Consider the following 72,089-nt stretch of genomic DNA (forward strand, 5'->3'; position numbering starts at 1 on the left):
ATATCGGTCAATGGCGGTGGGATCGTGACTAGGCTCAGGGAGGAGCTGAGGTCCGGACGATCGAGAATGCCAGGTGACGATATTGAATACGAGTTGGCACATGGTGGAGCAACACCGTGTGGGATGGAATCGTAACGGGCTTCACATGTTGTATGTGTAAGCGCCGGAAAAATCGGAAAGTAAATCGGATCAAAACTGGATGAGAAAAGAAAAGGAATTTGCTACAGGGTCGGACACTGTAGCAGCGTCGTTACTGTAGCGCGCGGCGCTGTAGCAACCGGATCGGATTACTGTAGCGAACCCGGATTACTGTAGCGCGGCGGGTACTGTAGCAGTCGGACTACTGTAGCACGCCTGATTTTGGCATGTTGGATTTAATTAGGAAAACAAAGAGATGAGCCATATTAGTATAAGGAGTACTACTCCTATTTGGTGATAGACTTTTCGATATAAATAGAGACCGAGGGGTATGCCCCCGGTGTGCTTTTGTGAGACTTAGTTGTTGATTCTAGATCGACGATTTTGATAGGAGTGCTGTTGGTGCACTTTGTAAATACCAGTTGATGCAATAAAGTCAAGATCATTCAATCTACGTTTTCGACTTTCATCTACTGGTGATTTTTTGGATTCCGACGATCCGATCGACGTCATAGGAGTGGCGCGATTCGATAATCTGCTCGACGGCACATGAGCGGCACGATCAAGGTAGCAGCGACACAGGAGCGACGTGATTAAGGTAGCAAGTCTTCGTCAATTTCTTCGACAGAGGTAATCCTTTATTCCGCGAAAGATTTTTGGGTTTTGTTTTTCCCTACCATTCACCCCCCTCTGGTAGGTTTGTTTGATCTTGTTCGATCCTACATTATAAACTATGACATAATTATTATTCAAAGATGAACAAATAGAAGTGTAGTTCAAAGGTGACATTATTTTGTGACATAGGGATTTCTTTATAATCAAATGTAAATTGTACTCCTGTAGAAATGCCAAGTCGAAGATTAATTTAATGAAACGTCAAACCAATCCGTCCTATAAAAACATGCTTATATTTAGTAAACTCATCCCGAAAAGTGTGGAGTTCATCACCAATCTTTTCATTTATATATATACTTATAAGCCAAAATTTAATTTCTAACTTTAACTTTGAAATTAATTTTGGGTTTTTTCACCTAAGTTTATTTTTCAGCATTCACTTTTAGATCGGTAGGAATATGTATATAAACGCTTTATTCATAAGTTATATTTTGTTTATAAACTTAACGTTTAGCTTTTTCTATGAAACACCAAAATAATCCCCCAGCATGTTAAGAAACCTAATTTTCTCTAGGTTTTGCGCATGTTTCTTGCAACTAAACAATGCATATTTTTAACTTTGAAGTAGTTATTTCGTCGTTTATCTATTAAATAGTTATAAAACGTTTAATATTTTCTCTTCGTAGTATGATACTTTCTAGTACTGTCTAGATTTTTAAACAAGTGGAATGGATGGAGTAACATTTTATTTTTGATTTACGAAAAACGCAGCCTATCTGCTCCCACTTAACTACAGACTAGGGAATGAATAGTAGCAGCACAAATTCTGACGGACAAACATAACAGTGTGAACCTTGAGATACGTTAAAAATCGGAATGTTCAGGGGCCGAGCGAAATCGCAACTGATGCGTGGCAGCGCGGGCCCTTACTCCCCGGGACCCACATGCCCTAAAGTTTTGCTAGGGTGGTCAAGTGTCAATACCCCATCAACTGTAGCATCGCCTACTCGGCCCCACAAATTTCACATTCCACCTGGGCCCCACGGCCGGCTGCCGAATGCAAAAATCCTATGCGCACCCGTGTTCTGGCCGCCGATTATTTCGATTCGGTACATTTGCTTGCTCGTGTTGGGGTCTCCATAGGCATTCCATAGGACCAACCAATTGAGTCGTCTCGATCGTTCAAGAAATTTTGATCATTTAGAACCGAATGTACTAATTATCCCGCGTAGTTCTGCGTGAAACTAGACAAGTACCCCTCCTATTTTTTTATATGACCTCAATTAGTTCAATTTAAACTAACCAACGTCATATATTTAAATATAGAGAAGTAGTTAATATATATAGATTTGATATCCAACTAAAGTTTAATTTATAGCGATACTATCTTACGTAGAAATATATTTATATTTCATATATCATTATAAACTTGTCTATAGATATAGCTGTACTTTGTATATGATCAACATTGCTATAATCTAAACTCAACTGATCTAACGGTTAAGATCTTTCTATTTTTCCGATTAACTTGGATATTTATAGTCTCCAGATCGAACATTATGGCTCCTTTTTAAGTTATCCGTGTATTTTTGCACAGACTTAGATAATTCATGTAGAATTAGGTTTAATATACAACTTTGAAATTTTATTTCTCAAGATACCAATATATAGAAATATAGTTGGATTTTGTACGTATCTCTTAGCGTTTGTTTCTACGAGGTTTGGATTTCATATTCAATTCTTAGATTAATTTATATATGTTTGGATTTTATATACAACTCTTAACTTATTCTTAACTTATGTTTCAATAAGCAGTGGATTTCATATACAACTTTCATATACTATTTCTGTAGGTTTGAATTGCATCGTATACATAACTCTTATATTCTATTCTATAAATATATTATGTTTTATATATGTATACCGATCAATATATATCGTTATTATGATATAACAATTAAGATTTTTTTAGATTAACATGATAATTTTTAGCTTTCAGAGCAAAGATGACGTAGATACCGAAATGCATAAATGCATAATAATCTCTCCGCTGAGCTGCTTTCGCTGGCATGCGACCTGTGTGGGCGATGGGCCATGGCCAGCGCGTGGGACACAACACTCCCAGGTGTGCGATGTCACGTGGTCTGTGCTCGTTGACTCGCTGAAGTCTCATGCAACGCAACAGTGCACACTCGCCCTCACCGGCTCGCTGCGTTTGGGACCATTCTTCTCTCACGCAGTTTGAATTAGGCGCTGACAGTAATCTCAGTGCTCGCGTTTATGCCGGCTAAAGGTTCGGCCGAACGAACGTAGTAGTAGTTGCAGTGACCCACGTAACATTTGAAGGTTCTAAGTTTAATCTTTGTAAAGTAAATTTCAGATTGAATTATCTGATGTGGTAAGATCTTAATATAAAAGGTCCTCATGTATCGATTGGACATAGAGACATTAATTTCTCAATTTAAAAAGATTAAAAATTGTTACATTTTATGTAGTTAGATGTAAAGACCGGGTCAGAAAAAGAAATACCCCGCCCGTCCTACCAACAAATCACGAAAACTAATCGTGCCGTGCCTTGCGTACGGAGGACGGCCGGCGACGGTAGCAATGGCGCATAAACTTGGCGCCGTGGCGCGACGTGAGCCTGTCACTCGATCCAGTCAGTAGTCATGCCAGCGCCTCCGGAACGGACGTTGATTGGCATCTCTCCACCAGCAACCAGATTTGGTAGCTACGTGTCACCTTCCCCTTCTCGCAGTCCCGATCCCAGCATCACAAACATTTTTCACATGCTGAGGAATAAAAGGAAGGGGATAGGGAAAAATAGCTTATATATTTTTAAAAATAAGATAAGTGGCAATCATGCAAAAAAGAAGAAAAACAGGAGAAATGACTCGCGGTAATGTGGAGTGATTGAATTCAAATGGATGCATGATGATTATGCCGTATCAACCAGAAACTAATCACGTGTAGGGCTGATGAATTAACATATGCTTCATCATTTTTTGAATTTACACGGTAAATTGACAAGATATAAGTGGCATTATAGAGCTAAGCATAGGGCTAGCCGGCAGCCGTCCTACCTACACTTGATTCCGCCCCTGACCGTATCACATATATATTCTTTTATGGATTTTGATTTGACAAGAATCATGCACCGGGAAAGATTGTTTTAGATGTTACGGATGACATTGGAATGAAAAAGAATTGTTTTAGATGTTACGGATGACATTGGAATGAAAAAGAATGGAATAATGGATGGAAACAGAGCAGAGGTGTTTAATAGCACGAAAAACAATATGTGAAACGGTCAGAAAAAAATGTCTCCACCAATTTATAACCACAGTTCTTTAGGGAAAAAAAATGTAAATTAACCGATGATCTATCACGGTCGATCAAATTACCTTTAAACCCAAATACCACATATATCATACCCTAAACTTCTCAAACCGGGTAAATTATCCATTCATTTAATAAAGAGAGATCTTGATCATAGCGCATACATGACAATCTAGTCAGTATAAAAAATACTCACATGTCATACTGCCCTCCTTCCTCGATCCTTATGCTCTCTCTTTCTTCTCACTCACTTTGTGAATGCACATGACAGCGGACGGCCCGTTGAGCTCACGCCCAGGCTTTCTCCTCCTCGTCAACACAACAAGCATGCCGCTGCTCTCACTCCGCATGGGCACACTCAGCCGCTTGAATGGAGCCCAATGGCATCTTACTGGCATCATTGCGTTACGGGCTGGGAAGGAGACACGTGATGGCGACAACCTTCTCGAGCAAAAGCTCTACAACCTTCTTGCATCGGAGGCTACCGAGGTTGTGGGGAGGAGACACGATGCTGCCAAGTAGGTTAGCAAGGAGCGAGATGTGCTATGCCCTTCCTGAGCAAGCTTGAGCTCCATCTCATCCAACATCTCCCGGCCATCGGTCATCACCTCTAGTCTTCGCGGCAAACCTCTAGTGCTTCTTCGTCGTCTTTGAGCTTGAGCTCCTACGTTGTGCCCTCCCAAGCAAGCTTGAACTCTAACCCCCTCCACCACTAGCCACCACCCCCGTCTATGCCTGTAGTTGCCTCCGCCCAATAGACTCCTCTGCCTCTAGCCACTGCCGCTCCACCTCTTCCTTCTCCTCCTTGCTTGGTTTAGTTGTAGTGAGAAAGAAATGGGGATGATTATTTGATTTTTCTTTTATAAAACAAACAAACATCATACTTACAAATGAAAATAATTTAAGAATAAAAATTATATATATATAATCTTAGTGATATAAAAGCAAAGACTAAAAATAAACTACACCAAAAACATACAAAATCAACTCTAAATTTGTCTTTTAACGCACAAGTTAAAAGGCTACGCTATTGAGCTTGCCTTTTAACGAATTTAATGCACAAGTCACAAAGCCAGGAAGCGCATAGCAAGGGGAACTAGCTGCAAGCAGCAGCAGATCAGCTGCTCACGAAGATGTGGTAGCCCAGCAAAGCGACCGCAGCCGGAGCCGGATGGGCCAATGGTGGGCCTTTGCCTCACAAAGGAATCAGTTTACCAGAGGTTCCTCAACTTACCATCGAGTTTTTAAATCATCCACAATACCAGAAATGATAGACCTTAAACTTATAAATCTCATTTAAAATAGGTCCTAAGGCAGTATGGAAGGATGATTTCTCTGACGTGATATTTTAACCCAGGTCTACTCGTGCTGACTAAACGCTTACATGGCAAAAATAAATATGGGCCCATGTGTCACCCTCCCTCTCAATCTCTCATATCCTCCATCTCTTTACTAGAGAAAAGAGGACGGCGCCACCGACAGCTCGGCTTAGGGAAGGCGGGACGACGGCGGCGAGGCGTCGCGTGAGGTCATCGTCGGCCGGTGACCGGGAAAGGCGAGATAGCGGTAGCGACTGAGAGTAGTGTGCTTGCCGCGGCTACGAGGGTGCGCCTGGCTCCGGCGTCGGTGAGAGGGATGGCGGCGCGACTAGGCAATCGCGGCGGCGACTCGGGGAGACAGCGACGAAGGCTGAGGGCGACGTGCTTGCCACGGCCGGTGTGCTTCATGGCGAACGAGGGCCTGCCTAGCTCCTGCTCCGGCGTCAGTGAGAGGGACCGGGAGCTGGCGTCAACACCTTGCGCCGGTGAGCAACCGGGAGCTGGTGACCATGGCTAGGAAGATGCTTAGCGAGCAGGAGTTCGAGCTGCACCTGTGCCTCTACTGCAGCGACGCCAACTCCGAGGCGCCATTCCTATGGCCGAGACGCTGAGCCAGTCATTTCGGTGCTCTGATTTGTGTTCGACAGAGGTAGATTGACCAAAAAAGTGACTAAAAAAGAATTTAACAGTAAGCTTTTACTCTTATTATTCAATGTCACAAAAAGCTCACATTGCAAATATGTATGCCATCAAGGGATCAAGCTGAAGGACATATGTTTATTGATTCTTGTGTTGATCAATATATCGTCAATTCAGCATTTGTCAGTAGTTATTCTGCTCGATCGATCAATGGCTTACGGCAAGAGGTCATGGCAGCATGCTGATGAGGCGGCGTTCAGCCTGTTCGACAGCAGCGACATGGCGCGCATCCTCGTGCTCTTCTCCGGCGGTCGTGGCTCGGCGTTGACAATGGACATGTCGTCAGCACCGGAGCGGATGTTTGAGTGCAAGAGACCTGCAACAGGAAGTTCCCATCCTTCCAGGCGCTCGACAATCCTCCTCCGCCGATGCTTAGCCGCCCCACCACCGTCGCCGTCGTCAGTGAGAGAGCGGATTTTTATTTCTTATTAGGCTGACAGAGGCCCCATATTTTATTACGTATTTATTTGCTGACTTGGCAATTGACAGGTAAGTCCCACAAATTTTTTAATATATTTTTTTTTGCTGACTGGGATGTCATGTCAATAAAACCACCATCCAATACTGCTCAGAGACCTGATTTGAACGGTTTTCGTAACTTTGAGGGCCAACATTTCTGGTATTGCGGCTGAGGGATGATTTTAATACTTCGTAACAACTTGAGAGACCCAAAGTGAACTTATTCCCCTCAGAAATACTGTCGGGTAATGACACTGTCGGGTCAACTTATCTCACCGAAAGGCCGGAACAGTTGGGCCAGGAGAGGGAAGGCCTGTCTTGTAATTCTGACTTCCAAGTCCAGCCAAAGCTTAGCTCAGATTGATCCGAGGATGCGAAAAAAGAGAAAAGGTTATTTTGCCTCCCTCAATTATAGGGTGAGTTTGATTTTCGTCACTCAACTATAAAACCGGTTACAATGCATCCCTCATCTCCTAAAACCGGTGCAAATCAAATTCCAAGGTAGTATTGAGTCTGGTTTTGGCGCTGACGTGGCAGTGTAGATGAAACTATAAAAATTAAAATTAAAACAAAATGTGTGGGGCTTATATCTTTATTTCCCTAAACTGTGGTTTTGTCAGTCCGTTCGTCTGTCCTACCACACAAAAAAATTTCCCACCTCATCGCACATCTAAAAAAAGAGAAAAAAAAATTCCGCATGACGGAAAGGAAAAACCAAAAGCCACGCACGCATGCAGCAATCGAACACACGCACGCATGCACAGAGCCGAGTCTTCTGCCTCCGCCCGCCACCGCCACTTCTCCGCCGCCTCCGCTTGCTACTGCCGCTTCACCGTTGCCTCCGCCTCAACTGATGACGCCGCCCAAAGCCCTTCGCCGCTTCCTCCGCCAACGCCGCTGTCGTGGCCGCTCCATTGCTTTGTGAAAGATCTCAAGTTTTTGGTTCAATGGTTGCATCTCTAGGTCACTCGCTTCTTCCTACTTTGAGTTTGGAGTGATCATGCTCTATTTCCAGGAATACCAATCGAGATTATGGATTACTTTCCAGATCTGAGCATATGCACCATTGGCATTTTACTGTACAGAGTTGGTGTACGTAGATGTGTTATTTTAAGTTTTAACTAAGTTGTATATTTGTCTCAATCTTTGAGTTGAACTGAATAATTTGTCTTTATCAAAGATATTTAATTTAGCCCATGTTTCAACTAAGAAATTCGTCGTGCAAGCTAGCACACATTGCCTTTCCCTCACAGGGCTGTCCCTGCCAACGGCTCAATACTGATCTGCTCTGAAAATTTTTCTTTGTAGCAGGCCATCACGTAACTCTAAGGAGACCATCAATGGCTGTGTGCCCAAGACCAAGCAGCTCAATGAGCCAACCGCCAGGTGGGCATCCCACGAGGTGACGACTATGACTTAATGACGACCCTTCGTCGACGGTGAACCCCGTCCGGCAGTGCCATGTGATTAGGAACCATGCCGCCAAGTACATCGCCATCCTCCTCCATGCCCGGATTCACCCGACGTCATCGGCCCTGTCCCGCCGCCATCCAAATTGGCAGCCTAGCCCCCTCGACCCTATAGCTCGCTTATCGCCTCATCCATGCCTCCGTCTCCCCCCACCCTCGACAAACGTCTCCGATGGCTACCGCTCCCTCGACTAGGCCGACCACTGCGAGATCTTCTACTCCATCGTGGCCGACTATGATGTGTCTTGCACGCGTGTCTACGCCTCATGCGCCAGTACCTGAGCGTCGCCACGACGACTGGTGGGGAGGAGGAAGAGCACCAGGAGGTGGCACGGGACGATGGACCGTGGTTAGCGTCCAAGTCATCCGGTCCAAGTGTCACGTCACATGAAATCTCTATCAAAACCGCTTAGGGAGCTCAGTTGAACTGGCTTGTAGAGTTAAGGGAGTCAAAGTGTCTGATTTTGCTGTGGAGGGATGTGGATTAGATTTAGAAATGAGTTGAGGGAGGTAAATTGACCTTTTCTCGCGAAAAAACCCTGGCCGAAATAGGGACCATGCCAATTCCGGCAAAGCACAGCTTTTAGTCGAAATAGTTCTCTCGACGCGATTCAACGCATTTTCCCTTCCGCGCACAGTGCATCCTGCAAAAGCAAATCGGTTGTGTGATGTGTGACCCAACAAGCAATCAGGGAGCTACGCCTTAATCTTTTCGCTTCCGATTATATTTATAAGCCAAAATTTAAATTATCAATTTTAGATTTATTGTTTATTTTATTTTATTATTAAAATTTATTTTACAGCATTAACTTTTAAATCGCTAAAAGTATATTATATAAAATTTTTATTTATTAATTATTTTTTATTTGTAAATATTCTGTTTTGCTCCGTCACCCTCCTAGCCTATCGCACACATGGAACCCGTCGTGAACGCCAGCAGAAATGGTACGGTTCTTCAGGGATCGCATTCATCTGTGAACAGTGTCATTATTAGGAGATCTGAAGTTGGGGGTGTGGATGGCTTTGCATGGCGTTGATGACCACCCTATATATCTTTTGTACTACTTTGGTAGGTGGCAACCTAATTTAGACAAGCCAACTCAAGCCTTTTTGATGGCGCGATGCTTTTGAAAATAATAGGTGATATTTACATAGATAAGATTTTATGAGATTTCGATTGACACCCTTGCAATTTGCGAAGGGATAAAATATGCATGGCCTGGATGGGATGGTAGATTAATCTGACGGTTCGGTGGGATAGCCTCAAGATAAGACCTAGGACTGACTATAAAGTAACGAATTTTCATTTACACATGGTCGCAGTATCTCTAGTTCCGAACTTGAGACCACTACGTTGATTGGCAACACTACGTTAAAAATGGTATGGAAAATCCTGACCGTACCGGCTATTGTTTCTGCTTTCTTCGGACCATTTTAGCCGCTAACAGAATTTCTCGAGAATGGAAATGGTAATGGTAACGTTGTCCAGAAACGTTAATGTAAATGGTAATGATTTTTTCGACCGTTTTGTCGGAATTCTGTATTGGACTAAAAATTCCCAAAAAATATCGAATTTTTTTTGAAAGCCCATAAAAACTCTAGCTTGACCAAGTCTCACAGCAACAGTCACATAACCCATCAACTCATCTAACTTACTAACCCTAAACAACCCTTACTCCCCGTTCTCTATAACTAGTATGACATTAATTGATATGATGTGAGTATGAAGTGGTATTGTTATGCACATATCTTTGTACTGAATATGTAATACTATATATATTGTTATTTTTTACATGCATTTCCAACCACTGACCGATATCGATATATTTTTATACTAGTGGTTTCGTTTTTGGAATTCCGACAATACCGATATCGTTTTCTTTCCGCTTCTACCGTTTCATTTTTGAAAAAAAAATATTAAAATGGAAATGGTAGAGAGTTTTCCAACCAATTTTTTCCCTAGGCAACACCATCTTTTCGTGTTTGCTCGTGTTTATGACCAAATTTTAAATTTCAACTTTAAATTTGGAGTAGATTTAAGGTTTTCTTATTGTAGTTTATTTTCAGCTTTATCTTTTAGATCGTTAAGAACATGCGTATAAAATTTTTATTATAAATTATTTTTATTTGCAAATATGCTGGTGTGTTATCAGCTAAAATTGTTGCTAGATCGTTCGGCACCAGGCTACACAGTACAGGCACATCATCATTCATGGGGGCAAGCCTAGCGACAAGCCTACAACACTACTACGTAGTACTTCACAATGAAAATTATAAGTATCTGTAGAATCCTGTTTGTGAAAGTAGGGCAAGAAGCGAAAGAACTGCTGCTGATATGGGGTGATTGTTTGGCTATATTTTCAACAAAAAATAATTTATAACTAAAATTTTAATATTCTCTTAGTGATCTAAAAGACAAGATTGAAAAATAAACTTCGATGAAAAAAACCTCAAAATCGACTATGAATTTAAAGTTGATTAATCTAAATTTTAACTTATAAGCATAAGTTTAAGCAAGAAAAGGGGTTTTAAAGGGTGCTCTCGTAGACATGGTGAGACCATGCACCAAAAGGTAGAACAAAGCTACACAGAACTACTCCCATCATAGTTAAATAAATAATGTTAAATTTCTTCGGCAGAACTTATAAAACTATTTTTATCTATAGCTCTCAAAATAATTAGTTTGGAAACACAAATATTATATACGTAAATTTTAGTTATAAGTACAATTTTGTTAGACATTATTGTTATAATTTAACAAAAAAATATTTGTCGGAAGTAAACACCAAAGACCAAGTAAAATTAACAATATCATATAGTTGATCAAGAAGACATTAATTACCTTTTTTTTTCTATAAAAATAGAGATTTGCTCCGGTCCAACAGAAAGTACCTTGAGATAACGATACCTCAGGGTACTAAATCTTTTTCTACCATTGGATCTAGCTAAGCAGCAGGATAAGCATTGTTAGATCCAACGATCGGAAATAGTTTAGTACCGTAAGGTACCGACATCTCGAGATACTTTTTATTGGACGGTAGTAAATCTCCTAAAATATAGCTAGCAATTGCTCCCATGTTTTGAAATATAACTACCCATACTATTGAAAATTCCTCCCAATATAGCTACCTTTTTATTTACTTCATCATCCCAACTAGTCATAATATCTGTCATTTAAAGTCTCCATATGCTTTTTCATTTCAACCAATCACAAGATCACAACTATCTTCCTTTTTGTGTGTGTGTGTGTGAAACACGTACAACCAGCCTGCTATGAGCACCTCAAAAAGACTTCGTCGATATATCTTTGATTGAATTAAGTTACTATAAATGTTTTGCTATCAATAGATATATCGCTTGCTATTCTACTGCTGAAAGAATTATTAACGTAAATGCAAATACACATTCCATGTCCAAGATTTGAACCCAAGTGAACAAGTTTTAACATAAGAAACATAAACAGATAAATAGTTGAGCTTCACTCATTTTGCCAACCATCTCTTTCATTTTACCTTTTTTATAACTTCGTTTAACTATGAAAGCTCTTGCATTTTAGGACACAAAAGCAGTAATGTGTATCCATCGAGGCATGTATACGGCGACCTTCGTACCACCCCTCTCCTCCCCACCACCTAGGGAGCCGATGATTCCTCTCTTCCATCTTCACTAACACTCGACGTCAACAATCTCCTATTCTCCATATCTCTTCACCTTCCTTGTGGCGGAGAAACGAGGGGGAGACGAGCTCCTGATGGTGCTAGCACTGGTTGCATCACGAATCGAAGCAACATGTCCCAAAGAGGTTTTAGGTGGTGTTTGGAACAAGGGACTAATTCCCATCGAATGTTTGGATGTTTATTATATAGTAAATATAGACTATTAATAAAATTCATTCATAATCTTGGACTAATTCGCGAGACGAATCTATTGAGCCTAATTAATCCATGATTAGCATATGTGATGCTACAGTAAACATGCTTTAATTATGGATTAATTAGGCTTAAAAAATTCATCTCGCGGATTACCACTCATTTATGAAATTATTTTTTTATTAGTCTATGTTTAATACTTCAAATTAATATTTAAACATCTAATGTGACATGGGGCAAAAAACCTAAACAACCCCTTATGCGCCGCTGAGTTTAAGCTTCACGGCGGTGATAACCCCGACATGAGCTTCAGGGTAGTAACCAATGATGACGATCATGGATGGAGCTTCGTAGAGATGACCACGTGGGCGGGAGCTTTGGAGCGACGACTAAGGACACAACATTCTTGATGGGAGCTTCAGGATATATGGTGACATTGTTATATTCCTTTGCTCCCATTGCGGGCCACGGTGGGAAAAGAGCTCTCCCAATACGACTCTCTATGAGTGGCTCAGCACACCATGTATTTTTGTAAGACGAGACCATCAGCCCCTGTAAAAAGATCACGGGCATTTCTACTCATGCTACACTTCCACACATCTCCCACCTCCCAGAAAGCAATTTATCTATATGGAGAATTAAGACTACTCGTCACATGTGTATTATACATACTGTAGAGCTTAAACCTTTCGGAGCATATCTTTCTGCATTCTCCAATGCATGACTTTACCTCAATCAAATCAAGCCTTACTTTTTGGTATATATACAGCTGGCCGGCAGAGGCGTCGCAATAGCCAGGAGTAAAGGTTAACACGAAGGGACCTGTAGCTAGATGATGGTGTCGATGCGTATCTGCCTAGCTATAGTCTATAGGAAGTCACAGCCTGAGGGGCACATATATCAGTTTACACCTGCCATGTTGCGCAAAACCTGCCCTGAAAATGTGGGATTTGGCCCTTCACGTCGCATACGTACCTCAGCTTGCAAACCGGCCATCAGGTACGTATACATGTATGATATACGTACGTAGCTGCTAGCATAGCTAGATACATCATACATGTCTATCTTCCATTACAGAAAGCAAGGATGCATATGTCCATGGTGTCCCTCCAGCTGCAAGTACGTCACCTGTACGTGTAGCTCCTGTCCTGAATTTCGGTAATTTCCTACAGGATTTGCAGGAGGAGCGTGTCTTTCGCCCTCGCATTTTTGCTTGTGTATGGTTATAAGTTAAAATTTAAAATTTTAAACCTTAAATTTAGAGTTTATTTTGAGATTTATTATAGTTTATTTTTTAGCATTTGCTTTTGGATCGATAAAAATATGGAAAGTTCTATTCACAAGTTATTTTTGGTTTACAAATATACTATTTGACTTTTTTGCTAAAAAATGAAACAATGTGCCATTTTTTATTTCAAAGGTTTTTCTACCATTTTACATTTTTGGGTTAAGCATACAGCTACCAGTACCACGGAGCCCCGGATAGCATCCGAGTTCATAACAAAATTGACATGATAGGCCAATCCAACAAAATTGCCTGGCTTTGCAAAATCGATCAGTTTTGTCACTTGCTACCATCGAACACTTTATCTTTTCGCTTTTGTTTATACTTATAAGTCAAAATTTATTTTTTTTATCTTTTACAGTTGATTTTGGGATTTTTTACCGTAGTTTATTTTTTTTATTTTGACTATAGGTTGCTCACAACATTTATATAAAAGTTTTATTTATAAATATGGCTCAGAAAAAAATGAAAAGATCACTCAGGAAGTATCAGACAAGGCAGGTGGCTAACCATCCTTTGGCAACAATAAATCTCTCTCTGCGATCTGGCTTTCCCAGTTTGTCCGCCGATCTAGCTATCTTCGCCCTTTCCTCCGCGGGCTAGGAGGCGTACGTGCAGCCACCACACAAGCTTTTGCTAGCATGGCCACCCATGGAAAGAATTGATGTATTGATGCCTGCTTGCGCTCTCTGCGGTTCGAAGGAATATTGACACTTCGGGGGCAGCAATCGAACGAACCTGTGCCGTGGGTCGGTTTGCATATGGTGCCGTGGCTAGCTAGCCAAGCAATCGAGAGTGGCTGTATATACATGACTACATATATATATATATATATATATGCGAGATATCGAGATGTGCAGCAGGGGGAGATCCAAGCGAAAGATATGCGCCGCATTGATGCCACATGCGCGCGAGCGATGCGAGGGGCTAAACCCGGAGGGAACTTGTGTCCCCGTCGCGTTTCCCGTTCTGGCGCTGGGGCAGTCGTCGTCGACGACGACGCAGCCAGATCGATCAAATGCTTTTGATTCCATTGCTTTGGCACTGGCCGGCCCGGCACAGTGCCACACAGCGTATGCACGTACACAGATAGTAGCAACTATACGCGCGGTGCGGTGACAGGAGTCAGGCGCCGGCGCGGGGAGGAGCTAGCAAGCTAGGTTTAGGGGCATCGATGGCTCGGCGAGGGAAACCCGGGTACGGCGCGGCGCCGCGGGTTCGATCGCCGGCCGATGCCCTGCGGAGAGAGCGCGGGCCGCGGGGACCCCGATCGAGGTGAATGCATGCGCGCGTAGACGGAAGAACGTGCGTCGTTGCATTGCATTGCATTCTCGCCAGCTCTCTCTCCCCGTCCCTCGATCCGGAGATGCCGGAGCTGGCCATTGATTGATGAGGCTCTGAATGGGCGGGAAAGGGGATCGGTCTCTCTGGTCTACTCCTAGCTGCTTTCAAGGCGGAGAGAGATCGGCGAGCAGGACAAGGAGGAAACCGACGGACAGCTTTTAGTTTGATGGTTGCAGTGACATGAAGCTGGGCCACACGACGGGCGACACGTTGCTCTCTGGCTGCCTGTCAGTGGCGCCTTACCTAGGATGTTCAGTATCTTCCCTCGGATAGGTCATCTCAGGCCAGCTCTCTCTCTCTCTCTCACACACACTCTCTCTCTGCCTGTTCCACCACATGCATGTTCAGATATTTTACGAGGGCCTTTTTATTATCTTTGATAAATATTTTGATAGTTTAAAATTTTAATTATACTTTAAGCTATAGTGTATCTCAATGCACTAAATTTTTACACTGAAAATATATGATATTTTGAGATACTTTTTAAATATGATAAAAAAAACTCATTCTATAAAAAGCCCTGCACAAGCTTGTAAGTAACTGAAACCTTAATTGACTATCAACCCATTAGCTCCAAAAAAGGTAGACCAGTGAATATTTGTAAATTGTCATCCAAAAAATTATCAGAATGGTTCACCTACATTCGAGGAAAAAAACGAATCAGAGAGATTAGGAGGCAGAGGGCACACTAGGAAAAATCCGATTTTTTTATGCCTAGGTTTCATTTTTATGGGCGCTCACTATAAGAAAACTAGCTTTTAATAATGACAAGGAGTCTTATAGTCTAAAACTATATGTATAAATTAGTTTTCAAATACAACTATCTAAGAGATCCGCCCTTGAAAATCCTACTTATCCATGAGTGTGAAATTTCATATTTTTGCACCAAAAATGGTTGGCACATGCAGGTTAGGGACAACCTGTGAAAATCAATTTCAACAGATGAATGTGGAATCACTTGCAAAAATTAATGATTTCGTCAAGGCTTTAGTTACAAGCGGTCCATCGACCTGCGTACAAAAACCTGTTTGATGGCCCACGTAAACAATTTTCTTAGTAGTGACATTGCCGACATATCCAACAATGGGAGCCACAAAGACAGGAGATGTGCAGGGCAACCAAGAAGATATCCATCGACCAACTGGTTAGGTTATGGATTTGACAACAAGAGGTGTTGAAGATGGAGGAGGATCGGGACAAGATTACCTCAATATAGCAGGCTTGAGGTCGTGTTGGGCGATGGTCACCGGAAGTCTCACTCGTGTAAAAGGCGGCACAAGCTGAAGCAGAGGAGTGGACGGTGGCTACAGTTGTGAGGAGGAAAGGAGTGGGTTAGTGTAGCATCAAACAAACCTATCAGTCCGGGACAAATGGTATGGAAAACCAAAATCCAAAAATCTTTCGCGAAATAAAAGATTAACTCTACCGATGAACTTGACAAAACCTTGCTATCTCTGGTCACGCTGATCCTGTGCTGCCAATCAGACTGTCAAAACCCAGAAAAACACACTAGTAGATAAAAATAGAAGATGTAGATTGAACAATCTCGACTTTATTACATCAAGTGTTTACAAAGTACACCAACAACGCTACTCTCAAAAATTTCGATCTAAAATCAAAAACTATTCTAAACTTCTAATTTTCTAAATCTAAATTTCACAAAAAACACACAGGAAGAATATCCCTTGATCGGTACCTATTTATCTCGAAAAGTCCATCTTTAACCAGAAATATGACTCTTTGTCCTAGTAGGACTCATCTCTCTAAAATTATCTCTAAAAATAATTTCTATCCATAACAAACACACGTTGCACGTACGGACTCAAAAATCATCAAATTGTCGAGAACATAGGCTAGCCCACCATACATACACATGTGCAGCAGTCCATATGTGCTACAGTACCTAAACGTGTCATCATTCTTTCTTTTTTATTTCTTCATCAATTTATTTGTAGTTTTTATCTAATTTTTCTCAAATTTTTTTAGGTGTTTGCACACACAATATGTGAAGCCCATTACACATCCATCCTTATATATACAATGTTTCTTCATCATGTGTCACATTGTATTCAATATCGTCACCCAACATCCTTGATCGTTTGGACCTCGGCTTCTTTCTAAACCTAGTGATGATCCCGCCGCCATTGACCAATATTGACATGCAAGTCACATGCATACATAGAAATAAATCAATCGTTTCCGGGCACATATATCACAGCGTGACATATTAGTCACGCACACTCACACCGACACCTTAAATATTTCCAAACCAAATTCCATTAATAAATCAATTCGCAAGCCAATTATGACTATGATTTTACAGTTTGAGTTTGTCATATATATTGAATGTGTTGGTTGATCTGGATAGCTGGACCTTGACATGGTTGAAAAAGTCGATCGAGTTGAGTTTTATTTTTGCACGGGGACCATAAACTCTAGAGTTTAACAAAACCGTAAACTAGCCTTTTTATATTTAATCATCAATTTATTAAAGATGACTGGGATACTTTAGAGAGAAGATAAACATAGTAAATAAGTTGAATATTATTTTAGCTATAGCCTCACAGACTTACAATTTTGACAAAAGTATCAAGAAAAACATCTTATTCAACTTCCAGTAGAATAAAAAAAAGAAAATAAAAAATGGATTTGCAAACTTGGGGGTGATTGTTTGGGTATTTCATGGAAAAATTCAAATAACATATTTACAAATGAAAGATAATTTGTGAATAAAAATTTTATATACATATTCTATGCGATCTAAAAGCTAATGATCTAAAATAAACTTTGGTAAAAAAAACTCTAAAGTCAGGTCAATTCTAAATTTAAGGTTGAAAATTCTAATTTTGGCTTATAAGCATAAGCATGAGCAAAAAGATGGGGTGAGATTTGTTAACTAGCTAGGGCAAACATCATATGGTCCTTTGCTGACGCACATCGACATTGAGATGTCATTTCAATTCTCTGCATCATGTGGTCCCTTTGCTGAATATTACTCATGAAAACTACCAGTTCCAATCAGCTCGAGAGCACAGTCTCAATGGATTTTTTTAATGACTTAATGGTACTAATTTAATTTGCAATCGATCCCTATTGTCGTGCAAGATTAATTACTATCCTTTGTTGATTATTACCACAGCGGAGCAAACCTAAACCATGGTTATAAAAATGGCTGTACTTACAACAATGCTAAAACCAATCGATCATGCATGAGCAGTATGGCACACGTTTACTGCTGTCATTTGAACGCTGGCAAAGGCACCCAAAGGATATGAAGAGGAATGACACAAGTACACTACTAGCTAGCATGCATGCACCCAAAGGCAAACTGGATTATCGGATAAAGCAGATGTTGCCAACAATCCTTAAGCCACCCCTCCCTGCTTCTTTATTTTTGGGCAGCCTCTACCGGACGGTGCCGTGGTCCATTTGGACCAGTAGGTGGCGACATACATGGTTTGGGTTAAGTCTAGGAGGGCAGTGTTCTCTGTGTGTGTGTGAGAGAGAGAGTCGACTGTGAGTCTGTGATCAGTAGCTCACTCCCTCCCTCCCTCCTTTGCCCATCTTCTTCCTAGTGTATATGCATATATGCATCATTGCAAGGGTGTATTTGTGGTGTGGCTGGGGTAGCATTGGATTGCCCCCATTTTGGCTCCTGCTTCCCAGTTAGGGTAAACCCTGTGGTAAACTTGCCAAAGTTACCCTCCTTTATTGTTGAAAGGGAGAGGAGGTGTGTGGATTGTGATGTGCCAAAGCACGCAAGAAACCAGCGGCACACCGAGCTAGTAGTACCACTGTGGTACAGTGCTCCCCGTCCTTTCTCCGGACTCGACTCCACTAATATTCTCCCCGTCTCGCGCGGCTCGCCCATTATATTCTCGTCAGCCTCGTCATCGTTGGAGGGCATTAGCCAGAGCAAGAGGCAGCGGTGGCGGAGGAGCTAGCTTTGCTTTGCTGATCGATCGGGTGCTAGCTAGCGGCCGGAGTGTTCGATCGAAGAGGGCCATGGGGAGGGGAAGAGTTGAGCTGAAGCGCATCGAGAACAAGATCAACCGGCAGGTCACCTTCTCCAAGCGCCGCAACGGCCTCCTCAAGAAGGCCTACGAGCTGTCCGTGCTCTGCGACGCCGAGGTGGCGCTCATCATCTTCTCCAGCCGCGGCAAGCTCTACGAGTTCGGCAGCGCGGGGTATATATATAACTAGTACAGATCATACAACAAACTCAGCATCAATTTTGACCTGCAGATCTGTTTGTTTTTCTTCTGTTATCGGTTGCTTCTTTCTGCTCCTTTTTTTGTTTCTTTTATCTCTTCTGCAAACGGCGTCCTGCTCTTCTGGGGTTTCTTGTTTTTCTTGTTTTATATTTTCAGCAGGTGCCAAGTTAATTATTTTATTCCCTCTATGTCCGTGTGTGTCTGTCTGTGCATACTACTATAGGGACATGGCGGTGTTCTTATAAACCGGGAGGATCCCTAACTAGCATGCGACATCTTTTCAGCGGATCTACAAACCCTACTACCTTCTTCTTGCCTCTTTCTTCCAGCTTCTCCGGGTCGTCCTTGGATTATTGCCCCATATTCCGGGTATGCTTGTGTCAGATCAGTCAGCTCGATAAATTTCTGAAACCAAGTAGTACAGGGGTGTTTGTGTGAGGAGAGTGGAGAGTTAGCATGAAGGCTGCAAGCTAGAAAGGAAGGTATGTTCTTTCCTTTTTGATCCAGGAGAGCCCCTTCTGATCGTATCAAGATCCTGCCTCTTGCACGATGATTTTCATGCTTTTGATGACCCTGGAATCGGAGCAGCATGGTGTAGCACAACTCCATTTGGTCTGGCCTTCACCTTCCCATAGCATCAATTGATCAATTTCGTTGTTGTTCATCCTTCTCCTAGATTCCCATACTTCCTTCAGATTTTATTTCATGTTTCTCACCATGAAACAAAATTCTTGTTTTTTTACTTCCATATATACTGGAAGAAATTTAGATCTATTTTGCTCCAGATGGTTTCATGCTCTTTAGTGCTGATGATGCCATAACCTTTTTATTTCTCCCCCCTTCTTGTTCGATCTTCTTTCTCATCATGGTTTCCTTCTGAACTGTAAGCTTATGCGTGATGTATTCTCAATTTTGTAATTAAGTTCAACTGGAAGTTTATATATTTTCGGTGGATTTTTTCCTATATATCAACAGTTGATGACAGGTTTGTATCAATTTCACTAGCTTGTGGTATGTCTTCCAAAAGAGTCCATATTCATTTTTATGGCCGTTCCTACTACGGATTAAATCAGTCTTAGTTTTTACTAATGATGGATGTTGCCTGGCCACACTAGTTGTTTCATACGAGCACTACTTGAAGATCTTTTCATTATTTGCCTACTTGGGTATGCAACAGATCTGAAATGGTACACGAAAAGTTTTTGCCTTCTATGAAAAAAGGGAGTTTACCAGCGTCTTTTTCCCTTGAGAAGGGGAATTTTTAAATCTGCATCTACACAAATATATCTGCAAATTTTTTTTTGATAGTGTATACATATAGCTTGAATTGAGGAAACTATATATTACTTTCCCTAAGGATTGAAGTCTTTTTTACCCGCTAAGTTGGGTTTAGTTGGATAACATTTTTCAAGATCCAATCCTCTAAAGCAACTTTCAACATGCATTTGATGATGATCTTTTCACGCCTAAGAAAGCTGTTGCCGTCACTTAAACTGACCAGATAAGATCTAACACATGTAGTTGCATGTACAAGACAACAAACTTTTATTTCCTTCTGGATGTAATGCCGCAGCATCATGCATGAGAATGTTCTTTTTTGAGTTGGATTTTTGGAATCATACATCTCTTTTGACAGTCAATAAAGCAGTTATTTTTTATTTTCTGGACTTTCAAGGTCTTTGTTTCTTGAAGGGGTTGAAACATTATAAAATCTTGTTTATACCTCCGATCATCTTGCCTTCTTCTCATCATGATTTTTTTCAATACATGAGACCATTGTGTTGTTCCCAAACTTGTTTATTCGTTTCCAAAGCATTCACATAGTTTATTGGTCTGCACATCACTTTTAAATAAATCTTACTATTATATCCATTATTCTTTTTATCATCCTATATGTATATTTATATATGCCAAACAGAGTCCCTTGGTGATGAAAGCTGACCACATGTTGTGTCAAAACATATGGTTAGTTAATTTGTTTAATGAAAATAATGTTACTCCCTCCATTTCACAATTTAAAACTTTCAAGTGATGTCTAGTTTCATATAAATGCTAATGCATCTTTTATATATATATATATATATATATATATATATATATATATATATATATTAATGGATGAATTTATGATACTATAAAGTCTTACAATATAAAGCCGAGAAGTATCTATGTGTAAAATAATTAATTCAACGATCTTCTCACTCTCTAAATAGCATCTATATAGTTTTTTTACTACATAATTGTAATTTGATATACTGAACATTTTTCTTTTTACACTTTTGTGCAGCATAACAAAGACATTAGAAAGGTACCAACATTGTTGCTACAATGCTCAAGATTCCAACAATGCACTGTCCGAAACACAGGTATCACTCCATGAATTGGTAACGAATTTCTGGTATTGGTGGTTTTGCTTTCAAATTTGAGTCTTATTTTTTTAAAATTGTTTTGTATAACATATATATCCAATATCTAGGTTTGTGTTACTATAAACCTATATGTATTTATCATATGGCATTGTACATCCAATACAAGTACTCAAACACAACAAGAGAGTTTATCAGTGTACCTTAATTATATCCATGCATGGGTCCACAAACACATAACTGTGTCAATTTCATGATATATCCTGAAGCTAATTTACCGTAATTTTAAATATTTTACTTGGCAGATACTAAACCTTATGTTCCTTTCACAAATGCTAATATGGGAAAAGTGTAGGAGAATATTGAAGTAATTAAATTTCAAGATCAACACTAACCATATTTTATGTAAAAGCTGAGGTTTCTTTGTTGAACTTAACATGTCAAAGGAGAATAACACATACAATTGTTTATAATAATTATATTGTGTCTGTGCATTGTGCTGTTTCCAGATATCATTTCAGAAATGTTACACTTATATTGTTGCCAGTTACCACCAGCGAGTGTAGGGTATAATATAATTATACGACAGCTATGCTAGTCATGACTTTTTGTAGGGATGATCCCTGGCCCCTTACTGCAACCTTACATGAAGTATATATCAAGTGAATTAGTCTATGTACATTAATATTTAAATACAGGTGATTGAATGTACAAAATAACACTGGGCACATCACAAAAAATGAAGGTGTGCCTCTGTGACCAGTACGTCAGTAATCCTTATTGTAATTCCAAATTTCCCGCAAGCAATTACAGCAAATCCTCATAACTTGTCGGGTAGAAACTTAACATACATGCGCTTGCCTGTAATTTCAAAACTTATGCAATCCAGTTCAAATTGTTGTAAACTTGTTAACCACAAAATTAATAAGGAGCAGGGACTGGTACTACCTATATATTTGTCATCTTGCAACTTAGGCCGTTAATCTGCAGTAGACTTACACATTTCACTGAAAAAACGAATAGTAAGATATATTTACAAGGAGGCTACGTGACATGCAAATGAAGTCACAATTCACAAGCGACTTCTGTCAAGCGTCTAAAAAAACTACACAAATTAAGTTAATATGCTCGGTGTAACTTTGGGTGTATGTACAGTTGCATGCTTATAATATTTCAAAGTTGTATGATTCACGAAACACGGTACCTTCAAACTAGCTAATAAATATTTTTGGCAACTGAACTAATGTTCTTTTCCTGATCTGAAGAGCTGGTACCAGGAAATGTCAAAATTGAAGGCGAAATTTGAAGCTTTGCAGCGCACTCAAAGGTATATTTCACTATGATCTCTCCATAAGCATAACTGGCCTGCAAATACACAATTTCTTTCTCTATAGCATGGAAATGATTCTCACATTATTATATTTAAAGAAAATAGAAGAGATGTGTCCCATTATGAGTATTTTATATACACACATTTTCCTATAGTGTATGTCAATATAATCTACATAATTACATTGTACTCTTCTGTGTGATGCTTTTTAAAAGGCACTTGCTTGGGGAGGATCTTGGACCACTCAGTGTAAAAGAATTGCAGCAGCTGGAGAAACAGCTTGAATGTGCACTGTCGCAGGCGAGACAGAGAAAGGTTATTGAGTACATTCGGCATTCTCCTTTATGTTTTAAGCTAAAACTTTTCTGTTTCGAGCCAATCCTGGTTCACTTGTTTGCCCACTCCTTTATTGAGTACATCTCTCTTGGTGGAAAAATCACACATATTTAATTATATATAACAAGATAGAAAGGAGATATCCCCTTGCCAACAAAGCTTATATGAAGAGCACGTAACTTATTTGGTTTTGTTCATGGAACAGATAATAACTAATTAAGAAATGCTTATCCTACATGATCTAAAGAGAACTGGATAAACCGATTATTCAAAAACATTGGCAATCCTACTTAATGTAGATTTTGTAGAAAAACAAGATATATTTCACTTTAGAATCTTTATACCCTAATTTATGCGTACAAGCTAGCTCTTTATAAGCACCACTGTCCTAGTAGTAAAGACATAAACACAGTGGCAGTAAATTTTTCATACATAAGACTATATCTAATGCTACATCTATAAAAGACTTTCTAGCATTGTCTATATTTACATGGATGCTAGTGAATTTAGACATATATACAAATAATATATAAATAAATACATGTATAGCCAAAACATCATACAAATATGAAACAGAGGGAGTATATAATAGCTAGCATGCATGCCGTTTATGTTGATGCTGGTACTCGCCCCCCCCCCCCCTCTGTTCCACGTACGTATGTTTTTATGTTTTCAACAAGATTAATTAAACTATTAGAACTTGGACTATAATGAATTTTAAAATATTCAGTGTGAAAACATGACATGATTTATGTTAGTCACAGGATGTACTTTCATATAATTAAATTTTTACTTATTGTTGTATATATTATAATAGAAAACTATACTCAAAGATACTTCTCACAGAATAACAACTCCTAGATTTCCAATATGAGTTTAAAAGGAGAAAAAAAGGCCATGATACCCCTTATTCACGTAAATTAGTACTGCCTTTATTTTATATTGTAAGTCTTTTTAACCGTGTATAGATTCATTTATTGATAAATGTTTATGATTTGTACATATGTCTACATTTATTAGTTTCCATATAAATTTAGGAAAGAATAAAAAGTCTTAAATTGTGAGATGATGGAGTATTGATTTGTGGGTAGATAAGGGGTTTAAAATGGATTTTTTTTATCTTTAGGTATATAAGAATGAGAAGTTGATTTATTTTAAGATCAAGTTCGAAATTTTTGGTTTATTTTGGAAATGGGTATGTTTTGGAGACCGCGTCATCATCCAAAATGATAACACTTATGGAGCTGGATGGAGTACATGTACTGTATTGTCTGGGCTGGACAACTGCAATTTTCTAACTTTAGTGTCAATTTTAAATATACTTATGGCAGCTTTCTTAATGAATAATGGTTTTTGTAAACGTGACTGTGCCAATTTCATTGAATATTGGGATGACTAATATTGTTCTAGATTTACTCTTTTCAAAAGGGAGCAATTCGAAGCTGCATCACAATCATATTGACATGGCATGACAGTAAATGGCAGATGAAACAGCATACGCATTGGCTTCCAGTCTGAAGTTTTTCTAAGGAAAATTTAAGACTAAAATAAGAAGAATCCAAAGAAATTATATTTTAGAGTTTTTTACTATTCTTAAGATGGTACACTATATTTCTAGTATAAAATTTGGCACCTACATGTATTAGTCATCTTAAGGTATCAAAATATTACACTAAAAATTGATACTTCTAGATAATTTGTTCAGAACCGTAAAATTTCCCATATTTTTAACTTTGAAGGTATTGATGAGTAGAGAACATACCGTTATTGCATTTATTTTGGTGTGTGTGTGTATATATATATATATATATATGTGTGTGTTCCAATATCTCCCAAGGACCATAAAAATCTAAAGAGATATAGTAGCTAGGTAGAGCACATGAAAGTTCAGAGACTGGATATAAGTTTACACTTTGTTTATCTTACTGTCAACTAAACATGACTCTGCTTCTTAAATCGATTTTCTGCAGACACAACTTATGATGGAACAGGTGGAGGAACTTCGCAGAAAGGTACATTCCCGAGGCCAATTAATCCAAAATTTCTCAAACATGCATGGCGGTGCGGCGTAGAAGTGCGAGCTAGGGATAATCTAATGGAGTTCCATGCATGAAATGACTTCCCTACGCTTGCCAATGCATATATCCTGGAGGAGTAGGGTATACCACATGCAAGTTAGGATCGTAGCCTTTGACTGCAGCTCTGCAGTGCCTCTCTTATAGAATATAAAGCGTAACAATCATTAACATAAAGACCTTAAAAATATTTATAACAACCTCATCGATTAAATTGACTCAACCTCATTGGTTAAATTGACATGTATACATGCATATAATATGATTCAATTGTATGATGATGAAGAGTTTAAAATAAATCAAATTTAGAGAGATGTGTTAGTTAATATATACATGCTTGTATACATTTATACTAGTCTAGTAGCCTTATATTATAGGACAGTTAAAAAAGTATTTATGTCTTATAAAGAGTTGTTACTATATTCACTGATCTTTTCCAAATCTTTTTCTCGTGCCACAGGAGCGTCAGCTAGGTGAAATCAACAGGCAGCTCAAGCACAAGGTTTTTTTTTTTTTTACCGATCACTCGGAAATCTATTAATACGCCAATTGGAAATGTACTAATTTATTGATTGATTATATGCTATTCTCATGGCCAATGCTGCAGCTCGAGTCTGAAGGTTCTAGCAACTACAGAGCCATGCAGCAAGCCTCCTGGGCTCAGGGCGGCGTGGTGGAAAATGGAGCCGCCACATACATGCAGCCGCCGCCAAACTCCGCTGCCAATGCCATGGACTCTGAACTACCCACTCTGCAAATTGGGTAAGATTTGATGCATATAACTAGTTTAATAATCTAGTGATAATCAAATTGGGTAAGATCAAGAAAGCCAAGACCAGTAGTGCATATATATAACTTCTGGCTATATATATATATATATATGAATATATGTGAACTTGTCAAACTAATTGAGGAAATTAAGATGATTAAACTGAATACATATATGGTGCTTCCATTATCTGAAATGTGATTGTGTTACCAGGTATCCTCAGCAATTTGTGCCTACAGAGGCAAACAATATCCCGAGGAACGCCGCCCCTGCAGGAGGGGAGAACAACTTCATGCTGGGATGGGTTCTTTGAGCTAAGCAATGGGTGCATGCATATCATATCCATCGATCAGCTGTCAGAAGTTGGAACTAATAAAGGCGATGTGCAGTATATGCAGCCACATGTATCCCTCCGCGAGCCCAACTAATGGTCTCTCCTGGCCCTTACTTTAATTAATTGTATGTTTTTATATGCGTAAGAACTAAGAATTGCTAGCTGTTTGCACACGCTCTTGTACGTGGCTGTGTTTCTGTGCTACCAGCTTGTATGTCTCAATTGTGTTTTCGTTCTACCTTGTATGCTTTAATTCGGATCTTGTTTGGAAATGAGCTTGTCAAATATTTCTAATTATTAAGTTTCCCGTGCTGGCTACCACCACTTGAACTGGTGTATGAATATTGATGATTCGGACATGTAAAAGAACTGCCTTACTCTATACATGTAGGGAGCTTATGAATCAACGGTTCCCTTTTTTAAATGTTTTACGAATAATTTGCAGTCCATCTTTTTCTCATGATTATACACCAGAATTTGTTTTTTCATTTTTAAATTTAAAGTTGCTTTAATTTGGGTTTTTTAGCAAAGTTTATTTTATAGCAGTGACTTTTAGATCGCTAAGAATACATATATAAAAGTTTTATTTATAAATTATTTTTTTTACAAATATGGTTTTTGGCTTTTTCCATGAACCCAAACAATCACCCCTTCTTTTTCAAAGCAAGTACAGTATATCTTAGCTTGGTTGTTAGATAATTGTGTTTAATTCTCTCTAATGGCAAGTTTGCAACCACTAGGCTATACATCACTAATTTGAGTCCTCCATCTAACTGCAGTTTTAAACTTCCAAAAACTTCCATGGTATGCAAGTCACGCTATAATTTCAAGATATTTTTATTATTTATTTCTTCTTGCTCCATTTATATCACTCTCATGTAGCCTAGTGGTTACAGTGAACTGAGTTATTTCATATTAGGTTATTTGATGAGCTAAGGTACCAATTTAATTAAAATGATTACATATATCCGGTTGGATATAGGGATATTGGAAAAAAACACTATTCTCTAAGAAAAATTTACATCACTCTCATGAATGAACTGTGAGATACACATTAGTTTAGTCACAACTCACTTCAGTTTTAATAGATGACGTTGCTGGCTTTTGAACAACCTTTAACCATCCATCTTATTAAAAATCTATAATTGGATCTGGTATACTATTAAAGGTACTTTAGCAAATCTTACATAGTTTATATATTTGCATATATTTCTTAAATTAGACAAATGATTATACGTACGTCTAAAATTCAAGAACATAATCTATTAAAAACCAAAGACAATACTTCAGCTCTAGTGCATAAGTTGAAAACGATGTATGTTTGGAATCTTTTGTGGTGTATATATAAAACCTTTCCTCTACCCTCTTTCCTCCCCAACCATAATCCTCACAATTGTACATTAGCTCCATTGGGATCTCACGCAGGGTGGGTAGCCTACTTATCACAACTCTCCCCTCTCCCCTCTCCCCCTCCCCCTCCCCCTCCCCCTCCCCCTCCCCCTCCCCCTCTATGCATTACATAATAGTGTCATAAACACCTAATTCTCGAATTTGGGCAATGTTTTCCTATGTTCGACACACATGAAGGTACAATCAGTATCTTGTAATTTTAGTTTCTAATATTTGAGGTTAATTCTTGGCTTTCCTCATATGACTTCTTTTGTCATAAATTGCATTGGTGATTCAGGAACTTGTGAGGTGGATATAATATAGCACACGTCCACACGAACCTGTAAAACCCTTGCTTTGGCGTACAACCTTATGAAGTCTGTGAGGGACCAAGGCTAAAAAATACATGGAAACTAATCTTGATTAAGTGTATGTGGTGTTACGTCCACATGTAAGGAGTGAATGTTACATGTTGTATCAAATAGCTCCTTTTATATTTGTTTTTTTCCTTCGACTCTTCATATCCTCACGTCAATTCTCCATCTATTTCTTTTAAAAGTATTTTTTGTACCATTATTGTGCTTTATTATATGGTTAACAGAACATATATGTGTCTATGTGCCATCCTACTTAAGTATGTGGATACAATGTCCTAGTCAAATGTAGCTATGTAAGATTAGCCTCCGTAAACTGTCTGGCCTTGGTTCACATGGATACACAAATTAGGGGTGATTATTTGTTTTTTAAGAAAAAAGTTAAATGATATATTTTTAAAAATACTTTATTAATAAAATTTTTATATGTGTTCTTAGTAATCTAAAAGCCAAGCCTGTAAAATAAACTACAATGAAAAACCCCAAAATATACTCTGAACTTAAGGTTAAAATTTCAATTTTTGGCTCATAGACATAACTAGAAGCGAAAAGATAAATGTGTTGATGTACTTACAACTTGAGTTCTACATATTTGTGTACTAAATTACACATGCCGGATATGTTTACGTATTACCAACTTAATTTACTCTTTTTTGGTTGCCACTAATTTCTGCTGTCTTAAAAACCAGACTCTTAAGCTATAATGGATTATCAGGACGAACTCAACAGTCAATTGTACGGGACGTGTGGGACTTTTGATACCCTCTTTTGAATGAAAAACAAACCAAGCAATGTTTATCTCCAGAACTTCATTCCAGCTAGTACTGTTTAGTAATTAAATAATGAAAATGACATGACAATCTGAAGCATGCAGATGATCGTTATTTTTTCCTCACTTGTGAAGGTATGGGGTGCAGACTAATTGCACTGTTGAAAAAAGGAATCTGACCGAATTTGCCATAACCCATAATTAATCGGGTAGAATGTCATGTGCACTCATCAATTGATTGGTACGAACAAAGTGCATTCAATTTTATACAGAATTTTTTTTCTTCAGTTTCTGTGCATTGCTCAAGTGATAGTCTTTATCTCATACGGGAGAAGGTGGATCAACAGGCACGCAGGGCCATCTGATCATGGCCGAAATTAATTGGCGCTTGCTGATAGATGAATGTACTTTCCTTTAAGGTGAGAGAAGGGCTAACGCTGGAAGAATCCAATTAATGGCGCAAAGTACATTTTAGATTTAATTCAAACCGCTGGTCAGCTTAATTTCAAGTTAAACTAGCAAGTTAATTCCTCTTGTTTTAACTTTTAGACCATGATTTGGCGCATTCTGCTTCAATCAGTCAGTCGAGCCAGCTCTCTGGCCGTTTGTTTGTTGAAACGCAGTCAAGAATTTTTTTTAAAAAAATGCTTATGATCCAAATGATGCGCCAGTGCGAAGTGGAGATTCTGGACTACTCCTTCCAGTGCTGAATTGAAGGATCAAGATGCAAGCTTTGGAATGTTCCACAGTTATTTTTGCAACGACTAAGCTAGCTTCTGAAGGACAAATGATTCAGTCCTACAAAAACATAAAAGCATTCCATCCCAATTGATGCACGCATCATGAGCAAGTGGTTCTATAAATTATGCAAAATGGACCAGCCCAGCTCGGTTCAGTGACGTATAACCATTAGGATTCAATTTGCAATTAAACATACCCAAAAAGAATTAGCTGATAGCTGACCAGAAAAAACAGATAGTACAAACCAAACAAATCATTTGTCATTAACTCATTATATATATGCCACTGTACATACATGTTTTTATCTCTATGGCATGATCTACTTTTATCTTACAAGCAGTACATCTAATCATCTTGGTAATTACATGTTCCTCCCAATGATTATGCCAGGTGAGAGGTGGCAGGCCGGGGCCAGCAAACCAGCTGCTTGACTGCTTCTAATTAATTCTTCGCTACTGTCTAATCATCGATCCGTCCACGGCATTCGATCTGCTCGCGTGTAGTCCTCCAGCTTGGTAATCCGGCCTTGGCAGAAGAAAGAAGGGGAATTTAATTAAGGAGGGTTTGCCTCCTGTGGCAGCAGTAGTGAAAAGGCTGTGAAAATGGCGGTGTCGCGTCGCGGTCGCGGGCCACTGGTTCACCAGACGATGCCGGTGAGGCGGCCCCGTCGGCCTCCTCCTCCTCCTCCTCGCGGGCCGACGGCGCGCGCGCGCGGCAGCAGGCTGGCGCGGCACAGCGGGCACGTCAGCCGGCCGAGGTCGATCCACTTGTCGATGCAGCCGCGGTGGAAGGCGTGCGCGCAGTTGCCCAGCCGCCGCACCACGTCCGTCGCCTCCAGCGTCTCCAGGCACACGATGCACCCCGCCGCCGCCGCGTCGCCGCTGCAGCGCCGCTCCGCCGCGAGCTGGGCGAACTCGAGGGGCGGGAGGCGGTCCTTGACCTCGTCCGGCAGCGGGCCGTCCACGGCCGGGCGGCCCGACCGCTCCGGGTGGTGGCAGATCCCGACGACGAAGAGCATCAACTGGAGGGCCTCCTTGACAGCAAACAGAAGCCCGACGAACGCGACGAGCGGCTTGGGGATCGCCATGCAGTAGCACACGAGAGGGAACCCCATGACCCCGCTCTGGCTCGGCTCGCCGCTGCTGTATGCTACGCTACGCTGCACCGATTCACGCAAAAAGTCGCAAACAACGTACGGCGAGCCCGCCGGTTGAAGCAGAGGCCGTGCCAAAACAGAGCCCGCGGAAAGCAAAAGTGGAGGGAGGGAAGGATGGATGGATGGCCGATGGCGACGACGAAGTCGCTACCAGTGCGCGCGCTTATATGGAGAGCCAGCGGTCGCGGCCTCGGGCGCGCGGGTGGAGAGTGAGGAAAGTGCGAAAGACCGAGTCGTTTTTCACATGGTTTTGGTGGGAATGGGATAACGCACGCACGCGCGGCGCGGCGTGAAGGAAACAGAGGCGCCCGCACTTGCCGTACGTTTTTTTTACTGCTGGTACTACCGGATAATCGCGTGGCGTGGCCTCGCGGGCTGGGGTGACGCGTAACGGGACATGCCAACGTCCGTCGCGCGCGACTTGCGTGTGGCGTGGTGGGGGTGTGGGGCTGTTTTGAGTTTGACTGCCCGCCGCCTAGGTACTTTTGTGTGCGCGGGTGGCACATGGGAGGAAGAGTCGTGGCTTCACTTGTTCCGTCCGTCCTAAGGTATATAAAATTGTTAAATTGGATGTTACACTACCTATACCTATATCTAAATTTATAGCATTAAGTACATTATGATATAGTTACCAAAACTATAAATTAGATAATCGGGCCAGATAAGTTTTATGGGGGATGAAACTTCTCTCTCATCTTAAAAACTGATCCTGTTAAATCAGCAATTTTACTGATGGCACCCTATTTAACACGCACGACATATTTATAAAATATGCATTGAGACAAGCCGTAATCATAAAAAAATCAAGGTACATACGTTTTAAAAGTAAAGATTAGTGGGGCCTCGCGCAACATGACGGATGACGGCCTGACGGGCCCCGCTGGTCAGACGAAAAATTCATAGGTTAGCTGTTGCTTGTGTTGTCAACCTTTATTTAATTAACCCACCAAGTACTGATGAAGTACAGCACAGCACGAAAGTGGAGCCATATGCTTCGCATTTCTATCGGTGCTGCCTGTCTACGTACTGTGTCACTAGTCGTTTAAAGCGACAAGTCTTCTGCTCCATCTCTTAGAATTTTTAATATATCTTAAATTTAATTATTAAGCAATGTATATTATATATGTGTATATTTAAATTTATCGGTACATGTATGAATCTATATATAATATTATAAAATCTTATATTATAAAATAAAGACTAATTCACATCAATATTTTTACACTGTTAACAACAGTGCTTTGCAAGATAAGAACGATCGTAAGTTAGAGGTTGACGGTTGTAAAATATACGGAGTACTAACGAATGCTCGGCAAGAGAATGACATGCACTTGACGGTTGACACTTGACAAACGACACATATCCGTAAGTATGGCTCTCATAGAGATGGACGATGGGACCGTGGAATTGGCACACAGATGGCAGTATCAAACTTGGTAACATGGTGGGGAATAAGGTCTTGCTATTCGAGTAGACTAGGCACTGATTTTGAGCCAGAAAGAATAAATTCAAATCGTAGTACTCTATCCGATCCATATAAACCAAACTTAAAGAGAAAATATGACCACTTCAAGTATAATAAATCTGTTCATTATACTAGGATAGATCACGTCCTCTTTTAGATTTAGTTTTTATCGGATGAAGAACGTATAACATAAAGTAATTCTAACATAATAATACTTCTTGATACATGGTGTGAGTATATATAGATGGAGGAGATAATGAAGTAAAGAATACGAGGCAGAGCAACATGGTGTGAGTAGCTAGTATCTTAGGATATCCGCATTCCAATAAATCTTAACTAGTGGTCTCAGGCTCTCGGCTCATAAGACTATTAGGAATTCACACATCTTTTCTAATGTGGTTTCAGCTGAATCTAAGAAACAATCCACATAGCTATTATATCTCACATAGAGCATGGTCTTCCACTTAAGATGTGCTTGAGACACTAGAGTTCCATAGAGTTCCATATATAAGGTCTCATAAGACCATAATACTCATAGTCACGTCAGCTCGGACAAACTATGGTCATTAGCCATGTCACTATATTGGAAACAGTGATCTCCTAGGAAAAAGTTAGACAGCAAATCATGAGAGAGATGATGAAGATGATGATGCCAATTTGCTATACTGCTATGTGGTACTAGAGAGTAAAGAGATGATTCAAATGAAGTCGGAACTAATATAGTAGGAAACTACTTAATTCTCCTCACAATTGTGCATGATAGAAAATATAAATATAACAATACCTTCGTTGATCTCTAAAGATACAATTGCATTTGGTCCTATGTCACAACAGATAGATCGTTTTCTCTCTAATTAATAATATGGTTATTACAATACACCTTTATGGGTAGCCAGAAGAATTAGGCAGTTTTAGTCTGAAATATGAATGTAACAATAGTGTAGTTTGCGGTTTTGCACCGGATGTACTTGTGATTGCACTAATTATGGTTGATCAAAAATCTAAAAAATTACGCTGTTAAACCATATGCACCAGTATTAAAAAATAAAAAGCCAATGAACACCGTCCCTACTCCGTCCGGCAAATAGGCGCGATCAGCCCACCAACAGGACTCGCAATAGAGAAATTTAGAACTCTATTCCTACTTTCCTTCTGGAGAATTTGGACACATAGAAACGACGAGATTTTCGACAGGCTCGAACCATTGCCGGCAAGGATTCTTGCTAAGAGGACCTAACCTTATGGAGAGAAAGGTTTAGAATGGATGAAAGAGACATTCCGTCCAGTTGGAAACATGTTTTCACAAATGCTATCTCGCGCCTGTGAGCATCTCAGCACCCTCCAGTCCTTCTCTCTGTTTTGGATGTATAAAGAACATCTCTCACTACTAAGTGTGTCAGGTGGGGAGAATGCTACGCCATGACTCCCCGCGGCATTCGACCCATTCGACCCATTGTGTCAGGTGGGGAAACGAAATTTTTTTATTAAATAAACTTTTTTAGCAAGTAATTTTATTACTAAACCACCAGACAAAATTTTTTCAAAACTGAACATTTTAGCCACGTCAATATTGGTGGCGTGAAAAGACAATATTGCCATACAGTCTAGTCAGCGTAGCATAATCATTGTCGGTGGCGTGTCAAGACAATGCTGTCACGGCATCGACAATGATGTGGCAAGCTGTCGTCACGCCAATGTTGACGGCGTAGCCAAAAGGTTCATACAGTGGAAATATTTTTCCCGAAGGTTTAGTAATAAAATTATTATTAAAAATGTTTAAAAAATAAAAAAAAAATCTGGGGAAACTCTCCCAAAAAGCCAAAACGAACACAGCATGGCTCTAAAGCGTGCAACACGGTGATCCATGTCACAACATTATAGGCCCACAGTCGCCATCTATGCCCATTTCGTCCTGACGAGAAGAGGTTAAGGAGAGATCGGGGAACCTAGCTTGCAGGTTTTGAAGCAGAGCATCTTCTTGTCTTGTGGGCGCCTGGGCAATCATGGGTGATGGATCATGGCCTCATGCATGGGTACTCTCGCAAGCCCGTGTTACGAACCCCATCGGCACTGTGGCGCACGACGATGCACGTTCCAACCAATTGGGCTTTGCGTGTGCTGCGTACATGCATGGGAGAGCGCTGCGCGAATCCGGCGAGCCATCCACTATTCCACTCTGTCGTGGAGAGGCGTGTCTATAGTTGGCACGCACCCGCGGGGCGGGGGGCGTTCGCTGAGCGGTCTCTTTCGCGGTTAGGCGAGTGAGATGACACCGAGATACACACGGGGCGCTCGCGCGGGCGTGGGACGGTGGGAGGGGGGGTAGGATTTGCCGCGGAAAGGGATCGATTCGCCGTGTCCACCGTGCGATCGATCGAGTTGGCTGTTGCTGTCCGGGGCAGATCTGGGTCGCGTCGCGGTCGAGCCTCGAGCCGCCGTGCGTGTCACCGGTGTCGCACTCGCACGTAGGTTGGGTTTGTCCGGTGGCTGGAAAAGGGGTTCTCGTTGAAGATTGGAGTCAGAGAATCAGTGCGAAAAGCAAACGGTGCCGAATGTCACAAGCATTTGGCCTACGCGAGGTGGCAGGGGACGCAGAACAAATGAACAAATAAGATGGATTATGATGGTTGCACTGCTTGATGGATGATCCATTGAGGACGTCCAAATTAAAATCATGTTGCTGCCATGCTGATGGATGCAAAAGTGCCCCCGAAACATTCAGAGCTGAAAGGGCCGTCAGTTAGTTACGATGTTCAGATTGATCGATGGCAAGGCAACAACAGTATATGTGTTGCTCAAGGCAACTATATGGCCCAAAAAGCTAATTCAGTCCATTGTGTTGAAATTTCTCAGCACTGAACAGATGGGATTTTGTACTGTATCACCTAGAATTAGAGGCGAAAACACTGTATGAATATATAAAAAAACACTTATGCCAAGTTATAGGATAAAAAAGAACTAACAAGTGTTAAAATTAAAAGATGTTTTGGCCCTAAAAATCTTTAGGGTGAGCTTGGTTGACTGAATATCACCGAATGAGAGATGGTCAAGCTGGGTGAGTGTATGTAGTCAACATGTCTGGATGAGCTCATCCATAACAGGTAACATTAGTGATTGTTTAGCGATAATTAGTTATTTCATGGTTCATAAGTAATTACCAACTTTAAGTTAGTGTTAACCAAATAAAAAAATGAATCATTCTATCCATCCAACCAAACGTAAAATAAAATTACCATATTGAAAATATGATAGCTATTTTATGGTTCATAATTAATTACCGATTTTAAATTAGTGTTAATTAGTAATTATCCATCTAACTAAATAAAAAATGGATCATTCTATCCATCCAACCAAACATAAAACTAAATTACCATATTATAAAAATATGATAGACATATTCCATCGTATCTTGGCTACCAACCAAACGCACCCTTAATTAACCAGACGCACCCTTAATTACAAGCTTGAAATAATATCTTCAAACATGTCTTGTGGTTTTAGAGAGCCCCTTCTCTCCTAACTAAATCTTGCATATAAAAGACATTTTACAACCTACACATGATCGAAGTATCAAGAAATATAATCGAAGTGTAGGACAAAATGGACAAGAGGTAACCGATGAAACAACAGAGGAATGAATAGCACATGGCGAGCAAACAGAACTAAAGCCAGGAGCCTTTCAAATCCATTCATCAAATGATTCTTATATTGGCAGTCTAGCATCTATATCTCTATGTTCATAGGGAGCTGAATCTGCCAACACAGATAACTCCCACAACGTTCAAGTTGATGCTGACCACAAGATCATTCCTTGTTACTTCGTTAGGTAGAACAGAGACTGTCATGCTTTGCATATCAGGTCACCATCACAAGACACATGTAAACTGATGCTAGAGAAGAATTCCCAGGGCTTCAGAGTCGAACTACCATTAGAAAGCTTCTGCAGCGCAAAAATAGGTTGTTTTCATTTTTTTTTCATATCAAGTTTACAGGATAATATATAATATATTGATAACAAATATACGGTTAAATAAATGCTAGGCACCTGAAGAAGTTAAATACTTTGTAGTAGAACAATATAAAATTGCACGCCACGTTTCATTAATGTCCAAATTGTGAACAATTTGGAATTTTACATGGATTGCTTTGTGTTGCCAATGCTAAGGCAGACATTTGTCAGTATGTCAAGCTGGTATCACAGAGTATATCATCTAAGCAAATAATATGCAGCTTGCACCAGAAATAAGTCGTACAGACTTTATGGCTGTAAAGATTAATTACGCAATGAACTGCAGAGCGAATGAGCGATGTATCAAAAATAGGATACTAACTGATGGAACTACTCCCTCCATCCAAAAAATATAAGCACTTGTCGAGTTTTTCACAGGGAGTCATGAAATTAAATGGGGATGATTGTGATTGATTGATATAAGAAAAGTAGTTGGAGAAATTAAGCGAGAGATGGTTGTGATTGGTTGAGATGATAGAGCAAGAGAAATAGCTATATTTTGGGACAGGGGGTAAGATTCAAATAAACATACATATTACAAAGACAATGAAATAGCCAATATTAAAATAATATCCAGAAAAAGTATTTGAAGTGGGAGGAAAGAACATTTAACGGAAGGATAGACTGCAGTCAGACATACCAGATTTTGCTTACAGTGTTTAAAGATTTGATGGTATGCTAATCGAAATACCGGTTGCTGTGTTGGAAATTTACACATTTAGGAGCAGAAGAATGATAAGAAAGAAGCATAGTCAAATCAGTTTCTATTATATTCTTAACAGTCACAATATAATGTAGAGACCAATGCATAAATAGAACATAAGTCTAGGATATCAAGAAAATAAGATGCTTTCATCTTATCCTGGTCAGTGCAGGGTAACATTGAGGGACGAGGTGGTGCAGATGTGCAATCAAAGGATGAAATAGAGGACGAAGAAAGGTGACAAGGTGTCATCCAAACTGTTTCGATGCGGATTGATGTTACAGCTTGGTTTGAACCAATAATCTTTATTCGGTTAGTAGAGTACATTACCAATCGGGGCTTCTAGTTGTGTAGAACTGAGCCATCTTATGTTGTCAATCATTCACACGAGAAACAAATTCACCTTGACAGTTCATCACAAAATGAACATACCGAACAAAATTGGGGAATTTGAACACACATGACTGATCAATGGGACTACTTTTACAGTATAATGTGTATGCTTATGATCAATTCAATACTACAATCCCAAGATATCATACTTAATGTCTAAAATCAGCATTATTGAATCTTAAAAATGCTATTAATCAATAGACCACTTAAACCGTGAAGGGTCGAAGGAACCAACCTTGTCAGACCCTGAGCAATTGGACCTTGTTCTCAAAGGCGATCGACATCCACTCCGGGTAAGCGGCTGACCATTGAAGCTGGTTTATCTCTGCACCAGCATCATACACTAGCACAGGATCAATCCCCTCGGTCGGCACTGTGCCCGGCGTCGCGGGCAGCTCCCAAATCAGAGCTTGCCCGTCGTCCCCAGCCGAGCAAAGGTGCCTCGTGGCCTGTGGTGCCCAAGCAACCGCGTTGGCGCACGCCCGGTGTCTGTGTAGCTCGGCCACCGGCACCCCAGGCGCGCGCATGTCGAGCACGACGACGGCGCTGCTGTCCATGAGAAGCGTGGCCATGTAGTGGAAGTCATAGCGGTTCCATGCCAGCCTGAGGAGCGGCGTGTCCGGCCGAGGGCTCTCGTAGAAGATGGTGGAATGCTCCTTGTCCCGGAGGTCGAAGACGCGGACGGAGCCGTCGGCGGAGACAGAGGCGAAGATCCCATTCTCTCCCCAGGCGATATCGTGCACGGCCTTGTCGTGCGCGATGAGCTGCGTCTCGACGACGCCGCGTTCGATGTCCCAGATGGTGCAGGTGGTGTCGATGGACGCGGTCCCGATGCGCCGGGGCTCGGCCTCGTTCCAGTCGAAGGAGGTGAGGGGCGCGCAGAACTCGGAGGCGGACGTCTTGCGGTTGTCGAGGACGGACCGGAGCTCGGGCGGGGCGGGGTCGGCGGCGGGAGTGAGGTCGTCGAGCGGGGCCAGCCAAAGCCGGAGCGCGTCGGAGGAGGAGGCGAGCAGATGCGGGGCGGAGGCGGCGCGCGGGTGGAACTGGAGCTTGGTGGGCGGGTACGGGTGGTCGAAGGAGAGCGCCGGGAGGGCGCGGAAGGAGGGGGCGGACGGGTGGGCGGAGTCGAAGGAGAGGAGGGAGACGCGGTTGTGGAGGTCCTCGAGGAAGCTGCCGGCGGCGAGGACCGGCGCGGAGGGGGAGAAGGCCAGCGCGTAGACGGAGTGCGGCAGCTCACAGGTGAAGGCGTTCGGGTTCTGCGCGTCCGCCGCCCCCGCCGCTGCCGCAGGCTTGGGTTGCTCCATGGGAAATCGACGGAGAATCGCTTCCTTCGTCGGGATTGGTTGGATTTGGGGGGACGGACTCGCGCGGTGGCGTGATCGGGTCGGGAGATTAGAGCTAAGAAGAAAAAAAACGCGAGGCGAGCAGCTCGGGGTGAGCAGAGCAGGTAGAAGGAGGCGGCACGTCAACGCGCGCGTGCTCACCGGCTGGTAAACGTCGGCCCGGCACGAGGGTTGAACGGGGACGATGCGGGCACGCGGCCGCCGGCCTGCGGCAGTTGGTGGCTGCACCCGCAACCGCGCTCGATTCCACGGTGGGGCCACGCCGTCAGTGACTCGTTTGTCAACTTTCGACCGAGTCGGTTTTAACTCATGGGACGACGCAAACGAACATTCGGGAGATCGCCTTTGCCTCCAATGAAAAACTTAATGAGAACAAAACAAACGGTATATTATTCGTACGATTCAATTTTACTAGTTAAGTGATATTAATTAAATCGTACATAAAATAAAACAGATGGTTAAATCGTACGCATACCAGTTTAAACTTGCAGTAGCTACAGAGGCAAACTGCAAGGCAGAATTTGCCGCTTTTAACAGCTGAAAAGCCAGCTTAGCTAATATTTGCCACTTGATTGATGAAGCTTTGTTCTCTTTCTCATAGTTCAGAGAGACAAAAAAAATAAAAAAGTCTGGAGAACAAATTTCCCCCATTTTGATTTTAAGCCAGCAACCCAGGGTTACATCTTCACTCAGCGTGTGGAACTGAACAAAGCTCGGCTGACAATACCGGTTGCCTCGATGTAACGGTCAACGCAGCGTGATATGCAATTGCTCTCGCTCCCGCTCAAGCTTGATCCTGGCTTGGTCACACACTTGGCAAAGCACTTGTTCCCAACAGTCTGTAACAACAACATACAAGACAGTAAAAATCATGCTATGTGTTTTTAACAAATAAGCAATGCCTGGAATTGACTTGTTTATTTAATAAGGTTTTCCCCCTTTTTCGCATGTAACCTGTATTACATATAGCATGATACTTACCAGCAATGGTACAAACACTTGATGAGAAAAATTAATCAATCACATGTCAAACTTAATAGTAATAGTGCACTAGTTCACCCAACATATCTGCTAACTTTGTGTAATTTTTTATTGTTGCGGCAGCAACTGTTAGGACTCTATACTGAGTACAAATATATGGATGCATATCAAAAGGAAAGACGCATTAGAATCTCATCATAGCTTTAAGCAAAGGATAAGCACTTGAAATAGCAGAGCCAACAGTCAGAAGTTACAAAATTCAGACCTGTAATCTGAAATCTAGGTGACTCGATGTCCGTAGTCTAGTCAATTTATGTAGTTCACTATTATACCTATTAGTTACAGGGTCCAGTCTTAGATATATACTGCATCCTAAGTTCCTTTATCAGACCTGCAAGGTTGTCAACACTGGAGAGGACAAAATACAGGACACTGGGAGAAGGTACCAAACTCAAATATGTAATGTGAATGATGATGAGTTTGATGCGCCTAGTATGATAAATGATGATACAGTTCACCAATATCTCTTGGTACTTAAAGTGTGCATTTGGACTGTTATTGTACTTTTGGATTCTTGGTTTTCTTGAGATTCAAGAAGTCATCACCGTGCATGATAGGACAAGTAAAACAAACAAAACAAAACCATAGATGAGCGAACACATCAAATTGCATAATTGATTTGGATGCAATGGACACCAGTATGATGACTTCTGTCAGTATGCAGAATGGTATTACAATCAATAGATACAGTGAGCATGAAAGCCATAGCATGTGCATGTTGATTAATAATAGTTTACTTAAGTGATTCCAAGTTAATAGTCTTTTTCCAAAACAATTGAAATCAATTTCTAAGTTTTAGCAATCCTATGCAAACAAGCAGGACTTAGAAGTGAAATGGGATTGTTGAGCATAGATTTAACCATACAACTAGGAAAACAAAAAATAGAAAACATCCTATGGCAACCGCTGTAAAAGGAAACTGCTGTAAACATCACCCTAATGAATCTATTGCTAAGCTTCTTGTGCTCATTACTAGTACTAGAATATGGACAATCACAAAACAGGATATCTATCGAATAAAACCTCGGCACTACGAAAATTATTGTACCTTGCAAGAACAATGAGACAACACCTAGACATCTCCGAAGCTAATTCCACCCCCAAATATCTGCTTTTTCAAGATGCTATTACCGATAGTAATGAGGAACAGGAAGGTAAACTTCACTGGTAGCTTTGTGTACATCTTTTGTTGTGGCAGCAAGTTAAATTAACAGTTCAGACTCCGTGTTGAATTCAAATATATGAATGCAAATGTCACCATAAATTTAAGCAAAATACAAGCACTAGAACATTGAAGGTAACATTAGAAGTATCGAACTCAAGTCTGTAATCTAAAATCTATGAAATCTAGGTCCAGTCAATTTGAATGGCTTACTATTATATTTATTGGATGTATATGGTGAGTTTGATGCATTTAGATCAATAAACTGATAAAAATGAGCATTGAAACAGTTGGATGTATAGCTTTGGATCCTTGTATTTTTATTTTCTTTTTGTGAAATCAAAGAAATTATTGTATAACGTTATAGGACAAGAAAAAACAGAAAAAAAATCAGCATATGTGCCACCACATAAAGGTGTGTGCTTGATTCGGGCGCAGCAGAAATTAGTATGATAGCTTGAATCAGTATGCAGAACGATATCACAATCAATGAATCAATGGATACAGTGAGCGTGAATGTTACAGCATGTGCTGATTCCAAGTTTATAAACCTTATCATAAGCAATTGAAATCAGTTTCTTGAGTTTTAGGCATCCCATGCAAACAGGAAGACTAATGAGTGCATGGCGATTGAGCATAGATTTAATCATACAATTACGATGCAGAAACTAGTAACCATCCTATGCCAGCAGGATTAAACTGTATTGCACACCAATCCGGTAATGGGGCTTCTGCAGATTTGGGCTCAACAAACCAACTGAAACTGAAAGAGCGGAAACGATTTGGGTGGGAGGGGGGGTCTCACCTCAAGGAACTCCTGGGCGTACGCCTGGGCGAGCTGCGCCTTGATCTGGTCCATAAGCACCTCCGGGTTGGCGGAGGACCCAGACGACGACATCGACGGCGACGAGAAGGAGTCCATGCCGGCTTCCCCTTCTTGCTTCCCAAGCCTTCCGAGGATCCTCCGGCGCCGTGCGGGTTTTGCACAGCGGAGGCGGCGGACGACCGGAGTAATAAAACCCTAGCTTTACTGGATCAGAGCTATGAGGCCCACGACTGAGGTTTAGGGAGCAAGCTAGGCCCACATTTATCCCCCAAGATAAAATAGGCTAAATAGCCCATATTGTAATTGGGCCATACGGCGGCCCATCTAGTGGCAATGAGAGAATTTAAGCCTAGTAATGGCCCACTCACATAGATGACGGGCCCGCTTCATCTTCGAAGTTTTTTTTCAACCACACAGCAGTGAGATGTGACTCTGTGAGATTCTGACGATCTCCACGAGAAAATCAGGAGGCTGTCCTGCACCACTTGCTCGTGCGATACATCCATCCATCCATCCATCCATCAGAGTCCAGGCGTTCTGGCAAATGGCAACTAGGCCTACTCACGGGAACCTGACTATATATAAATCCAGATTCATCCCCAACACAAACCAGGTCGCTCAAAGTTTATGAGCACCAGTGATATCGATCAGGATCAGGAATCCAGGATTGGCTTGGCTGCGTGGGGAACAGTAAAACTGTAAAACCATTGGTGCGCCGGGGGGCGGCCGCGCGCGCGCGGTGGGTTGCTACAGTTGCTACTTGCTACTGGCTGCAGCAGAGGGCAGCAGCAAACAGCAGCTATCACACAGTGTGTGCCGGCCGGCGCGTGTGTGACCCCGCCTCGGCCGATGCGGCGTGCAAAGCCTGCGGCATCGTCGCCGTGGCAGGGGGGAGGGGCGGGGTGGGGGCCCCGGGCGGGCCTGACTCCCGGAACCATCCAAACGCAACGTTCAAATGGCCTGTTGCCAGCAGAGGGCGCGAGGTGGCCGGCCGGTTCGCCATCACCATGCATGCATGGGTAGCCCGCGCGCCCTTGTTGTTGTGGTCACTCTCTGATCACTAGCTGGTCACGCGTGCATACGCGCATGGTTAGGGCGGACGCACGCCCTTGGCCCCGCCACGTACGTACGTACGCCGCACACGGCTCGATCGATATATCGGTTGATTCTTTTTAGCCGAGATGCCGGTGGGGGGTTGGGCGCCCGCCACGGATGGGGCCTGCTTTCCTGCAATGCAGCGCTGCGGTCGTTAGCTGCCCCCATGCTACGCGCCGTCGTTTCCCGGTCCGGAGACCGGAATCTCAGTTATCACCTTTGTTTTTGCGACCTTAATTAGCTGTAGCTAGCTAGCCTCCACCTTTTCTCGGTTCCTTTCGTCCTTTTTTTTTTCCTATCCATCGAGCGGGATGGATATCGAGTCGGCTCGACTTGGCTTAACTCGGCTCGGTCTAGATCTTAACGAGTTAAAAACCTTAGCTCGGCTCGACTCGATGGAAAGCTCGAGCTGGCTCGTGAGCTCGGGACGGCCACGGCGGATGAGCTCTGGGTGGCGGTGGCCACGGGGGAGGAGCTCGGGGTGGCGGCTGGCAGCGCGAGGCGAGGCGGTAGCCACGACGGAGAAGCTCGGGGCGATGACCAGTGGCGGAGTGGCATGAGGCGGCTGCTATGGCGAAGGAGCTCGGGGCGGCGGTCGTCGGCGGAGCAACGTGAGGTGGCAGCCGTGGCGGAGAACCTCAGGCAGCGGCCGTCAGCGGAGCGACGCGAGGCGGCGGAGACCGGCGGCAGAGCGGCGTGAGGTGGCCTGGCCGGTGGTGGAGGGAGCGGATGGCCATCGGCTCGCCGGGATGGGAGGCAGCCAGGCGGTCGACGGCGGTGGGAGAGCCAACGGGGAGGCGGCGCGCCGACGGCGGAGGTGGGAGGGCCGGTGGCGGAGCTGGGGCCTGGCCGCCGCCCGTCGCCTCGTCCTCGACCTCCTGGTCGCCGTCTTGCCGAACGCCAAGAGAGTTCAGGTGGTAGTTTCGTGCACTTCAGCACTTGTGCTGGTATATGCGGCGGCGGTGGAAGATTGGAAGTCCGGCTACTGGCTGCTGCAATGCTGCTTGCTTGTTGCCTAGGTTTCTTTATTGGGCCATGGCCCATGGGCCTTTGGCCTATTATCTATGGGCTGCTGTAGTTTGTGCTTTGGCTCGTTAAGGCTCGCGAGGTAGCTCGTTATCTCTAACGAGCTACGAGTCAAGTCAAGCCAAGTTGAGCTTGTCACGAATCGAGCGAGTTAACGAGCCATGAGCTTTCTGTCTATCCGTACAGACAGCTGCAGCCGCGCGCGTGACGGGCCGCGCCATCATATGCATATGCATATGCATATCCACGTCGTTCGTGCGCGCATGATAGGTGCTTCGTCTTCAGCGTTGCCGGTGTTGCTGCCGCTCCCGTCTTAGCGCAATCATGTGTGCCGCGCGTATGTTCGCGTGGATCATGATTGGTCCGTTGATTACTTGTACAGGCACGGCGTGCTATTACTGTACATGCATATCACTCAGACAGAGAGAGTGATCAAATGATCGAATAAAATTACGTAACGCGTCGTTTTCTTTTTTTGCTTGATACCTGCTCGTGATATGAATGCCAGTTAATTAATTGGTAGTAGTTGTTGTCAAATACAGTATCTAAGGGGGAAAGTGGCTGGATTGATTCCTTCCGTTCGTGCATGACAGCGGGGATGAACAATCTTCTGTTCTAGATGCGACCAATTTGATCCTCCATCGCGTCAATCATATATATCATTGTTATGGGCCATGCCACCTCTTCTCCTCCGTCCTCTGCGTTTGCTTTAGCCGGCAGGCTAGCTTGCGCCGATGTGGTCCTAAAGACTAAAGACACCACCCAACATCTCCTCCTCCTACCTTCGGCAGCGACGTTTGTTGGCCGCCGGCCGGCGGACGGCGGCGGAGTGTGGATATGTGGATCAGGTCCCTTCATTCTGAATTTCCGATCCCCTCTACGGCATCGCATAATACAGCGTAGGCAGCTAGCTAGCTAGTACATCGATATATACTCTCTCTCTCTCTCTCTCTCTGAAGCCAGAGCAAACAGTACTGGAGTATTTATCAACCTGCATACCTGCAATCAGAGAGAGAAGAGAGAAGAGAGAGCCCTGCGGCGATGACAGATCTCGAGTTGCTGTCCATGAACGAGGCATGGGAAACAAAAGCATGTATGCAAGCCAGGTATGCATGCATGCCGATCCGCCTGCACACAACTACGGCCTTGGTGATGGGAGCTAGCGCTGGAAAGCTGCAGACGCGAGCCTGCGCTCAAGACTAGTTGTCGTTGACATGAACTGACAGTTCGTTGTTTCTTTCTGCATGCAGTGTCAGTTTATGTATGGCCATTGTGCTCTACGGAAGCTCTTGGAGAGGATCCATCCAACCTCTACGGAAGCTTTTGCAGGAGGAATAATTGTTTACCTAGTGTCTTTTCTATAGCTGTAGTACAAAATAATAGTTGTCGCATATATATAGACAACACATGCACCCATGTATATATGGTACTAGTACTACTAGTAGTAGATAATTTTTACTTTACTGAATATATAGCAAATAAAAGTTCAGATACTTGCTAGCTAGCTAGATCGATCATGCCTTGTTTAACCTTCCAAATGAATCATCAGTTAAAGGGTTTCATAACTTCGAGGGCTGCGCCATTGTTATGTACTCTTACAATTAATTTAACTAGCTAGAAATTGGTAACAAATATTTAGTGAGGGGGTGGGGGGGGTGGGCTTTAGTATCATCTGAGTTGATAAGAAATATCTGAACTCCTGGCCTGAGCCAGTAAAGATATATACTCCCGGTGTCTCATTGATAATACATGATTTAACTTTATTTAGTACACTGCAGTATATATTGAAATCTACTGGTTTGAATTGAGATACATCATTTAACTAAGGACTAACAAATCGCACACAAAAAAAAACATTACTGGGTGCGAAATGACAGCTGTGGGATCACTCACTAGATTGGTAAAGTGTACTGCTAACCTTCAATAACAACCCTAGTTTATAAAGATGAAGTAGCTTGCAGCTGAAAAGGAGTGAAAGCACAATTTTCATAACTGTACTAGATCAACTATGGCGGCGATCGTTCGCCAATGTAAGTTAACTTATCATTCATTTTTCACCCGCACGTTTTCCGAACTGCTAAACGATGTGTTTTTTATAAAAATTTTCTATAGGAAAGTAGTTTAAAAAAATCATATTAATCTATTTTATATTTTTAATAATTAATTATTAATTAATCATGTACTAATATATTACTACGTTTTTCGTGCCATGTAAATTAACTTACCATCCTCCAAAAGAACGCGGCCTATGTATACCCTAGATAAACACAAATGCAGAATCATGGTGAGCGATGCACGTCTCATGTAACGTACACTGCGTTTGCCACAAAGCTAAACCACAATTAACACCAGTATACACACTAAACCATAATTATATGGATGTGATTAATAACCTATTCTCCCTCCATACCATAAATAAGACATAACTATTTATTTTTTTCTCTATCCCATAATATAAATCGTACATGCAAGTATGTATTAACTAGCACATGTTTTTCTCTAAATTTAATTTATTTTAAAATCTTTACCATTAAAACGTCCAACAACATACATGCATGCACCAAAATAATCTAAACAAGAATATGGTTATAACTCTTTCTTGATTTTTGTGTTAGTGTTAATTGTACCTTATATTATGGGATAGGATAGAGGAATTAAGTACCATAATTAGCCATATATAGGCCAATTCCCCTAGTAACTAGTACCACATGCATGATATCACTGGCTAGTTAACCTATACAATACTATACAAAACGTTTTCTTTTAGTCAACTACTGGCTCCAATTCATCTATAATCAATCTAATAGTGAACTTATACAATAGTTATTTACAAAATATTAGTACATGGCTCTACATGTCATACACACACTGTATCTTGAAGTCCGTGTGCAGCTGGCTATAAATTAGTAGCCCATCTCTTTTCTCCCCTCTCTTATTTTTTTAAAATATATTTATAGTTGACTTGTAGCCTGCTATTGTATATGCTCTAATTGGGACACGAAGAGATTAAGTATGCAAAGCTAGCTTCTAGCTAGCTAGCACTTAATTAAAGATTTAAAGAGAGACACAGTTTACAGCCGCCTGTCATCTGCCATAGTCCAAAGCCATTGATCAGATCAGGAAGAGTAGGTTAGGTCGTATATATACTGTACGCAGCTATACGCGCTCGGCCCAGGCAGGCAGGCAGCACGCCAAATATGCCCGTACCGCACTATTACTGCACAGTGAAACCAACCAGACGTCTGCAGAGGGAAGCGCCCCCATCTCTGACTACCTGAACATCAGGCCATGCATAAGCTCATCATCGCTCTTGCTATCTCACAGTCACATGCAATGCATGGATGTATGTATATGCGTGAGTATGCAGCTATGCATCGTATGACTGGCCCATGCATGTACTATCATCAGTCAGGGAGAACAGGGTTCGATCTTTCAATGCTACTTCAATTCAATTAATTGTTTTATACTTGTAGTCTTGCTATCTTGTTATACCTGTATCGATCAGTGTCATGTACCTTCCCTTTACGTACGGTTACATTCGTTTCATATATATTTTGTTTCGTTAAAAAAAGTTATATCAAAAGATTATTCTATTATGATATAATTTTTCTATACAAAATTAATATTATTGGATTACTATTCAAAAATATTTTCTTACCATTACGTTGCTGTGTCACATAAGTGATATATTAATCGAGTGATATTTGATCAAACATTTATCTAAAATAGTATCTATATATTTTGAAATATATTCACTACTTAAAAGAAGCAAAGTCATCCGCTCGCATTTTTCTAGGTCGCACCGAGCATCACCACCGCCTTAAATATCAAGTGATTGGTTAAAAATATACTTTTCCCTCAATATGGTTCCATACTTCCATGTAGACCATCCTTATTTATATGAGTCTATTGCAATTCATGGACATGTTATATGCTACTATAATTTTAAAAAAGAAGCTGTTGTTAAATTTCACTAACATTTTGTTTAGTATATTACCATTGCTCCAGATTATATGCTAATTCTAGCATTTAAATTATATCCTATAATATAGTTACTTCTCTATTTTTCTCCCTCTAAAACAATCGCAATCATCTCTCATATAATTTCTATATATGATTTCTTTTCTTGACCAATCATAACTATCTTTCATTTAATTTTTCCATGTTCCTGAATCTCTTCAAAAATCGATAGACGTAGCTATAATATGGAATGATAAATACTTTTAATTGGCACTCAAAGTTTCCCCATATTTTCCTTCTAGATCCCTCCACACTCCTCTACACATTTTACACCTAGTCATTAATGCAAGAGATACTCTATATCAAGGAATGTTTGGTTCATTTAATTGAAATTATAACTATCTTGTTATGTTTTTCTGTCAAAGGTGCAGCTTTGTCAAAATAAATCTCCCTCTCCCACTAATTGGCATGTAAATGTCAATGAGAAATAATTGTGATCTACAAAAACTCCAAATGAGAAAAACATTTTCTCGATTAATTTCATAAGTGCAGTTAGATATTTCTGTAAAATATCATCTTTGTGATAAAACGTTATCCTCTCAGTTTCAATGCATTTCTTCTTCTCATCGGCAGTTCAACATCTCTACATATAAAATTAACACTAAATATAAACAAGCATCAATGGTCTAACACCTCTACATAAAACGTTAGCTATAGTATTTATATAAAATGAATAAAGCACAAGAATATTGTTGGTAAAATTTATATTTCTTTGTTATCTATGGGTTAAAAGCCAAAGCTGGAAAATACATTACAAAAAAAAACCCTAAAATCACTCTATAATAAGTTCCATAATTTAATTTTGGTTGCGGTGATAAGACAACATGCAAGTAGACTAAGTGTCTCATCTTTTCGTTTTTTGCTTATCAAATTTGAATTTTTAACCTTAAACTTAGATTTGATTTTGGGGTTTTTTCATAATAATTTATTTTCCCATCTTTGTTTTTAGAACGCTAAGAACACGTATAAATTTTTTTTGCAGGGAAAATTTTTATTCACAAATTACTTTTTGTTTACAAATATTACATTTGGCTTTTTTTCATGAAAAAGCGAAACAATGACTCTCTAAATATGAAAAGTATAACATAAGAAAATATATAACTAATGACTTTAGTATATCACTACTGGTTTCATATTAGAGTATATATATTTGACGCAACATAAAAATTCAAGCAACTTGCCTCTCATCTAAAACTCACAAGCATTTTGTAAAAGAAGACAGTTTGGGGGAATTTAACCCCGATACATATCGTCAAACATATATTAACTAAAAGCTTTGACCATCCTTATGAAAGGAAGGTTAACTGAACTAAGAAAGCATTCTTCTTACAAAACCAAACAACGGTAGAAGAGCAGATCGGTAGGAAGACTTTAAGTACGTTATTTTTAACTATTAATTTTACTTGATCAATGCATGCATATACATTTCCATATTGGAGTATTGATCACCATGCTAGTATAAAAACTAATTACATAAGGACGTGAGGATTTATCAACATATCTTGATATGTTGTAGATTATCACTATAATCAACTCATGAATGATTATAGTGATAATCTACAACATATATTGGCCATATTACCCTACTCCTATATATTTCATATAATAAAATTAATAATTATATGAATTCTAATGTTTACTTGGCTATACTAGTCAGATATATACTCCTTTAGCTCACTAGCAAGATCTGGACAGGAATGAAGCTAGCAACCATAGTTAATTGCCATTTCATTTTTAGTAACCAGGTCATATATATGTAATCTGGATGTTTGTCTCCTTCCCAATATAATTATTGTGTCAGGGAATAATATACTAGAAATTCCAGGGAGAGGAAAACAGTAACATGTAGACACAATCTGTTGTGGACCCTAATAAATTACGACTAAGCAATATATATAGCACTGTTTGTTACTATATAACCAATTTAAAATTAAACGGGCATAAAGAAATTGTTGAAATAAAGATACTCGATCAAGGGAGGAAAATTTTAAAATGAGGTTGAAAAAAGAAAGAAAATAAATGGGCATAATGGGACTAGTGCACATGAAAGAAGCAAGAATCAATTGTAACTTGTACTGTAAGCTAGCTTAATTAATTAAGGAGCGAGCTAGTAAGAACTATATTTTTGACTCAAACAAATTAAGCTGGACTAATTAATTAATTAGAATTTGATACATAAACATATAGCGCCTATATATAGACTACTAGGAAATAATCCAGGGTTATATCCAAAGTTGTTACTATACACGCATGTATTTAGAAACTGTGGTGTTGTTTCTCCACAAGAAATGCCAGTATAAGCCACAATATAATTAAAAACCTTGCTGCAAGTTAATATAAGACAATGTTCGATCTCAATTTGCCAAACGGGTCGTTTCCACATATTTGTGCGTCAAGAAATAATTAAAAGTACTATGTTTTGACTGTGGATACTCAAATGTACCTTTTCCCCCCCGATAGACCAACTACGTTCTAATTATCTTAATTAGAATGGAGCAAAACAAGGTACCAATTGGCTAACTGGAGGTACAATTAAGTTGTAACAGAAGCTTATTTGAGACGAAAGAATGGACACAATTAGACATTTGTATATATTCATCCAAGATATTAATTAGTGTTATTATTCTCAGTCTTATATCATATCAGAACAGATAGAGATATTAAACTAGGAGTGTATATATCATATCAGTCTACATATGGAGTTTTCTTCTAAGCTGGTACAAAGAAAAATAAAGAGATAAGGTTTTCCAGCAAGTTGCATTCTTGGGGGGGGGGGGGGGGGGGGGGTCTTTTGGCTATTGCAATGAAAAACCAAACAACATATTTACAAAAGAAAATTGATTTGTTAATAAAATTTTATGCGCATGTTCATAGCGATCTAAAAGCTAAGCCTGAAAAACGTTAAAGTGAAAAAAAACTCAAAATCAACTCCAAATTTAAAGTTTTCAAATTTTTCTACACTTAGCTATTCTAGAACAGTAGTAGTACTTAGTAATCCAGATTTTTCAATTCACAGGATAGCAAGGGCCGACCGGCAAGCTCTCATCCTATATGGATGCTCATAGCCAAATATGAAGATCCTAAAAAGGAAGGCAGATTCCCTGGAAAGGCATGCATCCAAACCTAGCTAGCTGCACCCTAGGAGAGAGAACCATGAGCTATATATCAAGTTGCAGCCACCATCTAGAGGGTATATATATGCACACACATATATAGCATGGACTGAGCTTGGAAATCAAAGCTGAAGCAAAGCAGAAGAAAGAATAAGCAGGCATGCAGTTACATGTATCAAGTATCAACACACCTCCATTCCCCCTTTCGTTTTGCCAAGGAGATAGAAGGCTCTTCCCTTTCTTCTTTCACCTTCCCATAACTCTCCTCTCCCCTTTCCCCCTTTCCCATCTTGCTAATGGACCAATTGTACTTCCTTTTGCAAGCTAGCTATATAGGGCTAGCTCTCAGCAGCAACCCGCCTCTACTCTCTCTGATCAAGTCCCCAAACCTTCCCGTGCAAAAGAGAAAACGAACTGCGTGGCGCCTGCTCTTACATATTGCTAGTTATGGACATGCATATATATATATCAAGCATAGCCAAGGCCGGCTCTCGATCATGTCCTCCTTTTGCTCCCATCACGCTCTGCACACACCCACTCCGTGCAGGGCCAGTCCTAGCTAGCTACACAACACTCTACACTACACTACACACTTGGCCAGTGAAAAGAAAAAGGAGAAAGATCAGAGAGATTCAGAGAGAGAGATATGAGAGCATGACAGATGAGAGCTGAGATCAAAACAGCACAAGTGCACAGCCAAGAACGGAAGCAGCAGCAGCTGCAGCTGCAGCGCAAGGAGGAGAGCCAACAAGTGTACACCTACTCACTGTTTGCTACTCCCAAATCAACAGTGATTGCTAGTACTCGCCCCATAAATTCTCCTCCTAGCGGGACGTACAAAGAAGTTATGGCCAGTCGAGTGACACTGCATATATTGTGGCAATATTGCCCCCCTCTTTACAGACTGCCACGGCCATAAAGATCTCGTGGACTGGTATACTGTGCACTCGAAGGCCCAGACAAATCCAAACTATACGTAATCTGGCCCACTGCATCAGTTAATTCAGTGCACCCCGCTAATCAGCAACAGAATTATACTTAATCTGGTCCACCCTGCATCAGTTAATTCGTTAATCTGGTCCACCCTGCATCAGTTAATTCGGTGTCCCCCCGGTTAATCAGGAGCTAGCAGAAAATTAAAGAAAAATGAAAACCAAAAACGTGTACTGGGTGTCAGTATTTGGGCTGCACCATGCGTCTGCTGCTACTACTAGCTCGGTACTACAGCTAGTCTACACCACGACGTTACTTACAGATATCATACATCCATGATATATATACATGCAGAAGAGAGCGACAGTACTGCTGCCACTGTAGCAGGGGAAAAAGCGGCGGCAAAGAGGAAAAAAATAAAATAAAGAGGAATGTCCACGGCGAATCCCACTGTAAATACAGAAATTATGGTGCAGTGAATTAATGCGAGAGAATTTTGAGATCTAACCTGCAATTGCTGCATGCTCTGGGGCTTGTTTGTCGTCGATCGATGCATGGTTAAAGCGCCGTCTCCAAACATTGCCGTCGAGATGCGATCGATTGGAATAGCTAGCATATCATACATACGATGCAAGCAAAGTGAGACACTGCTTGCTTTGGTCGTGTGTTCGTCCATGTATATGTTCAAATCTTGGCAGATGTTAGGAAATTTGCAGATGGATGTTATCATATGTAGGAAATGTGCGTGTGATTATGGTAACAAATCATTGGACAGAAGTAATCGAGCAAGAATCGAATGTAACAGAACATGCAAAAGATAAGCTCAACGCATGAACACACAGATTTGGGGAAAACTTTCAAGTTTCCTAATAATTCTATATATCTTCTCAAACCAACAGAAAAATTTCAAGTGATGACCAAAAGAAAACTGTCAAATCCTAATGCTGTCATCGAATTTAAGGTTATAATGGAATCACAAGAGAAAGTAAGATGTTGCTGCGAACAAACCAAATCAAACAGAAGAAAAATTAAGAATCGTTGAACTTTCCTTTGTTTTTCTCTTTAGGTCGCTACAGATCGAGATCCAACGCTGAATGCGCGTCCCTCTTGGAGGAAGACGACGACGACGGAGACGATGCAGCGGACGACTCGGCGCCATGGGGAGGCAATTCCAGCAGCCGTAGCGTAGGATCCCTTCTCATCCACGCGGGCGTCGTCTGCAATGACAGTGCATTGCCATGATTGCTCGACTCACCGGCGCCGCCGCCGTGCGGGTTGTCGAGGTTCACGCCGAACAGCCGCACGCGCTTTGCTGTCGTCGTCGGGCTTTCGATGACCGGCACCGAGTCGAGCACCACCGGTGAGCCTGCGGCCCTTACGCCGTCGACGCCGCTCGGTTGCAGCGTGTAGTGCAGCGGCGACGGTGCGCGCGCCAGCAGTGGTGCTTGCGGAGGAATCCTGGCCGAGCCGAAAAGGAGGACCTGCCTCCCCATCGGGGCGGCAGGGTGGTTGAAGGTGCGGAAGTCCAGCCCTTGCCGGAGTCGGTGCTCGTAGAGCGTGGCGGGCGGCGACGGCGGCACGAAGAACCCCCCTCCGCCGCCGAGGCCCCACGGGGCGTAGTGGGACGTCAGCGGCATCGGGAGCGGGAGCCCGCGAGGCAAGCGCAGCTGGTCGCGGGTGTCGGCTCGGCGCTTCCAGTCGATGAAGAGGCGGTGGCGCGCGGCCTCGCCGACGCCGCGGGAGAAGGAGACGGTGTCCCCGGCGTCCAGGCGCTTCTCCTTGACGAAGCGGCTCCACCCCTTGGTCATCACGTAGCTCTGGCTGCTGTTCCAGTAGGAGTAGCGGAAGCGCCATGGCTTCCCCGCGCGGTCCTCGAAGTTGAGCAGGAGGCCCTTCTCGTTCGCCGCCGAGTCCAGCGGGAAGTACTTCTCGGCGTACTGCTTCGGGATCACCAGCCGGTTCAGCTTCCCCACGTCGCTCGGCGTCACAACCTTGTCGAACATGTGCTCCTTCTCCACCGCCTCCGCTTCGCCGCCGCCGCCGCCACCGCCGCTCCCAGACGCTCCGGCGCCATCCTCAGAGCGAAAGGGAGGGCTTCTTCCCGACGCAGACACGGACGCCGACGCTGACGCGGAAGCCGCGTGAGCAGGAGATGACGACGACGACGTAGGCGCAGGCGCAGCTTCCGCGGCCGTGGTCGTGGCCGTCATGAAGGGGATCTCTCGCCTGGATGGCTCGTCCTGCTCCTCATCCTCCTCTTTAGAAAACCTACTGCTTGTAGTGAACTCCATAGAAACCACCACTACTTCTCCCTCAATTCCTCGCTGTATTTCTTGCTCCTCCTCCAGGCAAACCTGCTGCTGCTGCTGCTTCTTCTTCCTCCTCCCTCTGCAAGGTGTTCGAGGATAGGCACTGTTACACAGAAGTAAGCTATAGGATACTAGAGAGTGGATCTACCTATGTATGCGTGTATGTATTGTATTGTTCCTATGAATTCCTATTGATCTTGAGCTGTGTTTGGAGCAAGCTAGCGAGCAAGGAAAGAGGGAGAAGAGCAGAGAGAGAGAGAGAGAGAGAGAAATCAGGCATACAGTGGCCGGTTTGCATTGAGTCTTGGGCGCTTCTGGCTACGGGATATCGTGGTAAGAGAGAGAAAGAGAACATGGAATTGGATGTAGATCGGTGGTGGTTACTGGTTATACTGACACTGTCATCAAATACATGTCATTTTCCCCTTCGATTTTGTTCCCAAATACATGACATTCAATTCATGCATGATTAATTTCAAATAATTCGATGCCATTTCCATCTGCACAGTTAATGATCCCTATATATGAAATGCCCGGTGGTCATGTACTCATGTATATTTCCTAAGGTAATTTACCATTGTCTTCCGGATGAGATATTTATTTCTTGCACGGTGTAAGTTTTCGTCACTAAATTATCTGTCGCTGATGTCGTGGGGATCTGAAGAGGACAGTTCGAAACTACGTACTGCCCTAGAATATAAACCGGGTCGTTGTTTTTTTTTTTTCTCAAGAAGCTTAATTACGAAGTTGTACATTTCTTCTCTTTCTTGATCTCTTTGTGAAAGAAGTTGCAAGTGTGGAGGTGGAGAAAGAGCTAGAAAAGTGGGGGGTGTACTGTACCGTGTAGTTTCTAGCTTTATAAAGGGGTTTGAGATGGATTGAGGGGGAGAGGTGTGGAGCCCATGAATTTCTGGGTTGGGCTCATGTGAGCTTGTCCTTGTCACCATACGGGTATCAAATATCACACGCCTGCCTATGGCTTGCTAAGCCCCCCAATGGATAGTAGCTTGATTGCTTAGAGTGTAGACCTGGTTCCTAGGCTGGGCCTGATCTTGGTACTCATCAAGGGGATTTTGTCATTTATATATGTTCATATCCTGAAAAAGATTTGTGATAATTGTGTGTATTATATGGCGTGGGATTAATAATGAGAAGATATATTCCTGTTGTATATATATCCCCAAAAGAATTTTAAAAATCAATTGTCTTAAATTTTTTTCACAAAAGAGTGCTCCTATGTATCTATGACTATGAGAGGATGGCATACTGATGTCATGAAAAATATCAAGATTAATTTATCAACATGAAGTATATGCAATAAGCAATTTTACCATCCTTAAGTAGGTACCAAGAGGTATCATTGTTTTCTATGTAAAATTTGAGATCTTTTTTTCCAACCTTGAGGAGTACTAAGAGGTACTAAATTTTACATAGAAAACAGTGGAACCTCTTGGTACCTCCCCAATATGGTAAAATTGATCAAAATTTGGTACCATCTAGTATCTAAGGTACCAGGAGGTACCAAATTTTATATAAAAAACAGTGGTGCCTCTTGATACCTACTCAAGGATGGAAAAAATGCTCATATGCAATTAATGCCGCCGTAGACAAATAAGGCCATTTACATAGTTTCAAAGTAAACTTTGATGCTCATCGAGATCATCAAGTGACTAAAATTTCCCCAAATTTCAATTACAAGTTCCCTGGCCATGGATTGGATCTCAACATCTAGCCCAGTCGTAGATGGAGAAGGCCAGGAAAGAGTGGACATCGGAAGAACTCAGCAATGTCGATGTTTTCTCCAGTACTAGTGTGTGATGATGCCGACATAAACTCTAGCTAGCAATTAAGCTCACCAAATTACGTCACTAATTTTGGAGGGGCGGTGGCAAATCCGATATCGTTAGTGCGTTGGAGTTGCAGGAGGATAAATGGAGCCGAGATTAATTAATTGTTGAGAAAGAGGAGGGAGGATGTTGCTAATAAGCTTCGCTAGCACTTGCGGCTGTGTAGCACCGGCAGTGCAGAGGACGATCGATGCTGCAGGGTAGGAGGTTGATCAGGTGAGGGAGATGTTAAGTTTGTAGGTAGCACATAAATACCAGAGAAATCATAACCATCCAAAAGAAACTGATATTTAATAATTCAGTTATATAACTACCAATGGCTAGTAAGGCAACATACTAACCCTACAAAAATGAATATCTTTTATCTAGTGGTAGTAACTTAAAGTCTAAACTCGGGCTTTGAAGGAACTATATGTTTTATAAGTGGCACTAATAACATATAATTAAGAGTAATTTTACCATTCTTGAGAATGTACCAGGAGGTACCACTGTTTTTTATGCAAAATTTGATGTCTCTTGGTACCTTACATACTAGAAGGTACCAAATGTTACATAGAAGACAATGGTACCTCATGGTACCTTCTCAAGGATAGGAAAAATGCTCTATAATTAAACATAGTATGTGCTAGCTTGAAAAACAAAGGAATTAAATTTCAATATATATTTTTTCTCACGGTTTGCAGGAATGTGATATTTATAAATTCCATTTTTAAAAGGTATATTCTTCAAAATCATGAGAAAATATATATTCTGAACACATAACCAAATAAGAAAACAAACACTTTTAGATGATATAGCAGTATATATATCTTGTACGATACTAACTCTATCTCAAAATACTAAAACCTAGCACTAGATTTCAGAAAACCTAGTACAAATGTACAATGAATCCAGACACAATCTTTATACAGATCCATTCGTTATATACTAGATTATATCAAATTCAACACTAGGTTTTAGTATTGGTACTACATGCCATAAGCTGTGCTTTACTTTCTTGTTTGTAAGACTGCAATTTTTCTTAAATTATATATTTTCATAGAATATATTGTTGTTTGGGCCTCGTTTACTTAGGGTGTGAAAATTTTCCATTGATTTCGATCTAGAACAATCGAACTAATTAAGACTGGTCCGCCTTCATCTTTTTACCTATGCTTATCTTATAAGCCAAAATTTAAATTTTTAATCTTAAATTTAGAGTTGATTTTGGGTTATTTCACTGAAGTTTATTTTCTAGTCTTGGCTTTCAGATTGCTAACAATATCTATATAAAATTTTTATTCATAAATTATTTTTTATTTGCAAATACGATGTTTGTCCTTTTCATGATACACCCAAACAATCACCCCTAAGTCATGGTGATAAGTCTATAATGCAAACCTTGATTGATCCTTGGTAATTATATTAATTAATAAAATCCGTAACTGTTTGGGGCTTGCTGTAGTGGCTTGTTTAGAAAATGTATTATTTTAGAGAGAATTCTTTATATGACATTTGAAATTGACTCTTCTCTTTCATACCATTCTTTCAAATTTGTCCACCGCATGATGCCACTAACATTATTGAACCGTTAGTTGATCATTAAGTCAATGGAAAAAAGAATCATTTGCTGTTAAGAAAAAATCATATGTACAACTATCAAGATTTTATTTCTCATAGGCTATGTTCAACAGTTATATTAGTAATAATGTGTGCTATAGAACAATAAATAGTAATTGGGTAAAATATACTATCTACATGACAATTTATTACTAATAGAATTGTTGCATTTTTTATAAAGCAGAAAACTCTAGTTATCGGGGATACCGGTTTTACAGATCTAGAGAACCTAGAGAACAAAGCAGAACAAGCGCTAACATCTTCTGCACAAACCAGAGTTGTTGGATACAACCTATGAGATATAAAATTTTGCCAGTAACAAATGTATTTTTCTCCAGGGCAAATGTGTCTTTTACATTGACAGGACGGTCAACTAACTATTGCATGGTAAGTTGGACCAATTTGAAACAATAGCATGAAGCGGAATAGCCAATTTCGGGTGGCATATAAGAAAACTAATTTAATTTCAATGACATGTAAAGAATTCGCCTATTAGTTTAGCACACGAATCTCACATCAGTTTTGTAGGAATAGGTTGTTGATAGAAATTGAGAAAAATCTCCACGTTATATATACTACTTAATTATATATGACAATAATTGATAAATGGTTTACATATAGTCCTTTTTCGGAAGCTGATTTGCATGTGCTTGGTTTCAAGCAAATACTTCGGTTCTAGATTTCTGCAAAATTTGATATATCTAAGTTTTATATATGTAACAAAATCTTCCATGATACTCTATTTTATATAACTATTTTATATTTGTGAGAAAGAATTAAGTGGTCAAAGTTATATCTTATTAAATTTTAAAGGTATAAAAACATGTTTTTTAATTGGAGTAATATGTGCCTTAGAGCAAGTACAATCGCAGACTATAAGCTAGCTATAAATATATTTTAAGGAGATAAGAGAGGAGAGAGAAGAGCAGTGGGTTATAAATTTGTAGTCAACTTAGCACGGACTCTAAGACACAATGTGTGTATGACATAATGACAGGTGGGACATGGTAGTATATGTTTTGTAGATAGATATTGTATGAATTGGCTATTACAATGACTATAGATGAATTGGAGCTAGTAGTTGGTTATACTATTGAACTTGCTCTTATATCTAGGTTACAATTTATTCCCGGATAATTAATTGGCATTTTTCTATGTACTAATTGATTTTTCCCTATGACAATATGCAGATTTTAGTTCGCACTTGGCGCCCATCTGTGTCAAAAACTACATTTACCTTCGTCGTATGAGTGAACAGGTTGTTCTTCTCTGTACGTAACTGTAAGATCATGAGGCATCTTCCAAACCGACAAAACCCTAACGATACACAAGTGGCTAGAAAGACAGGTGCTTCCCCCTTGCCTATCTAGTACGCGTGCCTTCGCATGTGTGGAGAAGCAAAAGTTGAGGGAGAAATGGGAGGCAGATCAGCACAAGGCTAGCAGCCTAGCAGAGAGAGAGAGAGAGATTAGAGAGAGATGGTCGCTGGCGGAGTTGAAGCTAAGAAAAGCTAGCTCCTGGACCGCATCATGCATGCAGCTCTCCCGAAACTTTATTCGTAGAATCGTAGTATACCAGTACAACTGTGCAACATGCCTCTTATTAAGAGTTGATCAGCAGAGCAGAGAGAAAGAGAGAGAGATAGGTAGGCAGTAACATGCATGTTTCTCAGATGGTTTTGATTTCAAATGCATATGTCAAGGAAGGGAAGCATGCATGCATGTGACTCTCTGAGGGTGCCCACCTCAGTAACATGGAGTTTAATAACTTGTGGCTAAGGTTAACTAGTGTCTAGCTAGCGAATTATGAAGAAAAAGATCTTCGATCACGTGCCTTCAGCCTGACATCATTTGTGTAAGCAAACATTTTAGTCTCTTCAGCTGGCCGGCCCGTTCAAGCGGGGAAAGGACATTAAACAAAGGCCTACACGTGCTGTTCCTACTATATCGGTCAATGATATGCCATCTTGTTAAGAGTTTCACGTGAGGTTTAGAAGGTGTGCTCTCTCGGTTCTTGTCTTCTTGATAGTGGCTTTTTCACCGCTCTTAAGAACTAAATAATAAAAATTTTAGTGTAGTGGTCTCATACCTTAAAGTATATTACTAACTTTTTACATAAAAAATAGAGTACATCAAGGTACTTTATAAGGTCAGTAAAAAAACTCTTTCCAATAGATAGGCCATTGATTTAAGATGTAACATTTATCTTAATTATTAGAAGAATTAAATGTTGTTTATTTTATTATAATTTATTTTATAATTAAATATGCTTTAATTATCTGATATTTTTCATGTTTACAATAAATTTTTAAGTAAGATATATCGTCAGTCATCGTGCCCAAAAGTTAACAACATCATTTAAAAAAACGGATTGAGTTTGTGTATAATTTGCTCGATATTCTATAATTGGTCCCTATATAAGATTTGTGCATCAGGATCAAGGATAATTTAAACTGCATCAATCACGATGCTATACACAGCATGCTATGTTCTCTCACTATTCATGTATCGATAATCAAGGCAAATCCATTAATACTGTCATACAAAGATCAAATATGGAATTTATAGTTTTCGTCGGACACTGATCAAATGAAAGGGAGTAGTTTAGTGCAAGATTTACCTAGAATAATGAGTAAATGCAAATGGATGGAGTAATATATACATAATTATTGTGTCCTAGACTATTATTAGTTAAGATTAGCCTCACCCAGAAATCGGAATCATCAATTAAATTATGGTTTACTTGCCAAAGATATGTTAATACTGCACGTATGCATTACATGTAAGACAAGATTTATATCCTATCTATCATGCGTGGCATTATCAGCGCCTTAATTTATTGGTGCCCATTACCATTTAGGAAACCATAGAAATGCTCTGGCTATCGATCCAGAGCTAGTACACCGTTCCTGTACACCTTAATTGCAATGGTATATGGACTGTAGCCCATGCATGTAATATCTGGTACACATGTTTTAAAATCCATTTCAGCTGGCAGCTGCTGGTCCTACTCTCAGGTTAAGTCAAAAGTTACTAAGGGCCTTCGCAGTGCAAAATATAATAAAAGTGGTCTTAATTAGAATGCCACATAAACTAAAAAAAACAATTTTAAAATCTAAATATTGCATAGTGCAAAGTGGGCTTAGGAGTGCCTCAAATTTTAAATGTTAGCCATTGACACTTCATATTTTAGTTCTTGTATTATCTAATTTATTTGGAAGTACAAAATTTTACACTAACACCCTAAAATCTAGAAAAATTATAAAATATCATTCATTTTCTTCGCTCAACATCTTCTCCCTTACCAATCACACCATCAGCTCCCACACTAGCTCATCTCCTCCACCGGTTATAGGCGCATAGCCCTCATTCACTCATCACTTGCCGCCATTGTTGACTACATCACCGTTGCGCTAATCCTCCTCTCTTCTTTCCTCAGACGACACGACCCATCCTCAACTTACGACAATTAATCAAGATCTGACCACCACTATTCCCCTCCCCCTCTCTCTCCAGGTTTGGCACAATGTATGGAGGGTTCCTAATTTGCCCAATGTAGGTCCTTGCCGTGTCTTCGCGTTTTTTTTTCTATTGGAGTCATTCGTTGTTTGCAGAAGACTCTTGAATCCTAGCAATGCAACTCGCCCCCACCCTGTCTCTTCTCCACAGCAACGTACCGGTATCCAACGCGGCATGGCCAAACCACTCACACCGTCCTCACATTGTGGATGCTGTAATACGATGATGACCAGTCTTATTGCCTATCTCTAGAGTCCTATAGGTAAGTTAGTTCCAAAAAATAGAATTAAGCATATCCCCCCTTAACAAAATATAAAAGAATATCTAGAGTTTAAATTTGTCCAACAATATAGGGATATCTGCACCTAGCCACCTACCTAGTCATTCCAACCAATCATAACCATTCAACATTTAATTTCACCATGTACTTTCTCATATCCATCAATCACAACCATCCATTTTCTCAACCTTAACATCTCCAGAAAAAACTTCAAACGTTGGTGGAAGTATATATTTCTATCATTTTGAATCAAAGCGATTGATGAAACTTCAAAATTATTTTTTTAGTGCCTGGCAAGTAATTAATTAGAGCAAAAAACCTTTGAATGAAAACAGATCAAATTTGTAACTACAGCCATCGATCGTGCATCATTTATTTATTGTTCAAAACAGCATATATATGTTTTCAGAATCCAATTTCACTGATGACATCATTTATTCATTTTTTCGGAGAAGAAAACTACAACCTGTTTTAACCAAGTACTGATTTTTTTCCAGGAATCAAACCGATACTACAGTACAACAAGAGATTATAGATCCATGGCTGAAATACATGTTTATGCGTCGCCATGGACACGAATTGAAGAACAGCAGTCAGCAGGCGACTGTCCCGGTTGTAGTTAATCATTGCCACTGCACCCCGGGCGCTTAATTAAATTATCAAGTGAACTTGAGCATCTAGCTGACAAGGAGCTTAAATGGTCCCAGCAGCATGCGAGCTCCAACGTACCAAAAATGGAGGGGCAACTCTGACTGAATGCATGGCCAGTCTGGTTAGATGATGATGATCTAGATTAAAACGTGTATACAAGTGTGTCGTCCCTTTTACAACAACCGTTGCAGCTACAAGCAGATAGATGATTATTAAATGGGGATCATGTGGGATGTGTCTTGCTTTTTTAACGATAAAATCATAGTAGTTAAAGCTATATCCTGTAAGCCCTTTATATAGCAGGCGGCAATCTCTTGCATTGAGCCATTGACCTTCCCGTGCGTCGATCAACTCTAGCAGGCTAAGGGCCCAGCTAAGTGCAGACTCTTTCTTTGGTTTGCTCTCCAGCAGCGTTGCTGGATGGCTGACTTGCTGCTTAAGTGCGGCATTCCGAGCCACACTGTGTGCACCTTCTGTGCCTAGGACTCGGAATCAGTGAACCACATTCTCCTTGGTTGTGTGTTCGCCAGGCAAGTCTGGCGCCTTGCGTTGGCACCAGCGGAGTGGGTGTCCCTCTCCCCCCTCACGACGCTTACCTTCTTGACTGGTGGCCCACCTCGAGAGCATCCTTGCCCAAGTCTTCGAGGATCAGTTTCGACTCCCTAGTCCTCCTCATCTCCTGACAGCTGTGGAAGGAACGTAATTGCAGGTTCTTCGACGCGGTGATGTCTTCTGTCCAAGAGGTGCTGGAGCCCGTCCGCTCGGAAGGCCAGCTCTGGTCGTCAACAGACCTTGCTTCCTTTGGGGATCTTTTGGGAGTGTAGTGTAGATTGGTTGTGCGCCCCCCCCTTTTTTCTCTAGTAGGAGCTAGTCCTTTCCTTAAATTCCCTCTCTAGCTAGATGGTCGTCGGGCCCGACCGGTGTTTCAGTTCTGGGTCCCCGCCCTTGGCCTGTCTAGCCTAGGGTGTCTGTGTTTTAAACTCTTTACTGCTAATATATTGACGTGCATTTCTTTTGCACGTTCGAGAAAAAAATTGCCCTGTATCCATAGTATACTGCAGCTTTGATCAATGTTTTGTACATTGAGGTATGTGTATAGTAGCTAGTGAAACTGTCTTTTAGATGGCTCTAGCTTTTTAGTTCTATCTTGTTATTCTAAGACCATTTTTAATAAAATTTTAAAAAGTAAATAATCATCATGTAAATTACTATAAATTCTACTGCTTCCATCCTAAAATATAAGGATTTCTGGAGTTTAAATGTTTATTAATTAAGTAGGTGGAATTAAAATGAGGAATGATCGTTATTGGTTCAGAGATAATTAAGGAAGTAAGTGAAGAAGTTATATATTCTAACACAAATTCGAACCCTAGAAGTTGTTATATTTTTGGACGAATGGAGTATATATACGTGAACTTTTGATCATCCCTTCCAAAGCGTAATAATGGATTGAGGTGGGGTTACCATATATAACCTAGTTGAGGCAGGAAAAAATATGTTGTGTTAACATGTTGTTATTGTGCTGGTGATGTAGCTAAAAAGTTAATTTTTAGAAGATTTATTTAAAAATTCTCAAAATCCATGTATTTCGACTACTTACTTTATTTGTTCATTTTAATCAACGAGGACGTCTAATTTTAAATATACACGCCAACATACGAATGCTACCGTGTGAAAGCGCACACATATTAAAACTCGGATATTAAGGAATGACCTAATATCAATTAAATAGGTAGAAGTAAGGCTTCGAATCCAGACTAGCTAGCCCACCACTCGTGAAGCTAGCCAGAAGACCCATGGGTGTTTCTCAAAGCGCACACATATTTGATGTAGAGTTTAAGAAATTGAGCAAAAGCTGACAAAATTGTACGAAATTTACGCTACACTTGTAGCTAGATAGAGTGGGGATAACAGGCGAGGATTCGAATCCCATGAAGTTAATGGAGGTAAAGTGCAGTTCTGCACATACATTAATTCCAGCAGCAAGTGGTCCGAGAATTTCATCAAAAAGAATTTTGCACCATAAGCGCACTCAACAAAGTCCAATGTACCCCTATGTTCGAACCAGGAAGATAGTTTGGGCTAAGCAAAAAAACGGTACTGCCAGTACTGCCAAGTGCCAACATGATATGTATGCCTTGCTTAAACACAGGCCACAGAGAAGAAATATGCAAATTAAACAGTGCCAGGACAGGAAGAGGAATTAATGGCACAGCACAACACTGTACTAACACAAAATTAGTGTTCAAGATTATTGTAGCACTACTGAGTTTTTGGCTGCAACAATTTAACTTCACTGCCGTAGCTGTAAACCTAAGAGATGTTTGGTTTGGATTGAAATGCAGTAAAGGCACACACAGTACTGTTCATCTCGGCTTTTGCTCATGCAACGACAGGGGGATATATATGCTTCCCTCCGTGGCTCCAAAATATGGTACTGGTTCCTGTAGGGGACCGAACCTAGAAAACAAAAACAGAGTACTGCCTGTTCGCATCGCAATAATCCATGTAAAGTTATTCGATAATTAAACTAGAAACAGTTGCTAGTCACATGTTTTATTTTACAAAGGAAACACAAAATTATGATAAAAAAAGTACAATTAACCCGCCGAACATGGTCCACCGAGTAACCCCAAACTTAAATATATAGTACATTTTGCACCCTCAATTATTCACATTGGACACATCCCCCCACGCATTGTTTTGGGTTGGCTAGCTGAAATGGCATTACAGCGTGTCAAAAAATATTTCAAAAATAATGGGTCATCTATCAGTCAGTCATCTCCCATCCCATCTCCTATTTTCTTCTCCCCCCCCCCCCCCCTCTCATCTCTTGTTCTACCACTGCACCATAGAGTTCCAGTCGATAAGTTATCAGTCATCGGTTTGATAGTAAGCTTCATCTATTTAGTATCTTGTCTGATATTGCTAAGTGTAATATTGAACTATCACAGTTTAGTCCGATCTTCTAAGATTATTCTCAGTATATTAGGCTACATATTTTATAGATCTTGATCGATTATCGGTTGGTTATAGCTGATAATACTTGCCAGACTGCATACTCATTGTATTTATATCAATAGAATAATTGATTTCCTTACTTCAATTCTTCTACACCAATCAACTTTATTTAAGTTGGTAGTTATTTAAGTGATGCATTGGCTTATAAGGATTACATGCAAGTTGGTTTCGGACGATCGTAGTAAAGGATTCATTGTTTATTTAATTGTTTGAGTTTATCTCTATCAAACTCCTACCGATCCAAGTCTTCGACAACCAATTGTTTAGCCTATTGACTCATTGTTGCTACATTGACATCCTACCGGCTAGGTTCTCAGTTATCCATCGGCTTCAACACGCCAGATCGAATAGATTTGGCGTCAATACATTCAAATATATGATTTTCAAGTTTTGGGGAGGATAATTCGCTCAACCGGGGTAGTTTGGTAGGGGTTGTTCATACTTTTTCCCATTACGATACTACAATGTCTTTTGAGAAATTATTATTAGTTATTGACCCATACATTACATGAATTACTATTAATATTGATATACAAATATTAAATTTTGATCATATATATGTTGGTTATTTTTAAAATATAGTTGGCTTATATAAAAAGAAAATGCCATCCTAGTTACAACTCGCAAATTATTAGTTCTTAATTTCATACCCAAATTAATATGCACTACTTAAATTGAGTGTCCAATATGGTACATCGCATATCTATCAACGCTAACAAAAGTTTAAATTTTAAGTATTAGAAAAACTACAAATAAATAGTCCACAATATTTCCCAACTTCTTGCACGTAGGATTGTCATAAATAGTTTTGTAACATTTAGCTTCTACTTATGCTTATAAGCCTTTGATTCTTTAACCTTAAATTTAGAGTTGATTTTTAGTTTTTTTTTGCAAACTTTATTTTTTAAGAATACATATATAAAATTATTATTCAAATTATTTTTTATTTACAAATATGCATTTTGGATCATCACCCCGTATGTTTTTTTTCTCATCCAGCCCTCCACTCTTTCGTCCACAAATGCAAGGTGCTGGGTTTTATTTACGAAGGCGAATAAGGACGAAAATAAAGAGTTAAGTAATGGGTATGTGTGGAGTGTGAGAAGATAATTAATTGAGGCCAAGGTTGGGTGAAAATGAAAGGGGTGGTTGGGTTGGAGATGTAGCGCACTGTAGAATCCCTTGTAAATATACGTGGACAAAATTTTAAACCCTAGAATTTTTTTATTAATTTGTGAACGAATTAATTAAGGAGTAGCACTCTTGAGTCTCTTCTTGTCACAGTTTATCTCCACTGCAAACGAAATCGATGACTTTCTTTTATATAAAAAACACTTCTGAAAAAATGTCGTGTGTATATGTACTTATCTCACTTGATTTTGAAAATTTGAACGGAACCATATGTTGGGAGTTGGGACAAGCATGCATAGTCCCCACAACTAAATCAAATCAACACTCATCCTGGTGGTGCGTTAAACTGAGGCATTTATACACAGGGACCTAGCTATATGGCAAAGGATAATATCCATAGGCCGCTTGACGCGCACTAAACCGCTGCCAGAGATTCTTCTCTATATGCTCAACAATCCCCTTCATATATATTTTTTGCAGTACAAGCTAGCTATGGTTCTTTTAGGCTGTACTTCCCTGGTAATAAAAACTCTAAGCTGTCTAACAGTCCAGGTTAACAGCAACGATGTTCATAAATTGTGTCATATTGCGTCGTTCAAAGGAGAGAGTTTCAGGACCACACATACATTACTGCAGGATATACATGCACGGTTTTGTTAATAACAGTGCCGTGGCTACAGGAACGATCAGGGCAAATTAAAGGAGCCACAGGTGATAATTCAAACACTTGCTGCCAAATGCATGCATGCATGATCCAGTAAGCTTGGTAGCGTTGAATAGTAAAAGTGAGATGGATCATATATATAAACACAGCGTTAGGTCTCTGAACACTGCAGAAACTTAATGGTTGGACCTGAAACACCCAAAATATTCCAAAGTCGCTGCTGGGTTTCGCCATCCAAGTAACAATCACAAGAACAGCAGTCCACTTGTCTATAGCGATATCCATCTAGGAATGACTACGCACAGTATATAAACATGTGGTGCTACTACCCAACCCAATTAACACGCCTTCGCAAGCGTTCATAAACATGCATCTCAAATAATAAAAGGAAACTGACCAACTTGGAACTTACTAAGAACTGCCATTATTTCCAAATCTCTGACTACATCTACAGCAATTAATAAGATGCACATGTAAACACACAACACGTACGTACAGTCGTACATCGTAAGAGCAATCCTAATACAAGACATCGCCATTAAAATACAAACACTCATAATTCATATTTAAAGTTAATAATATTTATCTCTTATTATGTCCTAGGTGTTGTGTGAAATTTACTTCCATTTTTTTATTTACTTATTTGTCATGGCATCTTTTTATTCTACGTGATAACTTATTTAATTTTATAAATATATACCATACTAATTATTGTATTGTAAATGTTCTGACAGGTAGTACAGCAAGAGTAGAAGAGATGATCGATGCATATATAGATGCAACATATGGACGCTTTTTTTGTGTTTTCTCCTTAGCGTCAAACTGCCAATCAAGAAAACGGAGCCGCGTGCGCGTGCGTGCGTGCATGGCATGGCACGCACTCTCACACGCACGGAACAAATTCTTTGCCTTTGTGGCAGACTCGCGCGGGCGCGCGCGGCCCGCACATACACACGCCACTACAAAGCATGCACGCTGCATAAGATGGACGCATGGTCGAGTATCATTTGAACTTTTTTGCATGGGCAGCAAATCTCAAGTTTACACGTCTTTTGCAGTAGGGAACACATGACTTTAAAGGCCCAAATTTTGCTGCCTGGCTGCCCGGCCAGCCTTTGCTGCAAGTACTACTACTACCACCACCACAACACATTCAACAAACTCTCTCCCCCTGTCTAGCTCTAGTCTCATGTTGACGCACATATACACAATGCTGGCCTCAGTACTGATGAGAGTGAGGCAAAGACTGTTTCGTGTGTGAGAGTGAGCTGGCCGGGTGTGGTGGTCCAGGGAAAGAAAGAGGTGTCAGTGACAGTGAGCTGGGGGTGTGTGTGTGTGTGTGTGGTGCATGGCATGGCACTGCTCACATTCATGTCAAGACACACAGATCGATGCATGCATGCCATGTTTCTGATCAACCGGTAGTAGTAGTAGTACCTTTCAGCCCAAATCAACGGCGAGTCCTACAGTGCTAAGCTACTCCAGTAGCTAACACCCCACCACGTACATACTACATCCCGATTGATGATTCCATGCACACACACACTGCAGCTGATCGATCGATCGAGACGTACGTAGGTAGAGAACATAGCGACGATGTGCATGGGCAGTAGTATGTATGCATATTTATATGCAGCGTCCGTATAGCTACTTTGGTTGGCACCGTACGTACGTACGCAGCATGCAGTTAGTGTTACCGATACGTGCCGTACGTACGAGCATCCGTGTACGTTGTGTGGATGCAAGTACGTACCACTTGGGTTGATATTGATATATACCTGGCGATACGCCGGTGGGGCGTACACTGTCAGTACTACGACATCTGCTGCAGCTCCTCTCGATCATCGACTACACATTTACTGGCGGGCGCCATGAATACTGTGTGGTGGTAGTAGCTACCAGCAACAGCAGCAGCTGCAGGGGTACGTACATGGCATCTTTCAGATCTGCAGAGGCTTCTAATTCCACACCTGACACATGCATGATGATGTTGAATCTTTTTTCCTCCCCAAAACTGTTGGCCGGCTTGACCTGCAACTGCAACTGCAAGCAAGAAAGAAATTAAGCAAGCACACCTAGAGAGAGAATGGGAGCATGGGCTTTGGGCAGTGGCAGAAAGGAAAGATAAAATTGTGATGGGAGAGGCCAAAGAGATGGGCAACCTTTTGCTATGGTAGAACATGCAAACAAAAGGCCCCTTCTTTTTCAGAGAGCGGCAGAAGGAAGGCAGGCACAGCCGCACAGGCAGGCAGGGAGAGGGAAGGCGCTTTCCATTTCCACGCAGCCCAAAAGAGTCTCGGCTTCTTCTCTTCTCTTCTCATCGATCTCGATATATCTCCCAGCTCGATCGGTTATCAGCTTCTCCTCCTCATCTCTATCGGTCTGCTAGCCTCTCTTGCATGCTTAATGCTAGCTGCTGGCCAGCTCCATTGCTATCTCCTGGCACATGCATATTGCTCGTACGTAACAGAGGTCAGCTAGCTAGCTGCCAATTAATTTGCACAAATGTACTACGCACGGGATCACCGGCCGGCACAAGTCATCGCAGCAACTACGTACTGGCACATGGGACTGTACGTGTACATGCTCATAAGATCGTGAATACTGTTCATGCCTTTGTAACATATACGTAGGTTAAAATTAAAGAAGAGGTGCACTGCCTGATCACACGCTGTTAAGCTTTAGTACGTACTAGCTAGCCCTGGTCGAACTCCTGATCTATTATACGCCCCGTACGCATGCTCATCGTAGATTAATTCATGGCGAGCCTGCGTAACTGCGAGCGAGCATATATATATACAGCGCAGTGTACAGTGTACTCACGCACGTAACGACGAAACAGTGTAGGAGTACGTACGCGATGGAATGCATGCAAGAGTTAGCGGCATCGCTGGCTGGACTGACCTCTCTCTAGCTACTTATTACTAGTATAGCTTACAGCAGCAACAGAGTAGCAGCAGATGGATCGATGGATACTAGGATACGTTCCATATAAATAAATCTAATACTAGATATGATTTATCATAGTGCAATAAATTTGAACAGATATATGTTTAAATTTATAGTACTAGAATATATTACGTCCAGTACTTCATTGAGTTTCTATGGGACGGAGACGGGCGCACATGCACCCACAACGCAAGACACGCTGCTGGGCCATTGCGTGATGCATCTCGGTCTCGCTCCATCCATCCACCGCGCCTAGGTTCGTACTACTGTTCAACGTCTCTCTCTTCCTTCGTCGCAACAGTGCCTACTTGACGGCTCCGGCCAACAGACAGGCCTGGCTGGGTACATATGGGGCATGCATGCTTCCAAAAACCATCTCGTTAATGCGAGGCCTGTGGACTTTTTTATCAGCCCGTCCGTCGTCACTGGACTTTTGGTGGTCCAAGCTAGCGCTCCTCATTATCAACATCTATCTCCTCGATTATTTGTTTCCATATCGTTTGGTAAGATTTTTTTTCTTTTGGAATGTTTAGGGTGCGAGGACCTTTTTAGGTTACATGTTTTTTTGTGTGTCTCGAAACACCCCCTTGAAGATTTAAATCAATTAATTAGCACGGTATCCTCAAAAGCAACTCTAATAGTCATATCTTGATTATTTTTCTCAGTAAACAAAAAACATGTTGATTAGTTATATGATGTGAAATTCTGGTGATGGATTATGTATGCAAGATTTCTTTAATTAGTTTTATATGCAATATTTATTTAATTAGTTTTATGTTATGATGGATTATGTGTGCAAGATTTCCTTGGGTCCCACGCAGGCAGCCTTGCATGCTTAGTCACCACGCCTGCATGCAGCCTGCAACAAACCTCTCTCGATTGAGCCTGCGGCTCTGAGCTTACTTGGCGCATGTGAGTAGAACCATCCAACCAGAAGCCAACAAAGCCCTCATTACGGGCCAGCTAAGGCACGCGAGCGCAGGCTAGCTAGCTTAACTGCACACTGCACAGGCCGTCGTGAGCGCGAGACGGACGCCGTGTGTTGGGCGAAAGAATCAGAGACGAAAGAAAGCAAACCGATCTAGTATAATACGGTCTGGGCTTTGTGTGGCATCACAACTGGATTGAGAGAAAGAGAGGCCACGCATAAAGCGATCGATAGATCTTGCTGTTGCACAACGTTGTGGCGGACTGGCTCGCTCGCTACCTCGCGATTGCTCCCGCTCTCCGGGCCCAGCCCCCGGCCTCGATCTAGCGCATCCAAACAAGGAAAATATCGGGACATCTATTGGTCAGTCGCTTGAAAAAACATAATCCATCAATCAAATTTGGTAGAGATTAAATTGGAATCAAAGGAAATCAAACAAAGTAGTACGTGGACAAGCATAAATCTTAAAGCAAATCTAATACGGTCTCAAGCAATTGACAAATAGCAAATCTGGCAAATATATTGATCGTGGCGGTACTGTCATGCTAGTGTTCCGCATGCATGCAGGGGCAGGTGCATTTGCGTATGCCTTCTCTGCCGTATTATCGCATGCATGTATGGTGCATATATGGGCGCCTTTCTGAAGCATACATACATGATGAAGAGCATGCTTCGATGTGGCTGTCCCACTCCCACCCCGCGTTGCGCTCGGTTCACCGTCCTGTTCGTTCGAACCGCCGTCCCGTCACGTCGCTTTCGCGCGCTTTCCCCCCGCCCGCCTCTTGTCGATCTCTCCCCCCGCAGGCCCGCACCACGTCGTCGCGCGTGTCCATCCCCGCATCTGCTCCCGTGGGGAGGAGGGAGAGGCGGCCGGGCGGGCAGATCGACGTGCGCGCGGGCCGGCCGGCCGGCCGGGGCGGATCGGGGGATATGTCGATCGATCTATCATTCTATCTCTCCCCGGGCGCCCGTGACAACGACGCCAATTGCCAGCCGTGGCCCTCGATGGCGAGGCGCGCCCGCGGGCCTGCAGCCTGCTCGCCCTCCTGGCCCCGCCGGCCGCCCGGGTGGCTATCCAGTCAGTCGTGGAAGGAGGAATATATATCTATCCACATGAATGCCGGCCGGCCGGTGGCCCCTCCCCGGCCGGTGCCACTGCAAGATATATATATATACCGATATGATCCGCTGCTGCCGCCTGCCGATCGAGATCGATCATATCGAATGCGCGCGAGAGCGAGCGGGCTGGAGTGGCTGCACTAGTCCACTGTGGATTCACCTACTACGCACAGTACCCATTCCAAATAGAGCAAACATGTTCGCGCGAACCCATTGCAAAGATTGATAATGATGTGCTGAGAAAGTACTACAGAGACGAGCTGCCAAACTCCACTGAAAAACGCATTTGGTACCAAAGCATAAATCGATCATTGATTAGCATGACTGTTTTTTTTTTCAGCAAAACAAAACTAGTCGAATCGATTTAATTCCTGTACAAATTGTGTGAAATCGAGTCTATGAATTGGAACTAAAATAAGTGATATACAATTATTGTTTGTTGACATATAGAATAACTTTTGTTTTGCGTAAACATATATCTGTCTGTGATGTCAACTATAATATTAACCCACCGTATATATGGTTCATGACTTAAATTTATCTCTTTATTTTAGC

At 41.3% G+C, this 72,089-nt stretch overlaps 5 protein-coding genes across 6 annotated transcripts; 1 reads left to right on the forward strand and 4 right to left on the reverse strand.

Annotated features, from left to right (window-relative positions):
- Nucleotides 1-18,401: 18,401 nt before the first annotated feature.
- LOC102714705 (MADS-box transcription factor 6) lies at nt 18,402-25,947 on the forward strand. The gene is made up of 8 exons (XM_040520957.1): nt 18,402-18,723; nt 21,038-21,116; nt 22,382-22,443; nt 22,662-22,761; nt 24,753-24,794; nt 25,318-25,359; nt 25,465-25,619; nt 25,840-25,947. Exons 1-8 carry the CDS (start codon nt 18,542-18,544, stop codon nt 25,937-25,939), a joined length of 762 nt encoding a protein of 253 aa, XP_040376891.1. The 5' UTR covers nt 18,402-18,541; the 3' UTR covers nt 25,940-25,947.
- A 3,449-nt stretch (nt 25,948-29,396) lies between these two features.
- LOC102718716 (putative RING-H2 finger protein ATL50) lies at nt 29,397-30,512 on the reverse strand. Its single transcript, XM_040521218.1, has one exon. The coding sequence runs from the start codon at nt 30,345-30,347 to the stop codon at nt 29,871-29,873; it is 477 nt and encodes a 158-aa protein (XP_040377152.1). The 5' UTR covers nt 30,348-30,512; the 3' UTR covers nt 29,397-29,870.
- A 4,689-nt stretch (nt 30,513-35,201) lies between these two features.
- LOC102714984 (protein TRANSPARENT TESTA GLABRA 1-like) lies at nt 35,202-38,400 on the reverse strand. Its single transcript, XM_006647629.3, has 2 exons — nt 37,195-38,400; nt 35,202-35,794 (listed from the first exon to the last, which is right to left on the reverse strand). The coding sequence occupies exon 1, from the start codon at nt 38,261-38,263 to the stop codon at nt 37,199-37,201; it is 1,065 nt and encodes a 354-aa protein (XP_006647692.1). The 5' UTR covers nt 38,264-38,400; the 3' UTR covers nt 35,202-35,794; nt 37,195-37,198.
- Nucleotides 38,401-38,706: 306 nt separating this feature from the next.
- On the reverse strand, nt 38,707-41,524 carry LOC102715268 (mitochondrial import inner membrane translocase subunit Tim13). The gene is made up of 2 exons (XM_006647630.2): nt 41,311-41,524; nt 38,707-39,141 (listed from the first exon to the last, which is right to left on the reverse strand). The coding sequence occupies exons 1-2, from the start codon at nt 41,425-41,427 to the stop codon at nt 38,992-38,994; spliced, it is 267 nt and encodes an 88-aa protein (XP_006647693.1). The 5' UTR covers nt 41,428-41,524; the 3' UTR covers nt 38,707-38,991.
- A 10,843-nt stretch (nt 41,525-52,367) lies between these two features.
- LOC102715544 (B3 domain-containing protein Os02g0683500) lies at nt 52,368-54,113 on the reverse strand. 2 transcript variants are annotated; one of them, XM_015833601.2, is made up of 2 exons: nt 53,976-54,113; nt 52,368-53,906 (listed from the first exon to the last, which is right to left on the reverse strand). In XM_015833601.2, the coding sequence occupies exon 2, from the start codon at nt 53,807-53,809 to the stop codon at nt 52,589-52,591; it is 1,221 nt and encodes a 406-aa protein (XP_015689087.1). In that variant the 5' UTR covers nt 53,810-53,906; nt 53,976-54,113; the 3' UTR covers nt 52,368-52,588. The 2 variants fall into 2 exon arrangements, with proteins under 2 accessions (XP_015689087.1, XP_015689086.1); XM_015833600.2 differs by having other exon boundaries at nt 52,368-53,930.
- Nucleotides 54,114-72,089: the final 17,976 nt, after the last annotated feature.

This window comes from Oryza brachyantha, chromosome 2, assembly GCF_000231095.2.
Source record: "Oryza brachyantha chromosome 2, ObraRS2, whole genome shotgun sequence".
In the NCBI taxonomy this organism is placed as follows: domain Eukaryota; kingdom Viridiplantae; phylum Streptophyta; class Magnoliopsida; order Poales; family Poaceae; genus Oryza; species Oryza brachyantha.

Coding starts and splice junctions, on each gene's coding strand:
- LOC102718716 (XM_040521218.1), bottom strand. CDS start 30,347: ATGGGGTTCCCTCTCGTGTGCTACTGCATGGCGATCCCCAAGCCGCTC.
- LOC102714705 (XM_040520957.1), top strand. CDS start 18,542: ATGGGGAGGGGAAGAGTTGAGCTGAAGCGCATCGAGAACAAGATCAAC. Junction 21,117..22,381: donor ATGCACTGTCCGAAACACAG/GTATCACTCCAT, acceptor CCTGATCTGAAG/AGCTGGTACCAGGAAATGTC. Junction 24,795..25,317: donor TGGAGGAACTTCGCAGAAAG/GTACATTCCCGA, acceptor CTCGTGCCACAG/GAGCGTCAGCTAGGTGAAAT.
- LOC102715268 (XM_006647630.2), bottom strand. CDS start 41,427: ATGGACTCCTTCTCGTCGCCGTCGATGTCGTCGTCTGGGTCCTCCGCC. Junction 39,142..41,310: donor ACGCCCAGGAGTTCCTTGAG/GTGAGACCCCCC, acceptor TTGTTGTTACAG/ACTGTTGGGAACAAGTGCTT.
- LOC102715544 (XM_015833601.2), bottom strand. CDS start 53,809: ATGGAGTTCACTACAAGCAGTAGGTTTTCTAAAGAGGAGGATGAGGAG.
- LOC102714984 (XM_006647629.3), bottom strand. CDS start 38,263: ATGGAGCAACCCAAGCCTGCGGCAGCGGCGGGGGCGGCGGACGCGCAG.